Consider the following 72,089-nt stretch of genomic DNA (forward strand, 5'->3'; position numbering starts at 1 on the left):
CTCAAAGAGCTCCAAGTATCCACTAGCAGATTCTACAAAAGGAGTGTTTCAAATATGCTCTATCAAAAGAAACGTTCAACTCTGTTAGTTGAATGCACACATCACAAAGAAGAATCTGAGAATCCTTCTGTCTAGTTTTTCTGTGAAGATATTTTTTTTATCCACCATAGGCCTCAAATCACTCCAAATATCCACTTGTAGATTCTACAAAAAGAATGCTTCAAAACTGCTCTGTCAAAAGGAAGGTTCAACTCTGAGTTGAATGCGCACATCACAAATAATTTTCTGAGAATGCTTCTGTCTAGATTTTATGTGAAAATATTTCCTTTTCCACCATAGACCTGAAAGTGCTCCAAATGAACACTTACAGGTTTACAAAAAGAATGTTTCAACACTGCTCTATGAAAAGAAAGGTTCACCTCTGTGAGTTGAATTCACACATCACAAAGAAGGTTCTAATATTACTTCTGCTGGTTTTTATATGAAGATATTCCCGTTTCCAACGAAGCCTACAAGGAGCTCCAAATATCCACTAGCAGATTCTACAAAAGGACTGTTTCAAAACTGCTCTATCAAAAGAAAGGTTCAACTTTTTTGCTTGAATGCACACATCACAAAGGAGTTTATCAGAATGCTTCTCTCTAGTTTTTATGTGAAGATATTTCCTTTTCCACCATAGGCCTCAAAGCACTCCAAATATCCACTTGCAGATTCTACAAAAAAGCTGTTTCAAAACTGCTTTCTCAAAAGGAAGTTTGAACAATGTGAGTTGAATGTACACATCACTAAGAAGTTTCTCAGAATCCTTCTGTCTAGTTTTTATGTGAAGATATTCCCGTATCCAACGAAGGCCTCAAAGAGCCCCAAATATCCACTAGCAGATTCTGCAAAAGGAGTGTTTCAAAACTGCTCTATCAAAACAAAGGTTCAACTCTTTGAGTTAAATGCACACATCACAAAGTAGTTTCTGAGAATAATTCTACTTTTATATGGAGATATTTCCTTTTCCAACACAGGCCTCAAATCATTCCAAATATCCACCTGCAGATTCTTCAAAAAGACTGTTTCAAAACTCCTCTCTCAAAAGGAAGGTTCAACTCTGTGACTTGAATGCACACATTACAAAGAATTTCTGAGAATTCCTAGTTCTAATTTTTATGTGAAGATATTCCCGTTTCCAACGAAGGCCTGAAAGAGCTCCAAATACCCACTAGCATATTCCGCAAAAGGAGTGTTTCAAAACTGCTCTATCAAAAGAAAGTTTTAACTCTGTGAGTTGAATGCCCACATCACAAATTAGCTTCGGAGAATGCTTCTGTCTAGTTTTTATTTGAAGATATTTCCTTTTCCACCATAGTCCTCAAATTGCTCCAAATATCCACTTGCAGACACTACAAAAAGACTGGTTCAAATCTACTCTCTCAAAAGGAAGGTTCAACTCCGTGAGTTGAATGCACACATCACAAAGAAGTTTCTGAGAATGCTTCTGTCTAGTTTTTATGTGAAGATTTTCCCTTTTGCACCATAGGCCTCAAATCGCTCCAAATATCAACTTGCAGATTCCACAAAAAGACTGTCTCAAAACTGCTCCCTCAAAGTGAATGTTGAACTATGTGAGTTGAATGCACACATGACAAAGAAGTTTCTGAGAATGCTTCTGTCAAGTTTTCATGCAAAGATATTTCCTTTTCCACCACAGGCCTGAAATCGCTCCTAATTTCCATTTGCAGATTCTACAAAAGGACTTTTTAGAAACTGCTCTCCCAAAAGAAAGGTTCAACTCTGTAAGTTGAATGCACACATCACAAAGAAGTTTCTGAGAATGCTTCTGCCTAGTTTTTATGTGAAGATATATCCTTTTCCACCATACGCCTGAAATCGTTCTGAATTTCCACTTGCATATTCTACAAAAAGACTGTTTCAAAACTGCTCTCTCAAAAGGAATGTTCAACTCTGGGAGTTGAATACACACATCTCAAAGAAGTTTCTGAGAATGCTTCTGTCTAGTTTTTATGTGAAGATATTCCCTTCACCACCATAGGCCTCAAGGCGCTCCAAATGAACACTTGCAGATTCCACAAAAAGGGGGTTTCAAAACTGTCCTATCAATAGAAAGGTTCATCTCTGTGAGTTGAATGCACACATCAGAGAAAAACTTTCTGAGAATGCTTCTGTCTAGTTTTTATGTGAAGATATTTCCTTTTCCACAGTAGGCATCAAAGCCCTCCAAATATCCACTTGCATATACTACAAAAAGAGTCTTTCAAAACTGTTCTATCAAAAGAAATATTCAACTCTGTAGTTAAATGTACACATCACTAAGAAGTTGCTGAGAATGCTTCTGTCTAGTTTTAATGTGAAGATATTTCCTTTTAAACCATAGGCCTCAAAGTGCTATAAATATCCATCCTGCGAATTCTACAAAAAGAGTTTTCAAAACTGCTGTATCTAAAGAATGTTTCAACTCTGTGAGTTGAATGCACACATCACAAAGAAGTTGCTGAGAATGCTTCTGTCTAGTTTTTTTGTGCAGATACTTGCTTTTCCACCATAGTCCTCAAAGCACTCCAAATATCCACTTGCAGATTCTACCAAAAGAATGTTTCAAAACTGCTCTATCAAAAGAAATATTCAACTCTGTGAGTTGAATGCACACATCACAAAGGAGTTTCTGAGAATGCTTCTCTCTACTAGTTTTTATATGAAGATATTTTCTTTTCCACCATAGGCCTCAAAGTGCTCCAAATATCCACTTGCAGATTCAACAAAAAGAGTTTTTCAAAACTGCTCTATCAAAAGAAAGGTTCAACACTGTGGGTTAAATGTACAGATCACAAAGAAGTTTTTGAGAATGATTCTGTCTTCTTTGTATGTGAAGATATTTCCTTTTCCACCATAGAGCTAAAAGCGCTCCAAATATCCACTTGCTGATTCTACAGAATGAGTGTTTCAAAACTGCTCAATCAAAAGAAAGATTCAACTTTGTGAGTTGAATGCAAACATCACAAAGAAGTTTCTGAGAATGCTTTTGTCTTGTTTTTATGTGGAGACATTTCCTTTTCCATTATAGTGCTCAAAGCCCTCCAAATATCCAGTTGAAGATTCTACAAAAACAGAGTTTCAAAACTGCTCTATCAAAAGAAAGATCCAACTCTTTGAGATGAAGGTACACATCACAAAGAAGTTTCTGAGAATGCTTTTGTATAGTTTTTATGTGAAGATATTTCATTTTCCCCCATAAGCCTCAAAGCGCTCCAAATATTTGCTTGCGGATTCTACAAAAAGAGTGTTTCAAAGTTGCGCTATCAAAAAAAGTTTCAACTCTGTGATTTGAAAGTGCACATCATAAAGAAGATTCTGAGAATGATTCAGCCTAGTTTTTATGTGAAGATATTTCCTTTTCCACCGTAGGCCTCCACGCGCCTCGAATAATCACTTGCATATTCTACCAAAGGAGTGTTTCAAATCTGCTCTATCAAAAGAAAGGTTTAACTCTGAGAGTTGAATGCACACAGCACACAGAAGACCTCAAAGAGCTCCAAGTATCCACTTGCAGATTCTACAAAAAGTGTTTCAAAACACTTTCTGATGTGTGCATTCAACTAATAGGGTTGAAACTATTTTTTGATTGAGAGGTTTTGTATCTCTCTTTTTGTAGAATCTGCAAGTGGATATTTGGAGCCCTTTGAACCGTATGCTGGAAAATGAAATATCTTAAAATAAAAACTACACAGAAGCATTCAGAGAAATTTCTTTCTGATGTGTGCTTTCAACTCACAGTGTTGAACTTTTCTTTTGATAGAGCAGTTTTGAAACACTCCTTTTGTAGAATCTGCTAGTGGATATTTGCAACTCTTTGAGGCCTTCATTCGAAACGGGAATATCTTCACATAAAAGCTAGAGAGAAGCATTCTCAGAAAGTTCTTTGTGATGTGTGCATTCAACTCACAGAGTTGAATCTTTCTTTTGATTGAGCAGTTTTGAAGCACTTTGAGGTCTATTTTGGAAAAGGAAATATCTTCACATAAAAACTACACAGAATCATTCTGAGAAGCTCTTTGTAATGGGTTCAGTCAACTCACAGAGTTGAACCTATCTTTTGATTAAGCAGATTTGAATCTCTCTTTTTGCCCTGCAAGTGGATTTTTGGAGCGCTTTGTTATGTACTGTGGAAAAGCAAATATCTTCACACGAAAATTACACAGAAGCATTCTGAGAAACTTCTTTTTGAGGTGAGCCCTCAACACACAAAGTCGAACCTATCTTTTGATTGAGCAGTTTTGAATCTCTTTTTTTGCGGAATCTGCAAGTGGATATTTGGAGAGCTTTGAGGCCTATTGTGGAAAAGGAAAAATATTCACTTAAAAACTACAGAGAAGCTTTCTGGGAAACTTCTTTGTGATGGGTGCATTCAGCTCACACAGTTGCAACTATCTTTTCATAGAGCAGTTTTGAATCTCTCTTTTTGTAGAATCTGAACATAGATATTTGGAGCCATTTGCGCCCCATGTTGGAAAAGGAAATATATTCAAAAAAAAACTACACATAAGCATTCTGAGAAATTTCTTTGTGATGTGTGCATTCATCTCACATTGTTGAAACTTTCTTATGATTGTGCAGTTTTGAAACATTCTGTTTGTAGATTCTGCAAGTGGATATTTGGAGTGCTATGAGGCCTATTGTGCAAAAGGAAATATCTTCACATAAAAACTACACAGAAGCATTCTCAGAAACTTTTTCCCTTTGCGTGCATTCATCTCACAGAGTTGAACATTTCCTTTGACTGAGCAGCTTTGAAACAGTCTTTTTGTAGAATCTGCAGTTGTATATTTGGATCGCTTTGAGGCCTATTGTGGAAAAGGAAATATCTTCACAGAAAACTACACAGAAGCATTCTGAGAAACTTGTTTGTGATGTGTGCATTCATCTCATAGAGTTGAACCTATCTTTTGATAGAGCAGTTTTGAAACTCCCTTTTTGTAGAATCTGCAAGTGGATATTTGCAGCCCTTTGTGGCCTATGGTGCAAAAAGAAATATCTTCACATAAAAACGCAACAGAAGATTCTGAGAAACTCCTGTGTGATGTGTGCATTCATCTCACAGAGTTGAAACTTTCTTTTGATTGAGCAGTTGTGAAACACTATTTTTGCAGAATTTTCAGGTGGATATTTGAAGCGATTTGTGGCCTATGGGGGAAAATGAAATATCTTCACATAAAAACTACACAGAAGCATTCTCAGAAACTTCTTTGTGATGTGTGCATTCATCTCACAGAGTTGAACCTATCTTTTGATAGAGCAGTTTTGAAATTCTCTTTTTGTAGAATCTACAAGTGGATATTTGGAGCAGTTTTCTGGCAATGGTGGAAAAGGAAATATATTCACATAAAAACTACACATAAGAATTCTGAGAAACTTCTTTGTGATGTGTGCATTCATCTCACAGAGTTGAACCTCACTGTTGATTGAGCTGTTTGGAAACACTCTTTTTGTAGAATCTGCAAGTGGATATTTGGAGCGCTTTGAGGCCTATTGTGGAACAGGGAATATCTTCACATAAAAACAACACAGAAACATTTGGAGAATCTTCCTTGTGACGTGTGCATTTATCTCACAGAGTTGAAATCTCTTTTGATTGAGCAGTTTTGAAATACTCTTTTCATAGAATCTGCAAGTGGATATTTGGAGTGCTTCGAGGCCTATGTTGGAAAAATGAAATGTCCTCACATAAAAACTACACGGAATCATTCTGAGAAGCTTCTTTATGATGTGTGCATTCAACTTGCAGAATTGGACCTGTCTTTTCATAGAGCCGTTTTGAAACTCTTTTTGTAGAATCTGTAACTGGCTATTTGTTGCCCTCTGTGGTCAATGGTGGAAAAAGAAATATCTTCCATAAAAACTACACAGAAGCATTCTGAGAAACTTCTTGGTGATGTGAGCACTCATCTCACAGAGGTGAACCTTTCATTTGATTGAGCAGTTTTGATACACTCTTTTTGTATAATCTGGAAGTGGATGTTTGTATCGCTATGAGGCCTATTGTGGAATAGAAAATATCTTCACATAAAAACTACACAGGAACATTCTCAGAAACTTCTTTGTGATGTGTGTATTCAACTCACAGAGTTGAAACTATCTTTTGATTGAGCAGTTCTGAATCTCTTTTTGTGGAATCTGCAAGTGGATGTTAGGAGCCCTTTGCACCCTATGGTGGAAAAGGAAGTATCTTCAAATGGAAACTACATAGAAGCATTCAGAGAAACTTCTTTGTGATGAGTGCATTCATTACACAGAGTTGAAGTTTTATTTTGATTGACCAGTTTTGAAAAACTCTTCGCTTGGAATCTGGAAGCAGATATTTGGAGGGCTTTGAGGCCTATTTTGGAAAAAGAAATAACTTCATATAAAAACTACACAGAAGCAATCTGATAAACTTCTTTGTTACGTGTGCATTCAACTCACAGCATTGAACTTGTCTTTTGATTGAGCAGTTTTGAAACTCTCCTTTTGCAGAATCTGCAAGTGGATATTTGGAGCTCTTTGTGGCCTACTATGGAAAAAGAAATATCTTCACATAAAAATTACATAGAAGCATTCTGAGAAACTTCTTTGTGATGGGTGCATTCAACTCACAGAGTTGAACCTGTCTTTGATGGAGCAGTTTTGAATCTCTCTTTTTGTAGAATCTGCACGTCGATTTTCTGAGCCCTTTGCACCCTATGGTGGGAAAGGAAATATCTTCAAATAAAAACTACACAGAAGCATTCTGAGAAATATTTTGTGATGTGTGCATTCATCACACAGGGTTGAACCCACCTTATGATTGAGCAGTTACCAAACACTCTGTTTGTGGAATCTGCAGGTGGATATTTGGAGCGCTATGAGGCCTACTGTGGAAAAGCAGATATCTTCACATAAAACCTACACAGAGGTATTCTGAGAAACTTCTTTGTGATTTTATGCATTCATCTCACGGAGTTGAACTTTCTTTTGATTGAGCAGATTTGAAACACTCTTTTTGTAGAATCTGCATGTGGATATTTGGAGCGCTTTGAAGCTTATGGTGGAAAAGTGAATATCTTCACATAAAAACTACACAGGAGCATTATGATAAACTACTTTGTGATATGTGCATTCATCTCACAGAGTTGAACCTATCTTTTGATAGAGCAGTTTTGAAACTCTCTTTTTGTAGAATCTGCAAGTGGATATTTGGATCTCTTTGAGGCCTATTGTGGAAAAGGGAATATCTTCGCATAAAAACTACAAGAAACATTCTGAGAAACTTCTTTGTGATGAGTGCATTCATCTCACAGTGTTGAACCTCTCCTTTGATTGAGCAGTTTGGCAACACTCTTTTTGTAGAATCTGCAAGTGGATATTTGGAGGGCATTGAAGCCTATTGTGCAACAGGAAATATCTTCACATAAAAACTACACAGAGGGATTCTCAGAAACATCTTTGTGATGTTTGCATTCATCTCAAAGAGTTGAACCTTCCTTTTGACTGAGCAGTTTTGAAACACTCTTTTTGTAGAATCAGCAACTGGATATTTGGAGCGCTCTGAGGCCTGTGGTGGAAAAAGAAATATCTCCACATAAAAACGACACAGAAGCAATCTGAGAAACTTCTTTGTGATGTGTGCATTCATCTCACAGAGTTGCACCTATCTTTTGATAGGGCAGTTTTGAAACTCACTTTTTGTAGAATCTGCAAGTGGATATTTGGAGCCCTTTGCGGCCTATTGTGGAAAAGGAAATATCTTCACATATAAACTGCACAGAAGCATTCTGAGAAATTTCTTTGTGATTTTTTACATTCATTTCACACAGTTGAAACTTTCTTTTGATTGAGCAGTATTGAAACACTCCTTTGTAGAATCTGGAAGTGGATATTTGGAGGGCTTTGAGTCCTATTTTGGAATAAAAAATATCTTCACGTAAAAATTACCCAGAAGCATTCTCAGAAACTTATTTTTTATGTGTGCATTCAACTCAAAGAGTTGAACCTATCTTTTGATTGAGCAGTTTTGAATCTCTCTTTTTTCAGTATCTGCAAGGGGATATTTGGAAAGCTTTGAGGCCTACTGTGGAAAAGCAAATATCTTCACATAAAAACTACACAGAAGCCTTCGGAGAAACTTCTTTGTGAGATTTGCAATCAACTCACAGAGTCGAACCTCTCTTTTGAATGAGCAGTTTTGAATCTGTCTTTTTGCAGAATCTGCAGGTGGATATTTGGAGCCCTTTGCGACCTATGGTGGAAAGGTAATATCTTCAAATCAAAACTGCACAGAAGCATTCTGAGAAACGTCTTTGTGAGGTGTGCATTCACCTCACAGGTTTGAAGCTATATTATGATTGAGCAGTTTTGAAACACTCTTTTTGTAGAATCTGCAAATGGATATTTGGAGCGCTTTGAGTCCAGTTGTGGAAAAGCACATATCTTCAAATAAAAACTACACAGAAGCATTCTGAGAAACTCCTTTGTGATGTGTGCATTCATCTCACAGTGTTGATCCATTCTTTTGAGAAGTTTATTATTATTATTATTATACTTTAAGTTTTAGGGTACATGTGTACAATGTGCAGCTTATTTACATATGTATACATGTGCCATGCTGGTACGCTGTACCCAATAACTTGTCATCTAGCATTAGGTATATCTTTTGAGCAGTTTTTAAACACTCTTTTTGTAGGATCTCCAAGTGGATATTAGGAGCGCTGTGATGCCTATGGGGGAAAAGCAAATGTCTCCACATAAAAACTACACAGAAGAATTCTGAGAAACTTCTTTGTGATGTGTGCTTTCATCTCACAGTGTTGATCCCTTCTTTTGATTGAGCAGTTTTGAATGACTGTTTTCATAGAATCTGGAAGTGGATATTTAGAGGCCTTTGAGACTTACAGTGGAAAAGCCAATATCTTCACATAAAAACTACAGAGAAGCATTCTGAGAAACTACTTTGTGATGTGTGCATTCACCTCACAGAGTTGAGCCTTTCTTTTAATGGAGCAGTTTTGAAACACTCTTTTTGTAGAATTTGCAAGTGGATATTTTGAGTGATTTGAGGCCTATTGTGGAAAAGGAAATGCCTTCACATAAAGACTACACAGAAGAATTCTCAGAAACTTCTTCCTTTTGTGTGCATTCATCTCACAGAGTTGAACATTTCTTTTGATTGAGCAGCTTTGAAACAATCTTTTTGTAGAATCTGTGAGGGGATATTTGGATTGCTTTGATGCCTATTGTGGAAAAGGAAATATCTTCACATAAATACTACACAGAAGCATTCTGAGAAACTTCTTTGTGATGTGTGTATTCATCTCATAGAGTTGAACCTATCTTTTGATAGAGCAGTTTTGAATCTCTTTTTGCAGAATCTGCAAGTGGATATTTGGAGACCTTTGTGGCATCTGGTGGAAAAGGAAATATCTTCACATAAAAACTACACAGACAGATTCACAGAAACCTCTTTGTGATGTGTGCATTCATCTCACAGAGTTGAACCTTTCTTTTGATTGAGCAGTTTTGAAACACTCTTTTTGTAGAATGTGCAACTGAATATTTGGAGCACTCTGAGGCCTCTGGTGGAAAAAGAAATATCTTTACATAAAAACTACACAGAAGCAATCTGAGAAACTTCTTAGTGATGTGTGTATTCATCTCACAGAGTTTAACCTATCTTTTGATGGAGCAGCTTTGAAACTCTCTTTTTGTAGAATCTGCAAGTGGATATTTGGAGCCATTTGCAGCCTATGGTGCAAATGGAAATAGCTTCACTTAAAAACTACACAGAAACATTCACAGAAACTTCTTTGTGATTTTTTGAATTCATTTCACAGAGTTGAACCTTTCTTTTGATTGAGCAGTTTTGAAACACTCTTTTTGTGTAATCTGGAAGTGGATATTTGGAGGGCTTTGAGTCCTATTTTGGAAAAGGAAATATCTTCACATAAAAACTGCACAGAAGCATTCTGAAACACTTGTTTGTTATGTGTGCATTCATCTCACAGAGTTGAACCTATCTTTTGATTGAGCACTTTTGAATCTCTCATTTTTCAGTATCTGCAAGTGGATATTAGGAGCCCATTGCAACCTATGGTGGTAAAGGTAATATCTTCAAATAAAAACTACACAGAAGTATTATGAGAAACTTTTTTGTGAGGTGTGCATTCATCTCACAATGTTGAACCTATCTTATGATTGAGCAGTTTTGAAACACTGCTTTTGTAGAATCTGCAAGTGTATATTTGGAGCGCTTTGAGTAGAATTGTTGGAAAGGACATTTCCTCACATAAAAACTGCAGAGAAGCATTCTGAGAAACCACTTTGTGATTTGTCCATTCATCTCACAGAGTTGAACCTTTCTTTTGATTGAGCAGTTTTGAAATACTCTTTGTGTAGAATCTGCAAGTGGATATTTGGAGCGATTTGAGTCCTATTGTGGAATAGGAAATATCTTCACATAAAAACTACACAGAAGCATTCTAAGAAACTACTTTGTGATGTCTGCATTCAACTCACAGAGTTGAACCTATCTCTTGATGGAGCAGTTTTGAAACACTGTTTTTGTAGAATCTGCAGGTGGAAATTTGGAGTGCTTTGAGGCTCAATGTGGAAAAACAAATATCTTCACATAAAAACTACACAGATGCATTCTGAGAAACTTCTTTGTGAGGTGTGCATTCAACACACGGAGTTGAAACTATCTTTTCATTGAGCAGTTTTGAGTCTCTTTTTACAGAATCTGCAAGTGGATATTTGGAGAGCTTTGAGGCCCATAGTGGAAAAGGAAATATCTTCACATAAAAACTACACAGAAGATTTCTGTAAAACTTCTTTTTGAAGGGTGCATTCAACTCACAGAGTTCAACCTGTCTTTTGATTGAGCAGTTTTGAATCTCTCTTTTTGTAGAATATGTAAGTGGATATTTGTAGCCCTTTCTGCCCTATGGTGGAAAAGGAAATATCTTCAAATAAAAACTACACAGAAGTATTCTGAGAAATTTCTTTGTGATGTGTGCATTTTTCTCACACGGTTGAACCTATCTTATGATTGAGCAGTTTTGAAACACTCTCTTTGTAGAATCTGAAAGTGGATATTCGGAGGGTTTGAGGCCTATTGTGGAAAAGGAAATATCTTCACATAAAAAACTTCACAGAAGCATTCTGAGAAACTTCCTTGTGATGTGTGTATTCAACTCACAGAGTTGAAACTATCTTTTGATTGAGCAGTTCTGAATCTCTTTTTGTGGAATCTGCAAGTGGATGTTAGGAGCCCTTTACACCCTATGGTGGAAAAGGAAGTATCTTCAAATGGAAACTACATAGAAGCATTCAGAGAAACTTCTTTGTGATGAGTGTATTCATTACACAGAGTTGAAGCTTTATTTTGATTGACCAGTTTTGAAAAACTCTTTGCTTGGAATCTGGAAGCAGATATTTGGAGGGCTTTGTGGCTTATTTTGGAAAAGGAAATAACTTCACATAAAAACTACACAGAAGCAATCTGATAAACTTCTTTGTTACGTGTGCATTCAACTCACAGCATTGAACTTGTCTTTTGATTGAGCAGTTTTGAAACTCCCCTTTTGCAGAATCTGCAAGTGGATATTTGGAGCTCTTTGTGGCCTACTATGGAAAAAGAAATATCTTCACATAAAAATTACATAGAAGCATTCTGAGAAACTTCTTTGTGATGGGTGCATTCAACTCACAGAGTTGAACCTGTCTTTGATGGAGCAGTTTTGAATCTCTCTTTTTGTAGAATCTGCACGTCGATTTTCTGAGCCCTTTGCACCCTATGGTGGGAAAGGAAATATCTTCAAATAAAAACTACACAGAAGCATTCTGAGAAATATTTTGTGATGTGTGCATTCATCACACAGGGTTGAACCCACCTTATGATTGAGCAGTTACCAAACACTCTGTTTGTGGAATCTGCAGGTGGATATTTGGAGCGCTATGAGGCCTACTGTGGAAAAGCAAATATCTTCACATAAAACCTACACAGAGGTATTCTGAGAAACTTCTTTGTGATTTTGTGCATTCATCTCACGGAGTTGAACTTTCTTTTGATTGAGCAGATTTGAAACACTCTTTCTGTAGAATCTGCATGTGGATATTTGGAGCGCTTTGAAGCTTATGGTGGAAAAGTGAATATCTTCACATAAAAACTACACAGGAGCATTATGATAAACTACTTTGTGATGTGTGCATTCATCTCACAGAGTTGAACCTATCTTTTGATAGAGCAGTTTTGAAACTCTCTTTTTGTAGAATCTGCAAGTGGATATTTGGATCTCTTTGAGGCCTATTGTGGAAAAGGGAATATCTTCGCATAAAAACTACAAGAAACATTCTGAGAAACTTCTTTGTGATGAGTGCATTCATCTCACAGTGTTGAACCTCTCCTTTGATTGAGCAGTTTGGCAACACTCTTTTTGTAGAATCTGAAAGTGGATATTTGGAGGGCATTGAAGCCTATTGTGCAACAGGAAATATCTTCACATAAAAACTACACAGAAGCATTCTGAGAAACTTCCTTGTGATGTGTGCATTCATCTCACAGAGTTGAACTTCTCTTTTGTTTGAGCAGTTTTGAAATACTCTTTTCGTAGAATCTGCAATTGGATATTTGGACAGCTTTGAGGGCTATGGTGGAAAAGGAAATATCTACAAGTAAAAACTACACAGAATCATTCTGAGAAGCTTCTTTGTGATGTGTTCATTCAACTCGCAGAGTTGAACCCATCTTCTCATAGAGTAGTTTTGAAACTCTCTTTTTGTAGAATCTGTAAGTGGTTATTTGGAGCCCTATTTGGCCAATGGTGGAAAAGGAAATATCTTCCCATAAAAACTACACAGAAGCATTCTGAGAAACTTCATTGTGTTGTGAGAACTCATCTCACAGAGGTGAACCTTTCATTCTATTGAGCAGTCTTGATACACTCTTTTTGTAGAATGTGCAGGTGGATATTTGTAGCGTTTTGAGGCCTATTGTGGAAAAGGAAATATCTTCACATAAAAACTACACAGTAGCATTCTCAGAAACTTTTTTTTTGTGCATTCATCTCACAGAGTTAAACGTTTCTTTTAATTGAGCAGTGTTGAAACACTCTTTGTGTAGAATCTGCAAGTGGATACCAGGAGTGCTTTGAAGCCTAAGGTGGAAAAGGGTAAATCTTCACATAAAACTACTCAGAAGCATTCTGAGAAACTTCTTTGTGATGCGTGCATTCAACTCACAGAGTTGAAACTATCTTTTGATTGAGCAGTTTTTAATCTGTTTTTTTGCAGAATCTGCCAGTGGATATTTGGAGCCATTTGCGACCTATGGTGGAAAAGGAAATATCTCAAATAAAAACTACACAGAAGCATTTAGAGAGACTGCTTTGTGATGAGTGCATTCATCACACAGAGTCGAACTTTTCTTTTGATTGGGCAGTTTTGAAACACTCTTTTTGTGCATTCTGGAAGTGGATATTTGGAGGGCTTTGAAGCCTATTTTGAAAAAGGTAATATCTTCACATAAAAGCTACACAGAAGTATTCTGAGAAACTTCTTTGTTATGTAGGCATTCAACTCACAGATTTGAAACTATCTTTTGATTGAGGAGTTTTGAATCTCTCTTTTTGCGGAATCTGCAAGAGGATATTTGGAGTGCTTTGAGGGCTACTGTGGAAAAGCAAATAACTTCACATAAAAACTACACAGAAGCATTCTGAGAAACTTCTTTGTGATGTGTGCACTCATCTCACAGAGATGAACCTTTCATATGATTGATCAGTTTTGAAACAATCTTTTTGTATAATCTGCAAGTGGATATTTGGAGTGCTTTGAGGCCTACCGTTGAAAAGCAAATATCTTCAGATAAAAACTACACGAAAGCATTCTGAGAAACTTCTTTGTGAAGTGTGCATTCAACTCACAGAGTTGAACTTATCTTTTGAATGAGCAGTTTTGAATCTCTCTTTTTGCAAAATCTGCAAGAGGATATTTGGAGCGCTTTGAGGACTACTGTGGAAAAGCCAATATCTTCACATAAAAACTACACAGAAGCATTCTGAGAAACTTATTTTTGGGGTGTTCATTCAACACACAGAGCTGTATCTATCTTTTGATTGTGCAGTCAGGATCTGTTATTTTTTTTTTGCAGAATCTGCATGTGGATATTTGGAGAGCTTTGAGGCGGATTGTGGAAAAGGAAATATCTTCACATAAAAACTACAGAGAAGCATTCTGTGAAACTTCTTTGTGAGGGCTTCATTCAACTCACAGAGTTGAGCCTATCTTTTGATTGAGCAGTTACCAATCTCTCATTTTGTAGAATCTGCAAGTGGATATTTGGAGCCCTTTGTGGCCTACGGTGGAAAAGTAAATATCTTCAAATAAAAACTACACTGAAACATTCTGATAAACTTCTTTGTGATGTGCGCATTCAACTCACAGGGTTGAACCTATCTTATGATTGAGCAGTTTTGAAACACTCTTTTTGTAGTATCTGCAAGTGAATATTTGGAGCACTTTGAGGCCTTTTGTGGAAAAGGAAATATCTTCACATAAAAACTACACAGAAGCATTCTGAGAAACTTCTTTGTGATGATTGCATTCATCTCACAGAGTTGAATCTATCTTTTGATTGAGCAGTTTTTAATGTCTTTTTTTGCAGAATCTGCCATTGGACATTTGGAGCCGTTTGCGACCTATGGTGGAAAAAGAAATATCTTCAAATAAAAACTACACAGAAGCATTTAGAGAAACTTCTTTGTGATGTGTGCATTCATCTCACAGAGTTGAAACTTTCTTTTGATTGAGCAGTTTTGAAACACTCTTTTTGTAAAATCTGCAGGTGGATATTTGGAGCGATTTGTGGACTACTGTGGAAAAGGAATTATCTTCACATAAAAAATACACAAAAGCATTCTGAGAAACTTCTTTGTGATGTGTGCATTCAACGCATAGAGTTGTACCTATCTTTTGATTGAGCTCTTTTGCATCTCTCTTTTTGTAGAATCTGCAAGTGGATATTTGGAGCCATTTTCACCCTATGGTGTAAAAGGAAATATCTTCAAATAAAAGCTACACATAAGGATTATGAGAAACTTCTTTGTGATGAGTGCATTCATCAAACAGAGTTGAACCTTTCTTTTGATTAAGCAGTTTTGAAACAGTCTTTTTGTAGTATCTGGAAGTCGATATTTGGAGTGTTTTGAGGCCTATTTTGGAAAAGGAAATATCTTCACATAAAAACTGCACAGAAGCAATTTGAGATACTTCTTTGTTATGTGTGCATTCAACTCACAGAGTTGAACCTATCTTTTGATTTAGCAGTTTTGAAACACTGTTTTTGTAGAATCTGCAAGTGGATATTTGTAGCGCTTTGAGGCCTACTGTGGAAAAGCAAATATCTTCACATAAAAACTACACAGAAGCATTCTGAGAAACTACTTTCTGATGAGTGCATTCGTCTCACAGACTTGAACCTTTCTTTTGATTGAGTAGTTTTGAAACACTCTTTTTGTAGAATCTGTAAGTGGATATTTGGAGCGATTTGAGGCCTATTGCGGAAAAAGGAAATATCTTCACATAAAAACTACACAGATGCATTCTGGGTAACTTCCTTGTGATGTGTGCATTCAACTCACAGAGTTGAACCTATCTTTGTTTGAACAGTTTTGAATCTCTCTTTCTGTAGAATCTGCAAGTGAATATTTGGAGCCCTTTGTGGCCTATTTTGGAAAGGAAAATATCCTCACATAAAAACTACAAAGAAGCATTTTGAGAAACTTATTTGTGATGTGGTCATTAATCTCACAGAGTTGAACCTTTCTTTTCATTCAGTACTTTGGTAATGCTCTTTTTGTAGAATCTGCAAGTGGATATTTGCAGCGCTTTGAGACCTACGGTGGAAAAGTAAATATCTTCACATAAAAACTACACAGAAGCATTCTGAGAAACTTCTTCATAATGTGGGCATTCATCTTACAGAGTTGAACCTAACTTTTGACAGAGCAGTTTTGAAACTCTCTTTTTATAAAATCTGCAAGTGGATATTTGGAATGCTTTGAGGCCTATGGTGGAAAAGAAAATATCTTCACATGAAAACTACACGGAAGCATTCTGAGAAACTTTTTTCCGATGTGTGCATTCATTTCACAGAGGTGAATTACTCTTTTGATTAGGCAGATTGGAAACACTCTTTTTGTAGAATCTGCAAGTGGATATTTGGAGCGGTTTGAGGCCTATGGTGGCAAACGAAATTTCTTCACATAAAAACTGTACAGAAGCATTCTGAGAAACTTCTTTGTGATATGTGCCTTCAACTCACAGAGTTGAACCTATCTTTCAATTGAGCAATTTGGTATCTCTCTTTTTGTTGTGTCTGCAAGTGGATATTTGGAGCACTTTGTGTCATATTTTTGAAAAGGTAATATCTTCACATAAGAACGACACAGAAGCATTCTAAGGAAATTCTTTGCGATGTGTGCATTCATCTCACCGAGTTGAACCTTTCTTTTTAATTGAGCAGTTTGGAAATACTCTCTTTGTAGAATTTTCAGGTGGATATTTGGTGCGTTTGAGGCCCATGGTGGAAAAAGAAATATCTTCACATAAAAACTACACAGAACCATTCTGAGAAACTTCTTTGTGATGTGTGCATTCAACTCACAGTGTCGAACGTATCTTTTGATTGAGCAATTGCAAAATCCTTTTTTGTAGAATCTGCAAGTGGTTATTTGAGTCCTTTGCAGCCTATGGTGGAAAAGGAAATATCTTCACATAAAAAATGCACAGAAGCATTCTGAGAAACTTCTTTGTTATGGGTGCATTCATCTCACAGAGTTGAACCTTTCTTTTGTTTGAGTAGTTTTGAAACACTCTTTTTGTAGAATCTGTAAGTGGACATTTGGAGCACTTTGAGGCCTACTGTGTAAAAGGAAATATCTTCACATAGAAACTACACAGAAGCATTCTGTGAAACTTCTTTGTGACGTGTGCATTCATCTCACAGGGTTGAAATTTTCCTTTGATTGAGCAATTTTGAAACACCCTTTTTCTAGAATCTGCAGCTGGATATTTGGAGCGCTTTGAGGCCTATTGTTTAAAAGGAAATATCTTCACTGAAAAACTTCACAGAAGCATTCTGAGAAACTTCTTTGTGATGTGTCCATTTATCTCACAGAGTTGAATCTTTCATTTCATTGAGCAGTTTGAAAACACTCTTATTATAGAATCCGCAAGAGGATATTTGGAGCGCTCTGGGGACTATGGTGGGAAAGGAAATATCTTCACATAAAAACTACAAAGAAACTTTCTGACAAACTGCTTTGCAATGTGTGCATTCAACTCACAGAGCTGAACCTATCTATGGCTTGAGGAGTTTTGAAACTCTCTTTTTGTATAATCTGTAAGTGGATATTTGGCACTCTTTGACGCCTATGGTGGAAAACGAAATATTTTCATATAAAAACTACACAGAAGCATTCTGATAAACTTCTTTGTGATGTGTGCATTCATCTCACAGAGTTGATCCTTTCTTTGAATTGAGCAGTTTTGAAACACTGTTTTTGTAGAATCTGCAAGTGGATATTTGGGGCACTTTGAGGCCTACTGTGGAAAAGGAAATATCTTCACATAATAATTACACAGATGCATTCTGAGAAACTTCTTTGTGATGTGTGTATTCATCTCACAGAGTTAAAACTTTCTTTTGATTGAGCTGTTTTGAAACCCTCTTTTTGTAGGATTTGCATGTGGATATTTAGAGCGCTTTGTGGCCTGTGGTAGATAAGGAAATATCTTCACATGAAAACTACATAAAAGCATTATGAGAAACTTCTTTGTGATGTGTGCATTCATCTCACAGAGGTGAACCTTGCTTTTGATTGAGCAGTTCTGAAACACTCTTTTTGTAGAATCTGCAGTGAATACATTGAGCTCTTTGAGGCCCATTTTGGAAAAGTAAATATCTTCACATAAAAACTACACTGAAGCATTCTGAGAAACTGATTTGAGATGTGTGCATTCATCTCATAGAGTAGAAAATTTCTTTTAATTTAGCAGTTTGGAAACACACTTTTTGAAGAATCTGCAAGTGGATATTTGGAGCACTTTGAGGCCTATTGTGGAAAAGGAAATATCTTCAGATAAAAACTACACAGAAGCATTCTGAGAAACTTGTTTGAGATGTGTGCATTCACCTCACAGATTTCAATCTTTCTTTTGATTGGCAGTTTGGAAACACTCTTTTTGTAGAATCTGCAAGTGAATATTTGGAGCGCTTCCAGGTCTATGGTGGAAAAGGAAATATCTTCATATAAAAACTATGCAGAAGCAGTCTGAGAAACTTATTTGCCATGTGTGCATTCATCTCACAGAGTTGAACCTCTCTTTTGATTGAGTAGTTTGGAAACACTCTCTTTTTAGAGTCTCCAAGTGGATATTTGGAGCGAATTGAGGTCTATGGTGGAAAAGGAAATATCTTCACATAAAAACTACATGCAACCATTCTGAGAAACTTCTTTGTGATGTTTGCATTCATCTGACAGAGTTGAACCTTTCTTTTGGTTCAGCAGTTTTGAAACACTCTATTTGGAGAATCTGCAAGTGGATATTTGCAGCACTTTGAGGTCTATTGTGGGAAAGGAAATATCTTCATATAAAAGCTACACAGAAGCATTCCGAGAAACTTCTTTGTGATTTGTGCATTAATCTCACAGAGTTGAATGTTTCTTTTGATTGAGCAGTTTGGAAACACTCTTTTTGTAGAATCTGCAGGTGGATATTTGCAACGCTTTGAGTCCTGTGTTGGAAAAGGAAATATCTTCACATAAAAACTACACAGAAGCATTCTCAGAAACTTCTTTGTGTTGTGTGCATTCATCTCACAGAGTTGAATCTTTCTTTTGATTGAGCAGTTTTGAAACAATCTTTTTGTAGAATCTCCAAGTGGATATTTGGAGCGCTTTGAGACCTATTGTGGAAATGGAAATATCTGCACATTAAAATTACACAGAAGCATTCTGAGAAACTTCTTTGTGATGTGTGCATTAATCTCATGGTGTTGAATCTTTCTTTTGATTGAGCTGTTTTGAAACACTCTTTTTGTAGAATCAGCAAGTGGATATTTGGAGCGCTTTGAGGCCTATGATGGAAAAGGGAATATCTTCACAAAAAAACTGCACAGAAGCATTCTGAGAAAGTTATTTTTTTTTTATTTTATTATTATTATACCTTAAGTTTTAGTGTACATGTGCACAATGTGCAGGTTAGTTACATATGTAGACATATGACATGTTGGTGTGCTGCATCTATTAACTCGTGATTTAGCATTAGGTATATCTCCTATAGCTATCCCTCCCCCCTCCCCCCACCCCACAATCGTCCCCAGAGTGTGAAGTTCCCCTTCCTGTGTCCATGAGTTCTCATTGTTCAGTTCTCACCTGTGAGTGAGAAGATGCGGTGTTTGGTTTTTTGTTCTTGTGATAGTTTACTGAGAATGATGATTTCCAATTTCATCAATGTCCCTAAAAAGGACATGAACTCATCATTTTTTTATGGCTGCATAGTATTCCATCGGTCATATGTGCCACATTTTCTTAATCCAGTCTATCATTGTTGAACATTTGGGTTCGTTCCAAGTCTTTGCTATTGTGAATAGTGCCACAGTAAACATACGTGTGCAAGTGTCTTTATAGCAGCACGATTTATAGTCCTTTGGGTATATACCCAGTAATGGGATGGCTGGGTCAAATGGTATTTCTAGTTCTAGATCCCTGATGAATCCCCACACTGACTTCCACAATGGTTGAACTAGTTTACAGTCCCACCAACAGTGTAGAAATGTTCCTATCTCTCTACATCGTCTCCAACACCTGTTGTTTCCTGATTTTTTAATGATTGCCATTCTAACTGGTGTGAGATGGTATCTCATTGTGGTTTTGATTTGCATTTATCTAATGGGCAGTGATGGTGAGCATTTTTTCATGTGTTTTTTGCCTGCATAAATGTCTTCCCTTGAGAAGTGTCTTTTCATGTCCTTTGCCCACTTTTTGATGGGGTTGTTTGTTGTTTTCTTGTAAATTTGTTTGAATTCATTGTAGATTCTGGATATTAGCCCTTTGTCAGAAGAGTAGGTTGCGAAAATTTTCTTCCGTTTGTAGGTTGTCTGTTCACTCTGATGGTAGCTTCTTTTGCTGTGCAGAAGCTCTTTAGTTTAATTAGATCCCATTTGTCAATTTTGGGTTTTGTTGCTATTGCTTTTGGTGTTTTAGACATGAAGTCCTTGTCCATGCCTATGCCTTGAATGGTAATGCCCAGGTTTTCTTCTAGGGTTTTTATGGTTTTAGGTCTAACATGTAAGTCTTTAATCCATCTTGAATTAATTTTTATATAAGGTGTAAGAAAGGGATCCAGTTTCAGCTTTCTACATATGGCTAGCCACTTTTCCCAGCACCATTCATTAAATAGGGAATCCTTTCCCCATTCCTTGTTTTTCTCAAGTTTGTCAAAGATCAGATAGTTGTAGATATGTGGCATTATTCCTGAGGGCTCTGTTCTGTTCCATTGAACTATATCTCTGTTTTGGTACCAGTACCATGGTGTTTTGGTTACTGTAGCCTTGTAGTATAGTTTGAAGTCAGGTAGCATGATGCCTCCAGCTTTTTTCTTTTGGCTTAGAATTGGCTGGGAGATACGTGCTCTTTTTTGGTTCCATATGAACTTTAAAGTAGTTTTTTCCAATTCTGTGAAGAAAGTCATTGGTAGCTTGATGGGGATGGCATTGAATCTATAAATTACCTTGGGCAGTATGACCATTTCCACGATATTGATTCTTCCTACCCATGAGCATGGAATGTTCTTCCATTTGTTTGTATCCTCTTTTATTTCATTGAGCAGTAGTTTGTAGTTCTCCTTGAAGAGGTTCTTCACGTCCCTTGTAAGTTGGATTCCTAGGTATTTTATTCTCTTTGAAGCAGTTGTGTAGACTTCCTCTTTTCCGAATTGAATGCCCTTTATTTCCTTCTCCTGCCTGATTGCCCTGGCCAGAACTTCCAACACTATGTTGAATAGGAGTGGTGAGAGGGGGCATCCCTGTCTTGTGCCCGTTTTCAAAGGGAATGCTTCCAGTTTTTGCCCATTCAGTATGATATTGGCTGTGGGTTTGTAATAGATAGCTCTTAATATTTTGAGATACATCCCATCAATACCTAATTTATTGAGAGTTTTTAGCATGAAGAGTTGTTGAATTTTGTCAAAGGCCTTTTCTGCATCTATTGATATTATTATTTTGTTTTTGTCTTTGGTTCTGTTTATATGCTGGATTACATTTATTGATTTGTGTATATTAAACCAGCCTTGCAACCCAGGGATGAAGCCCACTTGATCATGGTGGATAAGCTTTTTGATGTGCTGCTGGATTCGGTTTGCCAGTATTTTATTGAGGATTTCTGCATCAATGTTCATCAAGGATATTGGTCTAAAATTCTCTGTTTTTATTGTGTCTCTGCCTGGCTTTGGTATCAGGATGATGCTGGCCTCATAAAATGAGTGAGGCAGGATTCCCTCTTTTTCTATTGTTTGGAATAGTCTCAGAAGGAATGGTACCAGTTCCTCTTTGTACCTCTGGTAGAATTCGGCTGTAAATCCATCTGGTCCTGGACTCTTTTTGGTTGATAAGCTATTGATTATTGCCACAATTTCAGATCCTGTTATTGGTCTATTCACAGATTCAACTTCTTCCTGATTTAGTCTTGGGAGAGTGTATGTGTTGAAGAATTTATCCATTTTTTCTAGATTTTCTAGTTTATTTGCGTAGAGGTGTTTGTAGTATTCTCGGATGGTAGTTTGTATTTCTGTGGGATCGGTGGTGATATCCCCTTTATCATTTTTTATTGCATCTATTTGATTCTCCTCTCTTTTCTTCTTTATTAGTCTTGCTAGCGATCTATCAATTTTGTTGATCCTTTCAAAAAACCAGCTCCTGGATTCATTAATTTTTTGAAGGGTTTTTTGTGTCTCTATTTCCTTCAGTTCTGCTCTGATTTTAGTTATTTTTTTTGCCTTCTGCTAGCTTTTGAATGTGTTTGCTCTTGCTTTTCTAGTTCTTTTAATTGTGATGTTATGGTGTCAATTTTAGATCTTTCCTGCTTTCTCTTGTGGGCGTTTAGTGCTATAAATTTCCCTCTACACACTGCTTTGAATGCATCCCAGAGATTCTGGTATGTTGTGTCTTTGTTCTCATTGGTTTCAAAAAACATCTTTATTTCTGCCTTCATTTCGTTATGTATCCAGTAGTTATGCAGGAGCAAGTTGTTCAGTTTCCATGTAGTTGAGCACTTTTGAGTGAGTTTCTTAATCCTAAGGTCTAGTTTGATTGCACTGTGGTCTGAGAGACAGTTAGTTATAATTTCTGATCTTTTACATTTGCTGAGGAGAGCTTTACTTTCAAGTATGTGGTCAATTTTGGAATAGGTGTGGTGTGGTGCTGAAAAAAATGTATATTCTGTTGATTTGGGGTGGAGAGTTCTGTAGATGTCTATTAGGTCCACTTGGTGCAGAGCTGAGTTCAATTCCTGGGTATCCTTGTTAACTTTCTGTCTCATTGATCTGTCTAATGCTGACAGTGGGGTGTTAAAGTCTCCCATTATTATTGTGTGGGAGTCTAAGTCTCTTTGTAGGTCACTCAGGACTTGCTTTGTGAATCTACGTGCTCCTGTATTGGGTGCATATATATTTAGGATAGTTAGCTCTTCTTATTGAATTGATCCCTTTACCATTATGTAATGGCCTTCTTTGTCTCTTTTGATCTTTCTTGATTTAAAGTCTGTTTTATCAGAGACTAGTATTGCAACCCCTGCCTTTTTTTTGTTTTCCATTTGCTTGGTAGATCTTCCTCCATCCTTTTATTTTGAGCCTATATGTGTCTCTGCACGTGAGATGGGTTTCCTGAATACAGCACACTGATGGGTCTTGACTCATTGTTCAATTTGCCAGTCTGTGTCTTTTAATTGGAGCATTTACTCCATTTACATTTAAAGTTAATATTGTTATGTGTGAATTTGATCCTGTCACGATGATGTTAGCTGGTTATATTGCTCATTAGTTGATGCATTTTCTTCCTAGCCTTGATGGTTTTTATAATTTGGCATTATTGGCAGTGGCTGGTACCGGTTGTTCCTTTCCATGTTTAGTGCTTCTTTCAGGAGCTCTTTTTGGGCAGGCCTGGTGGTGACAAAATCTCTCAGCATTTGCTTGTCTGTAAAGTATTTTATTTCTCCTTCACTTGTGAAGCTGAGTTTGGCTGGGTCTGAAATTCTGGGTTGAAAATTCTTTTCTTTAAGAATGTTGAATATTCGCCCCCACTCTCTTCTGGCTTGTAGAGTTTCTGCCGAGAGATCCTCTGTTAGTCTGATGGGCTTCCCTTTGTGGGTAACCCAATCTTTCTCTCTGGCTGCCCTTAACATTTTTTCCTTCATTTCAACTTTGGTGAATCGGACAATGATATGTCTTGGAGTTGCTCTACTCGAGGAGTATCTTTGTGGCATTCTCTGTATTTCCTGAATCTGGATGTTGGCCTGCCTTTCTAGATTGGGGCAGTTCTCCTGGATAACATCCCGCAGAGTGTTTTCCAACTTGGTTCCATTCTCCCCTTCAGTTTCATGTACACCAATCAGATGTAGATTTGGTCTTTTCACTCAGTACCATATTTCTTGGAGGCTTTGTTTGTTTCTTTTCATTCCTTTTTCTCTTAACTTCCCTTCTTGCTTCATTTCATTCATTTCGTCTTCCATCACTGATACCCTTTCTTCCAGTTGATTGCATTGGCTCCTAAGACTTCTGCATTCTTCATGTAGTTCTCGAGCCTTGACTTTCAGCTCCATCAGCTCCTTTAAGCACTTCTCTGTATTGGTTATTCTAGTTATACATTCGTCTAAATTTTTTTCAAAGTTTTCAACTTTTTTGCCTTTGGTTTGAATTTCCTCCTTTAGCTTGGAGTAGTTTGATCATCTGAAGCCTTCTTCTCTCAACTCGTTAAAGTCATTCTCCATCCAGCTTTGTTGCATTGCTGGTGAGGAGCTGTGTTCCTTTGGGAAAGGAGAGGCACTCTGCTTTTTAGAGTTTCCAGTTTTTCTGCTCTGTTTTTTTGCCATCTTTGTGGTTTTATCTACTTTTGGTCTTTGATGATGGTGATGTACAGATAGGTTATAGATGTGGATGTCCTTTCTGTTTGTTAGTTTTCCTTCTAACAGACAGGACCCTCAGCTGCAGGTGTGTTGGAGTTTGCTAGAGGTCCATTCCAGACCCTGTTTTCCTGGGTACCAGCAGAAGTGGCTGCAGAACAGCAGATTTTCGTGAACCGTGAATGCTGCTGTCTGATCGTTCCTCTGGAAGTTTTGTCTCAGAGGAGTACCCGGCCGTGTGATGTGTCAGTCTGCCCCTACTGAGGGGTGCCTCCCAGTTAGGCTGTTCGGGGGTCAGGGGTCAGGTACTCACTTGAGGAGACAGTCTGCCTGTTCTCAGATCTCCAGCTGAGTGCTGGGAGAAACACTGCTCTTTCCAAAGCTGTCAGACAGGGACATTTAAGTCTGCAGAGGTTACTGCTGTCTTTTTGTTTGTCTGTGCCCTGCCCCCAGAGGTGGAGCGTAAAGAGACAGACAGGCCTACTTGAGCTGTGGTGGGTTCCACCCAGTTCGAGCTTCCTTGCTGCTTTGTTTACCTAAGCAAGCCTGGCCAATGGTGGGCTCCCCTCCCACAGCCTCGCTGCCGCCTTGCAATTTGATCTCAGACTGCTGTGCTAGCAATCAGCAAGACTCCGTGGGTATAGGACTCCCCGAGACAGGTGCAGGATATAATCCCCTGGTGCACCGTTTTTTAACCCCATTGGAAAAGCGCAGTATTACGGTTGGAGTGACCCGAATTTCCAGGTGCCCTCTGTCACCCCATTCTTTGACTAGGAGAGAGAATTCCCTGTCCCCTTGCACTTCCTGAGTGAGACAATGCTTCGCCCTTCTTCGGCTCACGCATGGTGCGCTTCACCCACCGACCTGCACCCACTGTCTGGCACTACCTAGTGAGATGAGCCCGGTACCTCAGATGGAAATGCAGAAATCACCCGTCTTCTGCATCACTCACACTGGTAGCCATAGATCGGAGTTGTTCCTATTCAGCCACCATGGCTCCAGACCCCCTCTGAGAAACTTCTTTGTGATGTGTGCATTTGTCTCACAGAGTTGAAACTTTCTTATGATTCAGGAGTTTTCAAACACTCTTTTTGTAGCATCTGCAAGTGGATATTTGGAGGGACTTGATGCTTATTATGGAAAGGAAATATCTTCACATAAAAACTACACAAAAGCATTCTGAGAAAGTTCTTTGTGACGTGTGCATTTGTCTCACAGAGTTGAACCTTCCTTTTGATTGAGGACTTTTGAAACACTCGTTTTGTAGAATCTGCAAGTGGATATGTGGAACGGTCTGATGCCTATGGTGGAAAAGGAAATGTCTTCATATAAAATTTCACAGAAGCATTCTGAGAAACTTCTTTGCAATATGTGCATTCATCTCACAGATTTGTACCTTTCTTTGAGCAGTTTGGAAACATTCTGAGTTTCTGAGAATGCTTCTGTCTACTTTTTATGTGAAGATATTTCCTTTTCATCTATAAACCTCAAAGCACCCCAAATATTCATTTGCAGATATTACAAAATAGTGTTTCCAAACTGCACAATCAGAAGAAAGTTTCAACACAGTGACTTGAATGCACACATCAAAAATAAGTTTCTGAGAATGCTTCTGTCTAGTTTTTATGTGAAGATATTTCCTTTTACACCATAGACCTCAAAGGGCTCCAAATATTCCCATGCAGATTTTACAAAAAGGGTGTTTCTAAACTGCTCAATCAAAAGAAAGGTTTAGCGCTGTGAGATGACTGCACACATCAAAAAGAAGTTTCTCAGAATGTTTTTGTCTAGTTTTTATTTGAAGATATTTACTTTTCAACTACAGGCCTCAAAGCGCTATAATATCCATTTGCAGGTACTCCAAAAAAGAGTGTTTTGAAACTGCTCAATCAAAAGAAAGGTTCAACTCTGTGATTTCAAAGCACACATCACAAAGATGTTTCTGAGAATGGTTCTGTCTAGTTTTTTTGTGAAGATATTTCCTATCCCAACATAGGCCTCAAAGCTCTCCAAATATACACTTGCAGATTATACAAAAAGTGTATTTCAACACTGCTCAATAAAAGAAAGGTTCAACTCTGTGAGACGAATGCACACATCACAAAGAAGTTTCTCAGAATGCTTCTACCTAGTTTTTATGTGAAGATATTTCGTTTTCAGCTACAGGCCTCAAAGCACACCAAATATCAATTTTCAGATACTAGAAAAAGAGTGTTAACAAACTGCTTAATCAAAAGAAAGTTTCAACTTGGTGAGTTGAATGCACCCATCACAAAGAAGTTTCTGAGAATGTATCTGTCGAGTTTTTATGTGAAGATATTTGCTATTCTAAGGTAGGCCTAAAGCCCTCCAAATATTCACTTGCAGATTCCACAAAAAAGAGTGTTTCAAAACTGCTCAATCAAAATAAATTTTCGATTCTGTGTGATGAATGCATACATCACAAGGAGGATTCTCAGAATGCTTCTCTTTGGTTTTTATGTGAAGATATTTCCTTTTCAGGTATAGGCCTCAAGGCACTCCAAATATCCACTTGCAGATACAACAAAAAGAGTTTTTCCAAACTGCTCAATCAAAACAAAGATTCAACCCTGTGGGTTGAATGCACACATCACAAAGGGGTTTCTGAGAATACTTCTCTCTAGTTTTTATCTGAAGATATTTCCTTTGCCAATAGAGAATGCAGTCGTTCCAAATATCCATGTGCAGATTCTACAAAAAGTGTGTTTCAAAACTGCTCAATAAAAAGAAAGGTTCAACTCTGTGAGATGAATGCACACATCACAAAGAAGTTACTCAGAATGCTTCTTTTTAGTTTTTGTGTGAGGATATTTCCTTTTCAGCTATAGGCCTCAAAGCGATCCTAATATCCATTTGCAGATAGTACAAAAACAGTGTTTCCAAACTGCTCAATCAAAAGAAAGGCTCAACTCTGAGAGTTGAATGCACACATCACAAAGAACTTTCTGAGAATGCTTTTGTCTAGTTTTTATGTGAAGATATTTCCTCTTCCACCAGAGGCCGCAATCTCTCCAAATATCCAATTACAGATTCTACAAAAAGAGTGTTTCAAAACTGCTCAATCAAAATAAATTTTTAACTCTGTGAGTTGAATACACACATCACAAAAAACTTTCTCAGGATCCTTCTGTCTAGTTTTTATGTGAAGATATTCCCTTTTCAGCTATAGGCTTCAAAGCACTCCAAATATCCATTTTCAGATTCCACAAAAAGTTTGTTTCCAAACTGCTCAATCAAAAGAAACGTTCAACTCTGTGAGTCGAATGCACACATCACAAACAAGTATCTGAGAATGCTTCTGTCTAGTATTTATGTGAAGATATTTCCTTTTCCACCATAGGCCTCAAAGCGCTCCAAATATCCAATTGCAGATTCTACAAAAACAGTGTTTCAAAGCTGCTCAAACAAAAGAAAGGTTCAACTCTGTGAGAGGAATGCACACATCACAAAGAAGTTTCTCAGAATGCCTCTGTCTACATTTATGTGAATATATTTCCTTTTCAACTATAGGCCTCAAAGCGCTCCAAATATCCATTTTCAGATACCACAAAAAGAGAGTTTCCAAACTGCTCAATGCAAAAGAGACGATCAATTCTGTGAGGTGAATGCACACATCACAAAAAGTTTCTGAGAATTCTTCCATCTAGGTTTTATGTGAAGATACTCCCTTTCCACCATAGACACAAAGCGCTCCAAATAGCCACATGCAGATTCTACAAAAAGAGTGTTTCAAAACTGCTCAATCAAAAAAAAGTTGAACTTTGTGAAATGAATGCACACATCACAAAGAGGTTTCTCAGAATGCTTCTGTCTAGTTTTTATGTGAAGATATTTCCTTTTCAAGAATAGGCTGGAAAGCAATCCAAATATACATTTGCAGATACTACAAAAACAGTGTTTCCAAACTTCTCAATCAAAATGAAGGTTCAACTCTGTGAGTTAAATGCACACATTGCAAAGAAGTTTCTGAGTATGCTTCTGTCTAGTTTTTATGTGAAGATATTTCCTTTCTAACCATAGGCCTCAAAGCGCTCCAAATATCCACTTGCAGACTGTACAAAAAGAGCGTGTCAAAACTGCTCAACAGAAGAAAGGTTCAACTCTGTGAGATGAAAGCACTCTTCACAAAGAAGTTTCTCAGTATCCTTCCGTCTGGTTTTAGGTGGAGATATTTCCTTTTCCACCATAGTCCTCAAAGCACTCCAAATATCCACTTGCGGATACTACAGAAAGAGTGTTTCAAAAGTGTTTAATCAAAAGAAAAGTTCAACACTCTGAGATGAATGCACACAGCACAAAGAAGTTTCTGAGAATGCTTTTGTCTAGTTTTTATGTAAAGATAATTCCTTTTCCACCGTAGGCCTCAAAGCGCTCGAAACATCCATCTGTAGATTCTACAAAAAGAGTGCTTCAAAACTGCTCAATCAAAAGAAGTTTCAAACCTGTGAGGGGAATGCACACATCACAAAGAATTTTCTCAGAATGCTGCTGTCTAGTTTTTATGTGAAGATATTTCTTTCTCAACTACAGGACTCAAAGTGCTCCAAATATCCATTTGCAGATACTGCAAAAAGAGTGTTCCCAAACTGCTCAATCAAAAGAAATGTTCAACTTTCTGAGTTGAATCAACACATCACAAAGAAGTTTCTGAGAATGCTTCTGTCTTTTTTTTATTTGAAGATATTTCCTTTTCCACCATAGGACTCAAAGCGCTACAAATATCCACTTGCAGATTCTACAAGAGTGTTTCAAAACTCCTCAATCAAAAGAAAGTTTCCACTTTGTGAGTTAAATGAACACATCACAAGGAAGTTTCTGAGAATGCTTCTGTCTAGTTTTTATGTGAAGATATTTCTTTTACAACCATAGGCCACAAAGGGCTCCAAATATCCAATTGCAGATTCTCCAAAAATAGTGCTTCAAAACTGCTCAATCAAAAGAAAGGTTCAAGATTGTGAGATGAATGAATGCATCATGAAGAAGTTTTTCAGAATGCTTCTGTCAAGTTTTTATGTGAAGATATTTCCTTTTCAGCTACATGCCTCAAAGCGCTCCAAATATCCATTTCCAGATACTACAAAAAGAGTGTTTCCAAACTGCTCAAAATAAACAAAGGTTCAACTCTGTGAGTTGAATGCACACATCACAAAGAACTTTCTGAGAATGTTTCTGTCTAGTTTTTATGTGAAGACATGTCCTATGCCAATAGAGGACGCAATCGCTCCAAATATCCACTTGCAGATATACTACAAAAACAGTGTTTCAAAACTGCTCAATCAAAAGAAAGGTTCAATTCTGTGAGATGAATGCACACATCACAAGGAAGTGTCTCAGAATGCTTCTGCCTAGTTTTTATGTGGAGATATTTCCTTTTGTACTGTAGGTCTCAAAGCGCTCCAAATATACACTTGCAGATTCTACAAAAAGAGTGTTTCAAAACTGCTCAACCAAAAGAAATATTCAACTCTGTGGGATGAATGCACACATCACAAAGAAGTTTCTCAGAATGCTTCTGTCTAGTTTTTAAGTGAAGATATTTCCTTTTCAACTATAGGCCTCAAAGCGCTCCAAATATCCTTTTGCAGACACTTCAAAAAGAGAGTTTCCAAACTTCTCAATCAAAATAAAGGTTCAACTCTGTGACTTGAATGCACACATCACAAAGTAGTTCCTCAGAATGCTTCTTTTTAGTTTTTATGTGAGGTTGTTTCCTTTTCCACCATAGGCCTCAAAGCGTTACAAATATCCCCTTGCAGATTCTGCAAAAAGAGTGTTTCAAAACTGCTGAATCAGAAGAAAGTTTCAACTCCATGCGTTGAATGCACTCATCAGAAAGAAATTTCTGAGAATGCTCCTGTCGAGTTTTTTTGTGAAGATATTTCCTTTTCCACCATAGGCCTCAAAGCACTCCAAATCTCCAGTTGCAGATCCTACAAAAAGAGTGTTTCAAAACTGCTCAGTCAGAAGAAATGTTCAACTCTGTTAGGTGAATGCACACATCACAAAGAAGTTTCTCAGAAGGCTTCTGTCTAGTTTGTATGTGAAGATATTTCCTTTTCAACTCTAGGCCTCAACGCACTCCAAATATCCATTTGCAGATACTACAAAAAGAGTGTTTCCAAACTGCTCAATCAAAAGAAAGTTTCAAGTCTTTGAGTTGAATGCATACATCACAAAGAAGTTTTTGAGAATGTTTCTGTGCAGTTTTAATGTGAAGATATTTCCTTTTCCACCATAGGCCTCAAAGCGCTTGAAATATCCATTAGCATATTCTACAAAAAGAGTGTTTCTAAACTGCTCAATTAAAAGAAAGATTCAACTCTGTGAGATGAATATACACATTGCAAGGAAGTTTCTCAGAATGCTTCTGTCTAGTTTTTATGTGAAGATATTTCTCTTGCAACTATAGGCCCCTAAGCGCTCCAAATATCCATTTGCAGGTACAACAAAGAGACTGTTTCCGAACTGTTCAATCAAAAGAAAGGTTCAACTCTGTAAGTTGAAAGCTCACATCACAACGAAGTTTCTGAAAATGCTTCTGTCTAGCTTTTATGTGAAGATATTTCCTTTTCCACCATGGGCTTCAAAGGGCTCCAAATATCCACTTGCAGATTCAACAAAAAAGAGTGTTTCAAAACTCCTCAATCAAAAGAAAGGTTCAACACTGTGAGATGAATGCACAAAGAAGAAACAGTTTCTGAGAACTCTGTCTACATTTTATGTGGAGATATTTCCTTTTCAATTATATGCCTCACACTGCTCCAAATATCCTTTTACAGATACTACAAAAAGAGTGTTTCCAAATTGTTCAATCAAAAGAAAGTTCATCTCTGTGAGATGTACGCACACATCACAAAGAAGTTTCTCAGAATGATTCTGTCTAGCTTTTATATGAAGACATTTCCTTTTCAGCTATAGACCGCAAAGCGCTCCAAATATCAATTTTCAGACACTACAAAAAGAGTGCTCCAAACTGCTCAATCAAAAGAAAAGTTCAACTCTAGGAGTTGAATGCACACATCACGAAGAAGATTCTGAGGATATTTCTGAATAATCTGTATGTGAAGATATTTCATTTTCCACTAGAGGGAGCAATCGCAGAAAATATCCACTTGTACATTCTATAAAAAGTGTTTCAAAAATGCTAAATCAAAAGAAATGTTCAACTCTGTGAGATGAATGCACACATAACAAAGGAGTTTCTCAGAATGCTTCTGTCTAGTATTTATGTGAAGATTTTTCCATTTCAGCTACAGGCCTCAAAGCTCTCCAAATATCCATTTGCAGATACAACAAAAAGAGTGTTTCCAAACTGCTTAATCAAAAGAAAGGTTCAACTCTGTGAGTTCAACGCACACATCACAGAGAAGTTTCTGAGAATGTTTCTGTCTAATTTTTATGTGAAGATATTTCCTTTTCCACAAAAGGCCTCAAAGCGCTCCTAATATCCACTTGCAGATTATACAAAAAGAGTGTTTCCAAACTGCTCAATCAAAAGAAGGGTTCAATTCTTTGAGATGAATGCACACATCACAAAGAAGTTTCTCAGAATCCTTCTGTGTAGTTTTTATGTGGAGATATCTCCTTTTCACCTGTGCATCTCAATGTGCTCCAAATATACCTTTGCAGAAACTACAAAAAGAGTGTTTCAAAACTGCTCAATCAAAAGAAAGGTTCAACTCTGTGACTTGGATGCAAACATCACAAAGAAGTTTCTCAGAATACTTCTGTCTAGTTTTTAAGTGAAAATATTTCCTTTTAAACTACAGTCCTCAAAGTGCTCCAAATATCCATCTGCATATACTAGAAAAAGAGTGTTTCCAAACTGTTCAATGAAAAGAAAGGTTCAACTCTGTGAGTTGAATGCACACATCACAAAATGTTTCTTAGAATGTTTCTGTCTAGTTTTTATTTGAAGGTATTTCCTTTTCCACCATAGGACTCAAAGTGCTGCAAATATCCACTTGCAGATTCTACATAAAGAGTGTATCAAACTGCTCAATCAAAAGAAATGTTCAACTCCGTGAGATGAAGGCACACATCACAAAGAAGTTTCTCAGAATGCTTCTGTCTAGTATTTATATGAAGATATTACTTTTTTGGCTATAGGCCGCAAAGCGCTCCAAATTTCCATTTGCAGATACTACAAAAACAGCTTTTCCAAACTCCTCAATGAAAAGAAAGGTTCAACTCTGTGAGATGAATGCACACATCACAAAGAAGTTTCTGAGAATGCTGCTGTCTAGTTTTTATGTGAAAATATTTCCTTTTCAAACATGGGCCACAAAGTGCTCCAAATCTCCAGTTGCAGGTTCTACAAAAAGATTGTTTCATAACTGCTCAATCAGAAGAAATGTTCAACTCTGTGAGATGAATGCACATATCACAAAGAAGTTTCTCAGAAGTCTTCTGTCTAGTTTTTGTGTGAAGATATTTCCTTTTCATCTTTAGGCCTCAACACACTCCAAATATCCATTTGCAGATACTACAAGAAGAATGTTTCCAAGCTGCTCAATCAAAAGAAAGTTTCAAATCTTTGAATAGAATGCACATGTCACAAAGAAGTTTTTGAGAATGCTTCTGTGTAGTTTTCATATGAATATATTTCCTTTTCCATCATAGGCCTCAAAGCGCTCCAAATATACACTTGCAGATTCTACAAAAAGAGGGTTTCTAAACTGTTCAATCAAAAGAAAGGTTCAACTCTGTGAGATGAATGAACACATCACAAAGAAGTTTCTGAGAATGCTTCTGTCTAGTTTTTATGTGAAGATATTTCCTTTTCAACTATAGGCCTCAGAGCACTCCAAATATCCATTTGCAGATACTACAATGAGACTGTTACCGAAGAGTTCAATCAGAAGAAAGATTCAAATCTGTGACTTGAATGCTCACATCACAACGAAGTTTCTGAGAACGCTTCTGGCTAATTTTTATGTGAAGATATTTCCTTTTCCACCATTAACTTCAAAGAGCTCCAAGTATCCACTTGCAGGTTCTACAAAAAGAGTGTTTCAAAACTGATCAATCAAAAGAAAGGTTCAACTCTGTGAGATGAATGCACACACCAGAAAATGTTTCTGAGAATTCTTCTGTCTACATTTTATGTGAAGATATTTCCTTTTCAATTACTGGCATCAAAGCGATCCAAATATCCATTTACAGACACTACAAAAAGTTGTTTCCAAACTGCTCAATCCAAAGAAAGGTTCAAATCTGTGAGTTGAATGCACACATCACAAAGAAGTTTCTGAGAATGTTTCTGTCTGCTTTTTATGTGAAGATATTTCCTCTTCCACCTTAGGACTCAAAGTGCTCCAAACATCCAATTGCAGATTTTACAAAAAGAACGTTTCCAAACTGATCAATCTAAAGAAATTTTCAACTCTTTTCGATGGATGCACACATCAGAAAGAAGTTTCTCAGAATACTTCTGTCTAGTTTTTAGTTGAAGATATTTCCTTTTCAAGTACAGGCACGAAAGGCCTCCAAATATCCATTTGCAGATATTACAAAAAGACTGTTTCTGAACTGTTCAATCAAAAGAAAGGTTCAACTCTGTGAGTTCAATGCACACATCACAAAGAAGTTTCTGAGAACACTTCTGTCTAGTTTTTATATGAAGATATTTCCTTTTCCACCATAGGTCCCAAAGCGCTCCATATATCACTTGCAGATTCTGCAAAAAGAGGTTTTCCCAGCTGCTCAATCAAATGAAAGGGTCAACTCTGTGAGATGAATGCACACATCACAAAGAAGTTTCTGAGAATGCTTCTGTCTAGTTTTTATGTGAAGATATTTCCTTTTCAACTATTGGCCTCAATGCAATCAAATTTCCATCTGCAGATACTACAAAAAGGTGTTTCCAATCTGCTCAATCAATAGAAATGTTCAATTCTGTGAGTTGAATGCACACATGATAAAGAAGTTTCTGAGAATGCTTCTGTCTAGTTTTCATATGTAGATATTTCCTTCTCTGCCACAGGCCTCAAAGCGCTCCAAATATCCACTTGCAGATTCCACAAAAAGAGTGTTTCTAAACTGCCCAATTGGAAGAAAGGTTCAACTCTGTAAGATGAGTGCACACATAACAAAGAAGTTTCTGAGAATCCTTCTGTCTAGTTTTTATGTGAAGATATTTCCTTTTCCACCATAGGCCTCAAAGTGCTCCAAATATCCACTCGCAGACTCTACAAAAAGTGTGTTTCAAAACTGCTCAATCAAAAGAAAGTTTCAACTCTGTGAGGTGAACGCATACATCACAAAGCTGTTTCACAGAATGCTTCCATTTAGTTTTTATATGAAGATATTTCCTTTTCCGCCATAGGACTCAAAGCGCTCCAAATCTCCATTTGCAGAGTCTACAAGAAGAGTGTTTCAAAACTACTCAATCTGGGAGAAGAATACCCACATCACAAATAAGTTTCTCAGAAGGCTTCTGTCTTGTTTTTACATGAAGATATTTCCTTTTCAACTGTCGGCCTCAAGGCACTCCAAATACCCATTTGCAGGTACTACAAAAAGAGTGTTTCAAAAGTGCCCAATTGAAAGAAAGGTTCAACTCTTTGAGTTGAATGCACACATCACAAAGAAGTTCTTGAGAATGCTTCTGTGTAGTTTTTAGTTGAAGATATTTCCTTTTCCACCTTAAGCCTCAAAGCGCTCCAAATATCCACTAGCACATTCTACAAAAAGAGTGTTTCTAAACTGCTCAATCAAAAGAAATGTTCAACTCTGTGAGATGAATGCACACATTACAAAGAATTTTCTCAGAATGCTTCTGTCTAGTTTTTATGTGAAGATATTTCCTTTTCAACTATAGGCCAAAAAGCGCTCCAAATATCCATTTGCAGATACTACAATGAGACTGTTTCCAAACTGTTCAATCAAAAGAAACGTTCAACTCTGTGAGTTGAATGCTCACAACACAACGAAGTTTCTGAGAATGCTTCTGTAGAGTTTGTAGTTGAAGATATTTCCTTTTCAAGTATAGGCCACAAAGGGCTCCAAATATCCATTTGCAGATATTACAAAAAGACTGTTTCTGAACTGTTCAATCAAAAGAAAGTTTCAACTCTTTGAGTTCAATGCACACATCACAAAGAAGTTTCTCAGAATGCTTCTGCCTAGTTTTTCTGTGAAGATATTTCATTTTCCACCATAGGACTCAAAGCCCTCCAAATATCCACTTGCAGATACTACAAAAAGAGTTTTTCCAAACTGCTTAATCAAATGAAAGGTTGAACTCTGTGAGATGAATGCACACATCACAAACAAGTTTCTCGGAATACTTCTGTCTAATTTTTATGTGAATGTATTTTCTTTTCAACTATTGACCTCAAAGCGCTCAAAATATCCATTTGCAGATACTACCAAAAGGTGTTTCCAAACTGCTCAATGAAAAGAAATGTTCAATTCTGTGAGTTGAATGGACACATCACAAAGAAGTTTCTGAGAATGCTTCTGTCTAGTTTTTATGTGAAGATATTTCCTTCTCCACGACAGGCCTCAAAGCACTCCAAGCATCCACTTGCAGATTCTACAAAAAGAGTGTTTCAAAACTGCTCAATGAAAAGAAAGGTTGAGCTCTGTAAGATGAATGCACACATCACAAAGAAGTTGCTGAGAATGATTCTGTGAGATTTTTATGTGAAGATATTTCCTTCTCCACCATAGGCCTCAAAGCCCTCCAAATATCCACTAGCATATTCTACAAAAAGAGTCTTTCTATAGTGCTCAATTAAAAGACTGGTTCAACTCTGGGAGATGAATGCACACATCACAAAGAAGTTTCTGAGAATGCTTCTGTCAAGTTTTTATGTTAAGATATTTCCTTTTGCACCATAGGCCTCAAAGCGCTCCAAATATCCACTTGCAGATTATTCAAAAAGAGTGTTTTCAAACTGCACAATTGAAAGAAAGGTTCAACTCTGTGAGATGAATGCACACATCAGAAAGAAGTTTCTCAGAATGCTTCCGTCTAGTTTATAGGTGAAGATATTTCCTTTTCAACTATGGGCCACAAATGGCACCAAATATCCACTTGCAGATACTACAAAAACACCGTTGTGTAACTGTTCAATCAAAAGAAACGTTCAACTGCCTGATTTCAAAGCATGCATCACAGAGAAGTTTCTGAGAATGCTTCTGTCTAGTTTTAATGTGAAGATATTTCCTTTTGCACCATAGGCCTCAAGCCTTTCAAATATCCACTTGCAGATTCTGCAAAAAGGGTTTTTCCAAACTGCTCAATCAAAAGAAAGGTTCAACTCTGTGAGATGAATGCACACATCAGAAAGAAGTTTCACAGAATGCTTCTGTCTAGTTTATAGGTGAAGATATTTCCTTTTCAACTATGGGCCACAAATGGCACGAAATATCCACTTGAAGATACTATAAAAACACCGTTTTGTAACTGTTCAATCAAAAGAAAGGTTCAACTCTCTGATTTCAATGCATGCATCACAAAGTTTCTGAGAATGCTTCTGTCTAGTTTTAATGTGAAGATATTTCCTTTTGCACCATAGTCCTCAAAGCCTTTCAAATATCCACTTTCATATTCTACAAAAATAGTTTTTCCAAACTGCTCAATCAAAAGAAAGGTTCAATTCTGTGAGATGAATGTACACATCACAAAGAAGTTTCTCAGAATGCTTCTGTCTACACTATATGTGAAGATATTTTCTTTTCATCTATTGGCCTTAAACCGCTCAAAATATCGATTTGCAGATACTACAAAAAGGGGTTTTCCAAACTTCTCAATCAAAAGAAATGTTCAATTCTGTAAGTTGAATGCACACAACACGAAGAAGTTTCTGAGAATGCTTCTGTGTAGTTTTTATGCGAAGATATTTCCTTCTCCACCATGGTCCTCAAAGCACTGTAAGTATCCACTTGCAGATTCTACAAAAATAGTGTTGCAAAACTGCTCCATCAAAAGAAAGTTTCAACTATGTGAGATGAATGCATGCATCACAAAGAAGTTTCTCAGAATGCTTCTGTATAGTTTTCATGCCAAGATATTTCCTTTTCCACCATAGGCCTCAAAGCACTCCAAATATCCACTTGGAGATTCTACAAAAAGAGTGTTTCCGAACTGTTCAATCAAAAGACAGGTTCAACTCTGTGAGTTCAATGCACACATCACAAAACAGTTTTTGAGCATGCTTCTGTCTCGTATTAATGTGAAGAGTTTCCTATTCCACCATAAGCCTCAAAGTGCTCCAAATATCCACTTGCAGATCCTACAAAAAGAGTGTTTCAAAACTGCTCAATCAAAACAAAGGTTCAACTCTGTGTGATGAATGCACACATCACAAAGGAGTTTCTGAGAAGGCTTCTGTCTGGTTTTAATGTGAAGATATTTCCTATTCCACCATAGGCCTCACAGCGCTCCAAGTATCCACTTGCAGATTAGACAAAAATAGTGTTTCAAAACTGCTTAATCAAAAGAAAGGTTCAACCATGTGAGATGATTGCACACGTCACAAAGAAGTTTCTCAGATTGCTTCTGTCTAGTTTTTATGTGACAATATTTCCTTTTCAAGTATAGGCCTCAAAAGGCTCCAAATGTCCATTTGCAGACACTAGAAAAAGAGAGTTTCCAAACTGCTCAATCAAAAGGAAGGTTCAACTCTGTGAGTTGAATGCACACATCACAAGGAAGCATCTGAGAATGCTTCTGTCCCGTTTTTATGTGAAGATATTTCCTTTTCCAACAGAGTCCTCAAAGTACTCCAAATTTCCACTTGCAGATTCCACTAAAAGACTGTTTCCAAACTGCTCAATCCAAAGAAATGTTCAACACTGTGAGCTGAATGCACACATCACAAAGAAGTTTCTGAGAATGCTTCTGTCTTGTTTTTATGTGAAAATATTTCCTTTTCCACCATAGTCCTCAAAGCACTCCAAATATCCACTTGCAGATTCTACAAAAAGGGTTTCCAAATTGCTCAATCAAAAGAAATGATCAACTCTGTGAGATGAATGCATATGACACAAAGAAGTTTCTCAGAATGCTTCTGTCTAGTTTTTAGGTGAAGATATTTCCTTTTCAACTATAGGCCAAAAAGCGCTCCAAATATCCATTTGCAGATACTACAGAAAGACTGTTTCCGAGCTTTTCAATCATAAGAAAGGTTCAACTCTCTGAATTCAATGCACATATCACAAAGAAGTTTCTGAGAATTGTCCTGTCTGGTTTTTGTTTGAAGATATTTCCTTTTCCTCCACAGGACTCAAATCGCTCCAAATATACACTTGCAGATTCTACAAAAAAAGTGTTTCCGAACTGCTCAATCAAAAGAATGTTTCAACTATATGTGATGAATGCACACATCACAAAGAAGTTTCTCAGAATGCTTCTCTCAACTTTTTATATGCAGACATTTCCTTTTCAAATAAGCCTCAAGGTGCTCCAAATATCCATTGGCAGATACTACAAAAAGACTGTCTCCATCTATTCCATCAAAGGAAAGGGTCAAATCTGTGGGTTCAGTGCACACTTCACAATGAAGTTTATGAGAATGCTTCTGTCTAGTTTTTGTGTGAAGATATTTCCTTTTCCACCACAGGCCAGAAAGCCTTCCAATTATCCACGTTCAGATCCTACTAAAAGAGTGTTTCAAAACCGCTCATTCAAAGAAAGTTTCAAATCTGTGAGATGAATACACACATCACAAAGACGTTTCTCAGAATGCTTCTGTGTAGTTTTTATGTGAAGATATTTCCTTTTCTGCAATAGGCCTCAAAGCGCTCCAAATATCGACTTGAAGATTATACAAAATGAGAGTTTCAAAACTGCTCCATCAAAAGATATGTTCAAATTTGTGAGTTGAATGCACACATCACAAAGGAGTATCTCAAAATTCTTATGTGTAGTTTTTATGTGAAGATATTTCCTTCTCCACTATTGGCTTCAAAGGGTTCCAAATATCTTCTTGCAGATTATACAAAAAGAGAGTTTTAAAACTCCTCTATCAACAGATAGGTTCAACTCTTGAGAGTTGATTGCGCAAATCACAAAGAAGTTTCTCAGAATACTTCTATGTAGTTTTTATGTGAAGATATTTCCTTTTCCACCATATGCCTCAAAGCGCTCCAAATATCCAGTTGCAGGCTCTACAACAAGAGTGTTTCCAAACTGCTCAATCAAAAGAAAGGTTCAACTCTGTGAGATGAATGCACACATCACAAAGTAGTTTCTCAGAATGCTTCCGTGTAGTTTTTATGTGAAGATATTTCATTTTCCGCAATAGGCCTCAAAGCCCTCCAATTATCCACTTGCAGATTCTACAAAAAGAGTGTTTCAAAGCTGCTCAATCAAAGATATGGTTCAACACTGTGAGATGAATGCATACATCACAATTAAGTTTCTCAGAATTCTTCTGTGTACTTTTTACATGAAGATATTTCCTTTTCCACAATAGGCCTCAAAGGGCTCCAAATATCCTCTTGCAGATTCTACTAAAAGAGTTTACAAACTGCTCAATCAAAAGAAAAGTTCAACTCTGTGTGATGAATGCACACATCACAAAGTAGTTTCTCAGAATGCATCTGTGTAGTTTATATGGGAAGATATTTCCCCTCCTCCGCTGGCCACAAAGGGCTTCAAATATCCACTTGCAGAAGCTATGAAAAGAGTGTTTCATAACTGCTCAATTGAAAGAAAGGTTCAATTCTTTTAGACGAATGCACATATCACCAAGAAGTTTCTCAGAATGCTTCTGTCTAGTTTTTATATGAAGATATTTCCTTTTCCACAGTAGGCCTCAAAGCGCTCCAAATATCCACTTGGAGATTCTACAAAAAGAATGTTTCCCAACTGCTCAATCAAAAGAAAGGTTCAGAGAGGGCAGCCAAGATGGCTGAATTGGAACAGCTCTGGTCTACCGCTCCAAGCATGAGTGACACTGAAGATGGGTGATTTCTGCATTTCCATCTGAGGTAAGTGGTTCATCTCTTTTGGAAGTTCCAGACTGTGAGTGCAAGACAGCCGGTCCAGCTCACCATGTGTGAGCCAAAGCAGGGAGAGGAATTACCTCACTTGGGAAGTGCAAGGGTTCAGGGAGTTCCCTTACCTAGTCAAAGAAAGTGGTGACAGAAGGCACCTGGGAATTCAGGTCACTCCCACAACAATACTGTGCTTTTTCGACAGGCTTAGAAATCGGTGCACCAGGAGATTATATCCAACACCTGGCTTGGGAGTCCTACACCCATGGAGTCTCACTGATTGCTAGCACAGCAGTCTGAGATTGAACAGCAAGGCGGCAGTGAGGCTGGGAGTGGGTCGTCCGCCATTGCCCAGGATTGCTTAGGTAAACAAAGCAGCTGGGAAGATGGAACTGGGTGGAGCCCACCACAGTTCAAGGAGGCCTGCCTGCCTCTTCAGGCTCCACCTCTAGGGGCAGGGCACAGACAAACAAAAAGACAGCAGTAACCTCGGAAGACTTAAATGTCCCTGTCTGACAGCTTTGAATAGAGCAGTGGTTCTCCCAGCATGCAGATGAATATCTGAGAATGGGCAGACTGCCTCCTCAAGTGGGTCCCTGACCCCTGGTCTCCGAACAGCCTAACTGGGAGGCACCCCTCAGTAGGGGCAGACTGACACATCACACAGCTGGGTACTCCTCTGAGACAAAACTTCCAGAGGAATGATCAGACAGCAGCATTCACGATTCACCAAAATTCACGGTTCTGCAGCCACCGCAGCTGGTACCCAGGCAAACAGGGTCTGGAATGGACCTCTATCAAACTCCAACGGACCTGCAGCTGAGGGTCCTGTCTGTTAGAAGGAAAACTAACAAACAGAAAGGACATCCACACGAAAAACCCACCTGTACATCACCATCATCAAAGACCAAAAGTAGATAAAATGACAAAGCTGGGGAAGAAACAGAGGAGAAAAACTGGAAACTCTAAAAAGCAGAACACCTCTCCTCCTGCAAAGGAAGGCAGCTCCTCACCAGCAATGCAACAAAGCTGGGCGGAGAATGACTTTGATGAGTTGAGAGAAGAAGCCTTCAGATGATCAAACTACTCCAAGCTAAAGGAGGAAATTCAAACCAAAGGCAAAGAAGTTGAAAACTTTGAAAAAAATTTAGACGAATGTATAATTAGAATAAACAATAAGAGAAGTGCTTAAAGGAGCTGATGGAGCTGAAAGTCAAGGCTCGAGAACTATCTGAAGAATGCAGAAGCCCCAGGAGCCGATGCAATCACCTGGAAGAAAGGGTATCAGTGATGGAAGATGAAATGAATGAAATGAAGTGAGAAGGGAAGTTTAGAGAAAAAAGAATAAAAAGAAATGAAAAAAGCCTCCAAGAAATATGGGACTATGTGAAAAGACCAAATCTACGTCTCACTGGTGTACATGAAAGTGACGGGGAGAATGGAACCAAGTTGGAAAGCACTCTGCAGGATATTATCCAGGAGAACTTCCCCAATCTAGCAAGGCAGGCCAACATTCAGATTCAGGAAATACAGAGAACGCCACAAAGATACTCCTCGAGAAGAGCAACTCCAATATACATCATTGTCAGATTCTCCAAAGTTGAAATAAAGAAAAAAATGTTAAGGGCAGCCAGAGAGAAAAGTCGGGTTACCCACAAAGGGATGCCCATCAGACTAACAGCGGATCTCTCTGCAGAAACTCTACAAGCCAGAAGAGAGTGGGGGCGAATATTCAACATTTTTAAAGAAAAGAATTTTCAATCCAGAATTTCAGACCCAGCCAAACTCAGCTTCACAAGTGAAGGAGAAATAAAATACTTTACAGAAAAGCAAATGCTGAGAGATTTTGTCACCACCAGGCCTGCCCTAAAAGAGCTCCTGAAGGAAGCACTAAACATGGAAAGGAACAACAGGTACCAGCCACTGCAAAATCATGCCGAATTGTAAAGACCATCGAGGCTAGGAAGAAAATGCATCAACTAAAGAGCAAAATAGCCAGCTACCATCATAATGAAAGGATCAAATTCACACATAACAATATTAACTTTAAATGTAAATGGACTAAATGCTCCAATTAAAAGACACAGACTGGCAAAATTGACAAAGGGTCAAGACCCATCAGTGTGCTGTATTCAGGAAACCCATCTCACGTGCAGAGACACATATAGGCTCAAAATAAAAGGATGGAAGAAGATCTACCAAGCAAATGGAAAACAAAAAAAAAGTCAGGAGTTGCAATCCTAGTCTCTAATAAATCATACTTTAAACCAACAAAGATCAAAAGAGACAAAGCATGCCATTACATAATGGTAAAGCGATCAATTCAAGAAGAAGAGCTAACTATCCTAAATATATATGCACCCAATACAGGAGCACCCAGATTCACAAAGCAAGTCCTGAGTGACCTACAAAGAGACTTAGACTCCCACACAATAATAATGGGAGACTTTAACACCCCACTGTCAATATTAGACAGATCAGTGAGACAGAAAGTTAACAAGGATACCCAGGAATTAAACTCAGCTCTGCACCAAGCAGACCTAATAGATATCTACAGAACTCTCCACCCCAAATCAACAGAATATACATTTTTTTCAGCACCACACCACACATATTCCAAAATTGACCACATAGTTGGAACTAAAGCTCTTCTCAGCAACTGTAAAGAATCAGAAATTATAACAAACTGTCTCTCACACCACAGTGCAAGCAAACTAAGAATCAGGGTTAAGAAACTCACTCAAAACCTGCTCAACTACATGGAAACTGAAAACCTGCTCCTGAATGACTACTGGGTACATAACGAAATGAAGACAAATATAAAGATGTCCTTTAAAACCAACCAGAACAAAGACACAACATACCAGAATCTCTGGGACACATTCAAAGCAGTGTGTAGAGGGAAATTTAGAGCACTAAATGCCCACAAGAGAAAGCAGGAAAGATCCAAAATTGACACCCTAACATCACAACTAAAAGAGCTAGAGAAGCCAGAGCAAACACTTTCAAAAGCTAGAAGAAGGAAAGAAATAACTAAAATCAGAGCAGAACTGAAGGAAATAGAGACACAAAAAACCCTTCAAAAAATTAGTGAATCCAGGGGCTGGTTTTTTGAAAAGATCAACAAAATTGATAGACTGCTAGCAAGACTAATAAAGAAGAAAAGAGAGAAGACTCAAATGGAAGCAATAAAAAATGACAAAGGGGATATCACCACCAAGCCCTCAGAAATACAAAGTACAAACAGAGAAAACTACAGACACCTTTACGCAAATAAACCAGAAAATCTAGAAGAAATGGATAAATTCCTCAACACATAAACCCTCCCAAGACTAAACCATGAAGAAGTTGACTCTCTGAATAGACCAATAACAGGCTCTGAAATTGTGGCAATAATCAATAGCTTACCAAAAAAAAGAGCCCAGGACCAGATGGATTCACAGCCGAATTCTACCAGATGTACAAGGAGGAACTGGCACCATTACTTCTGAAACTATTCCAATCAATAGAAAAAGAGGGAATCCTGCCTCACTCATTTTATAAGGCCAGCATCATCCTGATACCAAAGCCGGGCAGAGACACAACCAAAAAAGAGAATTTTAGACCAATATCCCTGATGAACATTGATGCAAAAATCCTCAATAAAATACTGGCAAACTGAATCCAGCAGCACATCAAAAAGCTTATCCACCATGATCAAATGGGCTTCATCCCTGGGATGCAAGGCTGGTTCAATATATGCAAATCAATAAATGTAATCCAGCATATAAACAGAACCAAAGACAAAAACAACATGATTATCTCAATAGATGCAGAAAAAGCCTTTGACAAAATTCAACAACCCTTCATGCTAAAATCTCTCAATAAATTAGGTATTGTTGGGATGTATCTCAAAATATTAAGAGCTATCTATGACAAACCCACAACCAATATCATACTGAATGGGCAAAAACTGGAAGCATTCCCTTTGAAAATTGGCACAAGACAGGGATGCCCTCTCTCACCACTCTTATTCAACATAGTGTTGGAAGTTCCTGTCAGGGCAATTAGGCAGGAGAAGGAAATAAAGGGTATTCAATTAGGAAAAGAGGAAGTCAAGTTGTCTCAGTTTGCAGATGACATGATTTTATATCTAGAAAACCCCATTGTCTCAGCCCAAAATCTCCTTAAGCTGACAAGCAACTTCAGCAAAGTCTCAGGATAAAAAAATCAATGTATAAAAATCACAGGCATTCTTATACACCAATAACAGACAAACAGAGAGCCAAATCATGAGTGAACTCTCATTCACAATCGCTTCAAAGAGAATAAAATACCTAGGACTCCAACTTACAAGGGACGTGAATAACCTCTTCAAGGAGAACTACAAACCACTGCTCAAGGAAATAAAAGAGGATACAAACAAATGGAAGAACATTACATGCTCATGGGTAGGAAGTATCAATATCGTGAAAATGGCCATACTGCCCAAGGTAATTTATAGTTTCAATGCCATCCCCATCAAGCTACCAATGACTTTCTTCACAGAATTGGAAAAAACTACTTTAAAGTTCATATGGAACTAAAAAAGAGCCCACATTGCCAAGCCAATTCTAAGCCAAAAGAACAAAACTGGAGGCATCACACCACCTGACTTCAAACTATGCTACAACGCTACAGTAACCAAAACAGCATGGTACAGGTACCAAAACAGAGATATAAATCCATGGAACAGAACAGAGCCTTCAGAAATAATGCCACATATCTACAAATATCTGATCTTTGACAATCCTGAGAAAAACAAGCAATGGGGAAATGATTCCCTATTTAATAAATGGTGCTGGGAAAACTGGCTAGCCATATGTAGAAAGATGAAACTGGATCCTTTTCTTACACCTTATATAAAAATTAATTCAAGATGGATTAAAGACTTAAATGTTAGACCTAAAACCATAGAAACCCTAGAAGAAAACGTAGGCATTACCATTCAGGACATAGACATGGCCAAAGACTTCATGTCTAAAACACCAAAAGCAATGGCAACAAAAGCCAGAACTGACAAATGGGATCTAATTAAACTAAAGAGCTCCTGCACAGCAAAAGAAACTACCATCAGAGTGAACAGGCAACCTACAAAATGGGAGAAAATTTTCACAACGTACTCATCTGACAAAGGGCTAATATCCAGAATCTACAATGAACTCCAACAAATTTACAAGAAAAAAGAAACAATCCCATCAAAAACTGGGCAAAGGATATGAACAGACACTTCTCAAAAGAAGACACTTATGCAGCCAAAAGACACATGAAAAATTGCTCATCATCACTGGCCATCAGAGAAATGCAAATCAAAACCACAATGAGATACCATCTCACACCAGTTAGAATGGCAATCATTAAAAAGTCAGGAAACAACAGGTGCTGGAGAGGATGTGGAGAAATAGGAACACTTTTACACTGTTGGTGGGACTGTAAACTAGTTCAACCCTTATGGAAGTCAGTGTGGTGATTCCTCAGGGATCTAGAACTAGAAATACCATTTGACCCACCAATCCCATTACAGGGTATATACCCGAAGGACTATAAATCATGCTGCTATAAAGACACATGCACACGTATGTTTATTGCGGCTCTATTCAAAATAGCAAAGACTTGGACCCAACCCAAATGTCCAATAATGATAGACTGGATTAAGAAAATGTGGCACATATACACCATGGAATACTATGCAGCCATAAAAAATGATGGGTTCATGTCCTTTGTAGGGACATGGATGAAATTAGAAATCACCATTCTCAGCAAACTATCGCAAGGACAAAAAACCAAACACCGCATGTTCTCACTCACAGATGGGAATTGAACAATGAGAACACATGGACACAGGAAGGGGAAAATCACACTCTGGGGACCCTTGTGGGGTGGGGTGAGTGGGGTGGGATAGCATTAGGAGATATACCTAATGCTAAATGAAGATTTAATGGGTGCAGCACACCAGCATGGCACATGTATACATATGTAACTAAACTGCACATTGTGCACATGTACCCTAAAACTTAAATAATAATAAAAGAAAGAAATGTTCCACACTGTGAGATGAAAGCATACATCACAAAGAAGTTTCTGAAAATGCTTCCGTGTAGGTTTTATCTGAAGATATTTCCTTTTCCACCATAGGCAGCAAAGGGCTCCAAATATCCACTTGCAGATTCTACAAAAAGAGTGTTTCGAAACTGCTCTATCAAATGAAATGTTCAACTTTGTGAGATGAATGCACACATCACAAAGTAGTTTCTCAGAATGTTTCTCTGTACTTTTTATGTGAAGATATATCCTTTTCCACCATAGGACTCAAAGCCCTCCTAATATCCACTTGCAGATTCTCCAAAAAGAGTGTTTCAAAACTGCTCAATTAAAAGAAAGGTTCAGCTCTGTGAGATGAATGCACACAAAACAGAGACTTTTCTGAGAATACTTCTGTGTAGTTTTTATGTGAAGATATTTTCTATTCCACCATAGTCCTCAAAGCACTCCAAACATCCACTAGCACATTCTACAAAAAGAGTGTTTCAAAACTGCTCAATCAAAAGAAAGGCTCAACTATGTGAGTTGAATGCACACATCACAAAGAAGTTTCTGAGAATGCTTCGGTCTAATTTTTATGTGAAGATATTACCTTTTCCACAAGAGGCCTCAAAGTGCTCTAAATGTCCACTTGCAGATTCTACAAAAAGAGTGTCTAAAAACTGCTCAATCAAAAGAGAGTTTCAACTCTATGAGATGAATGAACAAATCACAAAGAAGTTTCTCAGAATGCTTCTGTGTAATTTTTATGTGAAGATATTTCCTTTTCCACCATAGGCCGCATAAGGCTCCAAATATCCACCTGCAGATTTCTACAAAATAGAGTATCAAAACTGCTCTATCAAAAGTTAGGTTCAACTCTGTGAGATGAATGCAGACATCACAAAGTAGTTTCTCAGAATGCTTCTGTGTAGTATTTATGTGAAGATATTTCCTTTTCCACAATAGGCCACAAAGTGCTCCAAATATCTACTTCCAGATTCTACAAAAAGAATATTTCAAAACTGCTCAATCAAAAGAAAATTTAAACTCTGTGAGATGAATGCACACATCACCAAGTAGTTTGTGAGAAATATTCTGTGTAGTTTTTATGTGAAGATATTTCCGTTTCCACGCTAGGCCTCCAAGGACTCTAAATATCCACTTGCAGATTCTACTAAAAGTGTGTTTCTAAATTGCTCAATGAAAAGAAAAGTTGAACTCTGTGATGTCAATTCACACATCACAAAGAAGTTTCTGAGAATGATTCTGTGTAGTTTTTATGTGAAGATATTCCCTTTTCCACAATAGACCTCAAAGCACTCCAAAGATCCACTTGCAGATTCTACAAAAAGAGTGTTTTGAAACTCCACATTCAAATGAAGTATTCAAATCTGTGACTTTAATGCACACATCACAAAGAAGTTTCTCAGAATGCTTCTGTGCAGTTTTTATATGAAGATATTTCTTTTTCCACAATAGGCCTCAAAGCACTCCAGATATCCACTTGCAGATTCGATGAAAAGAGTGTTTCAAAACTGCTCAATCAAATGAAAATTTCATCTCTGTGAGATGAAAGCACACATCACAAAGAAGTTTCTGATAATGCTTCTGTGTAGTTTTTATGTGAAGATATTTCCTTTTCCACAAATTACTCAAAGGGCTCCTAACATCCCCTTGCAGATTTTACAAAAAGAGTGTTTCAAAACTGCTCAATCAAAAGAAAGGTTCAACTCTGTGAGATGAATGGACACAAAACAAAGAAGTTTTTGAGAATGCTTCTGTGTGGTTTTTATGTGAAGATATTTGCTTTTCCAAAATAGGCATCAAAGCGCTCCAAATATCGACTTGCAGATTCTACCAAAAGACTGTTTCAAAACTGCTCAATCAAATGAAAGTTTCAAATCTGTGAGATGAATGCAGCCATCACAAAGAAGTTTCTCATAATGCTCCTATGCAGTTTTTATGGGAAGATATTTTATTTTCCACCATCGGCCACAAAGGGCTCCCAATATCCACTTACAGATTCTACAAAAAGAAAATTTCAAAACTGCTCTATCAAAAGATAGGTTTAACTCTGCGAGTTGAATGCACGCATCACACAGAAGTTTCTGAGAATGCTTCTGTGTAGTTTTTATGTGAAGATATTTCCTTTTCCATTGTAGGCCTCAAAGCGCTCCAAATATCCACTTGCAGATTCTCCAAAGAGAGTGTTTCAAAACTGGTCAATCAAAAGAAAAGTTCACCTCAGTGAGATGAATGCACACATAACAAAGAAGTTTCTGAGAATGCTTCTGTGTGGCTTTTATGTGAAGATATTTCGTTTTCCAAAATAGGCCTCAATACGCTCCAAATATCCCATTGAAGATTCTACAAAAAGAGTGTTTCCAAACTGCTCAGTCAAAAGAGAGTTTCAACTCTGTGAGATGAATGCACACATCACAAAGAAGTTTCTCAGAATGCTTCTGCATAGTTTTTATGTGAAGATATTTCCTTTTCCACCATAGGTGGGAAAGGCCTCCAAATATCCACTTGCAGATTCTAGAACAAGAGAGTTTCAGAACTGCTCTATCAAAAGATAGGTTCAACTCCGTGAGTTGAATGCACACATCACAAAGAACCTTCTAAGAATGCTTCTGTGTAATTTTTGTGTGAAGATATATCGTTTTCTGCCATAGGCCACAAACGGCTCCAAATATACAGTTTCAGATTCTACAAAAAGAGAGTTTCAAAACTGCTCTATCAAAACATAGGTTCAACTCAGTGAGAAGAATGCACACATCACAAAGAAGCTTATCAGAATCCTTCTGTGTACTTTTCATGTGAAGATATTTTCTTTTCCATATTAGGCCTCCTAGGGCTCCAAATATCCACTTGCAGATTCTACTAAAAGAGTTTTTGCAAACTGCTCAATCAGAAGAATGTTTCAACTCTGTGTGATGAATGCACACATCACAAAGAAGTTTCTGAGAATGCTTCTGTGTAGTCTATATGGGAAGATATTTCCCCTTCCACCACCGGACACAAAGGGCTCCAAATATCCACTTGCAGATTCTAAGAAAAAAGAGTTTTTCAAAACTGCACAATCAAAAGAAATATTCAACTCTGCGAAATGAATGCACACAAAACAAAGGAGTTTCTGAGAATGTTTCTGTGTAGTTTTTATGTGAAGATATTTTCTTTTACACCATGGGCCTCAAAGCACTCCAAATATCCACTTGCAGATTCTTCGAAAAGTGTTTTTCGAAATTGCTCAATCAAAACAAATGTTCAACTCTGTGAGATGAATGCTCACATCACAAAGAAGTTTCTCAGAATGCTTCTATGTAGTTTTTATGTGAAGATATTTCTTTTTCCACAATAGGCCTAAAAGCGCTCCAAATATCCACTTGCAGATACTACAAAAAGAGAGTTTCAAAACTGCTGTATCAAAAGAGAGGTTCAACTGTGTGAGATGAATGCACACATCACAAAGAAGTTCCTCAGAATGCTTCTGTGTAGTTTTTCTGTGAAGATATTTCCTTTTCCACCATCAGCCTAAAAGCTCACCAAATATCCACTAGCAGATTCTACAAAAAGAGTGTTTCAAAACTGCTCAAAGAAAAGAATGGTTCAGCTCTGTGATATGAATTCAGACATCACAAGGAAGCTTCTCAGAATGCTTCTGTGTAGTTTTTATGTGAAGATATTTCCTTTTGAACAATAGGCCTCCAAGGGCTCCAAATATCCACGTGCAGATTCTACTAAAAGATTGTTTCCAAAATGCTCAATCAAAACAAAAGTCCAACTCTGTGAAATGAATGCACACATCATAAAGAAGTGTTTGAGAATGCTTCTGTGTAGTTTTTATGTGAAGATATTTCCTTTTCCACAACAGACTTCAAAGGACTCCAAATATCCACTAGCAGGTTCTACTAAAGAGTGTTTCCAAACTGCTCAATCAAAAGAATGGTTCAACTCTGTGGGATGAATGTACACATCATAAAGAAATTTCTCAGAATGCTTCCATGTAGTTTTTATGTGAAGATATTTCCTTCTCCACCTTAGGCCTCAAAGTGACCCAAATATCCACTTGCAGATTCTACAAAAAGAGTGTTTCAAAAGTGCTCAATCAAAAGAAAGGTTCAAGTCTGTGTGATGAATGCATACAAAATGAAGAAGTTTCTCACAATGCTTCTGTTTAGTTTTTATGTGAAGATATATCCATTTACATTATAGGCCACAAAGGTATCAAAATATTCACTTGCAGATACTACTAAAAGAGAGTTTCAAAACTGCTCTATCAAAAGATAGGTTCAACTCTGTGAGTTGAAAGCACATATCACAAAGAAGTTTCTCAGAATGCTTCTGTGTAGTTTTTATGGGAAGATAATTCCTTTTCCACCATTGGCCTCAAAACACTCAAAATATCCACTTGCAGATGCTACAAAAAGAGTGTTTCAAAACTGCTCAATCATAAGATAGGTTCAACCCTGTCAGATGAATGCATGCACCACAAAGTTTCTCAGAATGCTTATGTTCAGTTTTTATGTGAAGATATTTCGTTTTCCACAATAGGCTTCAAAGCGCACCAAATATCCACTTGCAGATTCTAGAAAAAGAGTGTTTCAAAACTGCTCAAACCAAAGAAAGGTTCATATCTGTGAGATGAATGCACAATCAAAAAGAAGTTACTCATAATGCTTCTGTGTGGTTTTTATGTGAAGATATTTCCTTTTCCACAGTAGGCCTCCAAGGGCTAAAAATATCCACTTGCATAGTATGCTAAAAGAGTGTTTCCAAACTGCTCAATCAAAAGAAGGGTTCAACTCTGTGTGATGAATGCACACATCACCAAGAAGTTTCTGAGTATTCTTCTGTGTACTTTTAATGTGAAGATATTTCCTTTTCCACAATAGTCCTCAAAGCACTCCAAATATCCACTTGCAGATTCTACAAAAAGCGTGTTTCAAAACTGCTAAATGAAAAGAGATGTTCAACTATGTGAGATGAATACACACATGACAAACAAGTTTCTCAGAATGCATCTGTGTAGTTTTCATGTGAAGATATTTCCTTTTCCACCATAGACCGCAAAGAGCTCCAAATATTAACTTGTAGATTCTACAAAAGGGAGTTTCAAAAATGCTCTACTAAAAGATCGGTTCATCTCTGTGTGATGAATGCTCACATCACAAAGATGTTTCTCAGATTGATTCAGTGTAATTTTTATGTGAAGATTTTTCCTTTTAAACCATAGGCCACAAAGCACTCCAAATATCCACTTGCAGATTCTACAAAAAGAGCGTTTTCAAACTGCTCAATCAAAAGAGAAGTTTAACTCTGTGAGATGAATGTACACATCACAAAGTAGTTTCTCAGAATGCCTTGGTGTACTTTTTATTGAAGATATTTCGTTTTCCAGCATGGGCCGCAAAGGTCTCCAAATATCCACTTGCAGATTCTACAAAAAGAGAATTTCAAAACTGCTCCAACTAAAAAAAGGTTCAACTCTGTGAGTTGAATGCACACATCACAAAGAGATTTCTCAATGCTTCTGTGTAGTTTTTATGTGAAGATATTTTTCTTTCCATCATATGCCACAAAGGGCTCCAAATATCCACCTGCAGATTATACAAAAAGAGCATTTCAAAACTGCTCTATCAAAAAATATGTTGAAATATGTGGGAGGAATTCACACATCACAAAGAAGTTTCTCAGAATGCTTCTGTGCAGTTTTTATAGGAGGATATTTCCTTTTCCACCATAGGCCACAAAGGACTCCAAGTAATCACTTGCAGAGTCTACAAAAAGAGTTTCAAAACTGCTCTATCAAATGACAGGTTCAACTCTGTGAGTTGAATGCACACATCACAAAGAATTTTTTCAGAATGATTCTGTTAAATTTTTATGTGAAGAAGTTTCTGAGAATTCTTCTGTGTAGCTTTTATGTGAAGATTTTTCCTTTTCTACCATAGGCCACAAAGGTCTCCTAATATCCACGTGCAGATTCTACAAAAAGAGTGCTTCAAAACTGCTCAATCAAATGAAACTTTCAACTCTGTGAGATGAATGCACACATCACCCATAAGTTTCTCAGAATACTTATGTGTAGTTGTTATAGGAAGATATTTCCTTTTCCACCAACAGCCACAAAGGGCTCCGAATAAAAAGTTACAGTTTCTACCAAAAGAAAGTTTCAAAACTACTCTATCAAAAGAAGGTTTAACTATGTGAGCTGAATGCACACATCACAAAGAAGTTTCTCAGAATGCTTCTGTGTAGTTTTTATGTGAAGATATTACCTTTTCCACCATTGGCCTCAAAGCGCTCCAAATATCAACTTCCAGATTCTACAAAAAGAGTGTTTCCAAACTGCTCAATCAAAAGAAATGTTCAACTATGTGAGGTAAATGCACACATCACAAACAAGTTTCTCAGAATGCATCTGTGTAGTTTTTATGTGAAGATATTTCCTTTTCCACAAGAGAACCCAAAGCACTCCAAATATCCACTTGCAGATCCTACAAAACGAATATTTCAAAATTGCTGCATCAAATGAAGTCTTCAATTCTGTGAGTGAAAGCACACATCACAAAGAAGTTTCTCAGATTGCTTCTGTGTAGTTTTTATTGGAAGATATTTCCTTTTCCTACGTAGTCAACAAAGGGCTTCAAATAATGACTTGCAGATTCTACAAAAAAAGAATTTCAAAAATGCTGTATGAAAAGATAGGTTCAGCTCAGTCTGATGAATGCACACATCACAAATAAGTTTCTCAGAACACTTCTGCATAGTTTTTATGTGAACATATTTCCTTTTCCAACACAGGCTGCAAAGAGCTCCAAATATCCACTTGCAGATTCTACAAAAAGGGAGTTTCAAAACTGCTCTATCAAAAGATAGCTTCAACTCCGTGAGTTAATCGCACACATCACAAAGAAGTTTCTGAGAATGCTTCTGTGTAGTTTTTATGTGAAGATATTTCCTTTTCCACCATAGGCCTCGAAGCGCTCCGAATATCCACTTGCAGATTCTATGAAAAGAGTGTTTCCAAACTGCTCATTCAAAGGAAATGTTCAATTTTGTGAGAAGAATCCACACATCACCAAGAAATTTCTGAGAATGCGTCTGTGTAGTTTTTCTGTGAAGATATTTCTTTTTCCACAATGGAAGTCAAAGAGCTCTGAATATCCACTTGCAGATTCTACAAAAAGAGTGTTGCAAAACTGCTCAATCAAATGAAAGACTCAACTCTGTGAGATTAATGCACACCTCACAAGGAAGTTTCTAGAATGCTTCTGTGTAGTTTTTATTGGAAGATAGTTCCTTTTCCCCCATGTGAAACAAAGGGCTCCAAATAACCACTTACAGTTTCTATAAAAGAGAGTTTCAAAACTGCTCTATAAAACATAGGTTCAACTCTGCGACTTGGATGCACTCATCATAAAGAAATTTCTCAGAATGATTCTGTGTAATTTTTATGTGAAGATATTTCCTTCTCCACCAGAGGCCTCAAAGGGCCCCAAATATCCACTTGCAGATTCTACAAAAAGAGTGTCAAAACTGCTCAATCAAAAGATAGGTTCAACTCTGTAAGATGAATGCACACAAAACAAATGAGTTTCTGATAATGCTTCTGTGTAGTTTTATGTGAAGATGTTTCCTTTTCCACAATAGGCCACAAAGTGCTCCAAATATCCACTTGCAGATTCTACAAAAAGAGTGTTTCCAGACTGCTCAATCAAAAGAGAGGTTTAACTCTGTGAGATGAATGCACTCATCACAAAGAAGTTTCTCAGAATGCTTCTGTGAAGTTTTTTTTTGAAGATATTTTTTATGTCTCCATTGGCCGAAAGGGTTCCAAATATCCACTTGCAGATTCTAAAAAGGAGAGCATCAAAACTGCTCTATCAAAGATAGGTTCAACTCTGTGAGTTGAATGCACACATCACAAAGAGGTTTCTCAGAATGCTACTGTGTAGTTTTTATGTGAAGATATATCCTTTTCCACCATAGGCCGCAAAGGGCTCCAAATATCCATTTGCAGATTCTACAAAAAGAATGTTTCAAAACTGCTCTATCAAATGTTAGGTTCAACTCTGTGAGATGAATGCACACATCACAAAGAAGTTTCTCAGAATGCTTCTTAGTAGTTTTATGTGAAGATTTTTCTTTTTAAACCGTAGGCCTCAAAACGCTCTAAATATCCACCTGCAAATTCTACAATAAGAGTATTTCAAAACTGCTCAATCAAAAGAAAGGTTCCACTCTCTGAGATGAATTCACACATCTCAAAGAAGTTTCTCAGAATACTTCTGTGTATTTCTATGTGAAGATATTTCCTTTTCCACAATAGGCCTCCTAGGGCTTGAAATATCCACTTGCAGCTTCTACTAAAAGATTGTTTCCAACTATTCAATCAAAAGATAAGTTCAACCCTGTGTGATGAATGCACACATCACAAAGAAGTTTCTGAGAATGCTTCTGTGTAGTTTTTATGGGAAGATATTTCCCCTTCCAACACCGGCCACAAATGGCTCCAAATATCCACTTGCAGATTCTAAAAAAAGAGAGTTTCAAAACTACTGTATCAAAACATTGGTTCAACTCTGTGAGATGAATGAACACATCACAAAGCAGTTACTCAGAATGCTTCTGTGTAGTTTTTATGTGAAGATATTTCCTTTTCCACCAGAGGCCTGAATGCACTCCAAATATCCACTTGCAGATTCTACAAAAAGAGTGTTTAAAAACTGCTCAGTCAAAAGAAAGGTTCAACTCTGTGGGATGAAGGCACACACAAAAAAGAAGTTTCTGAGAATGGTTCTGTGAATTTTTTATGTGAGGATATTTCCTTTTCCACCATAGGCTGCAAAGGGCTCCAAATATCCACTAGCAGATTCTACAAAAAGAATGTTTCAAAACTGTTCTATCAAAAGAAATTTTCAAGTCTGTGAGATGATTGCACACACAAAAAAGAAGTTTCTTAGAATGCTTCTGTGTAGTTTTTATATGAAGATATTTCTTTTTCCACCATAGGCCGCAAAGACCTCCAAATATCCACTTGCAGATTCTACAAATAGAGATTTGCAAAACTGCTCTAACAAAAGATAGGTAAAGCTCTTTGAGTTGAATGCAGACATCACAAAGGAGTTTCTCAGAATGCTTCTCTGTAGTTTTTATGTGAAGACATTTCCTTTTCCACAATAGGCCTCAAAGCGCTCCAAATAACTACTTGCAGATTCTACAAAAAGCGTTTTTCCAAACTGCTCAATCAAAAGAGAGGTTCAACTCTGTTAGATGAATGCACACATCACAAAAAGTTTCTCAGAATGTTTCTGTGTAGTTTTTATGTGAAGATAATTCCTCTTCCACCATAGACCTCAAAGGGCTCCAAATATCCACTTGCAGATTCTACAATATGAGAGTTTCAAAACTGCTCTATCAAAAGATTGGTTCAACCCTGAAAGTTGAATGCAAACATCACAAAGTAGTTTCTCAGAATGCTTCTGTGTAGTTTTTATGTGAAGATATTTCCTTTTCCACTGTATGTCTCAAATCATGCCAAATAGCCACTTGCAGATTCTACGAAAACAGTGTTTCAAAACTACTCAATCAAAACAAAGTTCAACGCTGTGAGATGAATTCTTACATCACAAAGAAGTTTCTCAGAATGCTTCTGTGTAGTTTTTATGTGAAAATATTTCCTTTTCCACAATAGGCCTCAAAGTGATCCAAATATCCACTAACAGACTCTACAAAAAGAGTGTTTCCAAACTGTTCAACCAAAATAATGGTTCAACTCTGTTTGATGAATGCACACATCACAGAGTAGTTTCTCAGAATGCTTCTGAGTAGTTTTTATGTGAAGATACTTCCTTTTCCACAATAGGCCTCAAAGCGCTCCATATATCCACTTGCAGATACTATGAAAACAGTGTTGCCAAACTACTCAATCAAAAGAAGTGTTCAAATCTGTGAGATGAATGCACACATAACAAAGAAGTTTCTCAGAATGCTTCTGTATAGTTTTTATGGGAAGATATTTCCTTTTCTACCATCAGCCACAAAGGACTCCAATAACCACTTGCAGATTCTATGAAAAGAGAGTATCAAAACTGCTCTATCAAAAGATAGGTTCAGCTCAATGAGATGAATGCACATTTCCTGAAGAGGTTTCTCAGAATGCTTCTGTTTAGTTTTTATGGGAAGATATTTCTGATTCCACCTCAGTCCTCAAACTCCTCCAAATATCCAATTGCAGATTCCACAAAAAGAGAGTTTCAAAACTACTCAATCAACTGAAAGTTCAACTCTGTGAGATGAATGCACACATCACAATGAAGTTTCTCAGAATGTCTCTGTGTAGTTTTAATGTGAAAATATTTCCTTTTCCACCATAGGCCTTAAAGTGCTCTAAATATCCAATTACAGATTCCACAAAAAGAGAGTTTCAAAACTGCTCAATCAACTGAAAGGCTTAACTCTGTGATTGGTCTACAAATTAGAAAGTAGTTTCTCAGAATGCTTCTGTGTAGTTTTTATGTGAAGATATTTCCTTATCCACCTTTGGCCACAAAGGGTTCCAAATAACCACTTGCAGATTCTACAGAAAGAGAATTTCAAAACTGCTCTATCAAATGATAGCTTCAACTCAGTGAGATGAGTGCACACATCACAAAGAAGTTTCTCAGAATGCCTCTGTGTAGTTTTTATGGAAAGATATTTCCTTTTCCACCATATGCCTCATAGCACTCCAAATATCCACTTGCAGATTCTACAAAAAGAGTTTTTCAATACTGCTCTATAAAAAGAAATATTCAATTCTGTTAGATGAATGCACACATCACAAAGAAGTTTCTCAGAATGCTTCTGTGTAGTTTTTATGTGAAGATATTTCCTTTTCCATGATAGGCCTCAAAGCACTCCAGACATTCACTTGCAGATTCTACAAAAAGATTGTTTCATAGCTGCTCAATCTAAAGAAAAATTCAACTCTGTGAGATGAATGTATACATCCAAAGATGTTTCTAGGAATGCTTCTGTGTAGTTTTTATGTGAAGATATTTCCTTTCCACAATAGGCCTCTAAGCACTCCAAATATCCACTGGCCGATTCTACTAAAAGAGTGTCTCCAAACTCCTCAATAAAAAGAAAAGATCAACTCTGTGAGATGAATGCACACATCACAAAGAAGTTTCTCAGAATGCTTCTGTGTAGTTTTTATGGGAAGATATTTCCTTTTCCAACATCAGACACAAAGGGCTCAAAATAACCACTTGCAGATCCTATAAACAGAGAGTTTCGAAATTGTTCTCTCATAAGATAGTTTCATGCCAATGAGGTGAAAGCACACATCACACAGAAATTTCTTAGAAAACTTCTGTGTAGTTTTTACATGAAGATATTTCCTTTTCCACCATACGCCTCCATGTGCTCCAAATATCCACTTGCAGATTCTACAAAGTAGTGTTTCAAAACTGCTCTATCATAAGAAAGTTTCAACTCTGTGAGTTGAATGCACACGTCAAAAAGAAGTTTCTGAGAATGCTTCTGTCTGGCTACTATGTGGAGATATTTCCTTTTCCACCATAGGCCTCAAAGCACTCCAAATATCCACTTGCAGATTCTACCAAAAGAGTGTTTCCAAATTGCTCAAACAAAAGAAAGGTTCAACTCTGTGAGATGAATGCACACATCACAAAGAAGTTTCTCAGAATGCTTCTGTGTAGTTTTTATGTGAACATAGTTCCTTTTCCACAATAGGCCTCAAAGTGCTTTAAATATCCACTTGCAGACTCTAAACAAGAGCATTTCAAAACTGCTCTATAAAAACATAGGTTCAACTCTGTAAGATGAAAGCACACATCGCAAAGTCGTTTCTCAGAATTCTTCTGTGTAATTTTTTTTGTGAAGATATTTCGTTTTCCACCACAGGCTGCAAAGTGCTCCAAATATCCACTTGCATATACTACAAAAACTTAGTTTCAAAACTGCTCTCTCAAAAGATAGGATCAACTCTGTGAGATGAATGCACACATCACAAAGAAGTGTCTCAGAATGCTTCTCTGTAGTTTTTATGTGAAGATATTCCTTTTCCACCTTTGTCCTCAAAGTGTTCCAAATATCCACTTGCAGATTCTACAAAAAGAGTTTTTCAGAACTCCTAAATCAAAAGAAAGTTTCAGCACTCTGAGATGAATGCACACATCACAAAGAAGTTTCTCAGAATGCTTCTGTATGGTTTTTATGTGAAGATATTTCCTTTTCCAACATAGGCCTTCAAGGGCTCCAAATATCCACTTGCAGATTCCACTAAAAGAGTGTTCCCAAACTGCTCAATCAAAAGAAAGTTTCAACTCTGTGAGATGAATGCACACATCACAAGGAAGTTACTGACAATGTTTCTGTGTAGTTTTTATGTGAAGTGTTTCCTTTTCCACAGTAGGCCTCAAAGCGCTCCAAATATCCACTTGCAGATTCTGCAAAAAGATTGTTTCAAAACTGCTCAATCAAATGAAATATTCAACTCTGTGAGATGAATGCACACATCACAAAGAAGTTTCTCAGAATGCTTCTTTGTAGTTTTTTATGGGAAGATATTTCCTTTTCCACCATCGGCCACAAAGGGCTCCAAATAATCACTTGCAGACTCTACAAAAAGAGAGTTTCAAAACTGCTCAATCAAAAGTTACGTTAAACTCTGCGAGTTGAAGGCAAACATCAAAAAGAAGTTTCTCAGAATGCTTCTGGGTAGTTTTTATGAGAAGATACTTCCTTTTACACCGTCATCCACAGAGGGTTCCAAATAACCACTTGCAGATTCTACAAAAAGAGAGTTTCAAAGTGGCTCTAACAAAAGATAGCTTCAACTCTGCACGTTGAATGCCCACATCACAAAGAATTTTCTCAGAATGTTTCTATGTTGTTTTTATGTGAGGATATTTCATTTTCACCATAGGCCTTAAAGGGCTCCAAATATCCTCTTCCAGATTGTACGAAAACAGTGTTTCAAAGCTGCTCAATCAAAAGAAATGTTCAAATCTGTGGGATGAATGCACATATCAGAAAGAAGTTTCTCAAAATGCTTCTATGTAGTTTTTATGTGAAGATATTTCCATTTCCACCGTAGGCCACAAAAGGCTCAAAATATCCACTTGCAGATTCTACAAAAAGAGAGTTCCAAAACTGCGCTATCAAAAGATAGGTTCAACTCTGTGAGTTGAATGCACATATCACAAAAATTGTCTCAGAATGCTTCTGTCTAGTTTTTATTTGAAGGTACATTCTTTTCCACCATTGTCTGCAAAGGGCTCCAAATAACCAGTTGCAGATTCTACAAAAAGAGAGTTTCAAAAGTGCTCTATCAAAATATAGGTTCAACTCTGTGAGATGAATGCACACATCACAAAGAAGTTTTTCAGAATGCTTCTGTGTAGTTTTTATGTGAAGATATTTCTTTTTGTACCATGGGCCTCAAAGCGCTCCAAATATCCACTTCAGATTCTACAAAAAGAGTGTTTAAAAACTGCTCAATCAAAAGAAAGGTTCAACTCTGTGAGATGAATGCACACATCCAAAGAATTTTCTCAGAATTCTTCTGTGTAGTTTTTGTCTGAATATATTTCCTTTTCCACCAAAGGCCACAAAAAGCTCCAAATATCCACTTGCAGAATCTACAAAAAGAGGATTTCAAAACTGCTCTATCAAAAGATAGGTTCAACTCAATGAGTTAAATGCAAACATCACAAAGTAGTTTCTCAGAATGCCTCTATGTTGTTTTTATGTGAAGATATTTCCTTTTCACCATAGGCCTTAAGGGGCTCCAAATATCCTCTTCCAGACTGTATGAAAACAATGTTTCAAAGCTGCTCAAAGAAAAGAATTGTTCAAATCTGTGGGATGAATGCACATATCAGAAAGAAGTTTCTCAAAATGCTTCAGTGTAGTTTTTATGTGAAGATATTTCCATTTCCACCGTAGGACGCAAAGGGCTCCAAATATCCACTTGCAGATTCTACAAAAAGAGTGTTTCAAAACGGCTCTATCAAAAGACAGGTTCAACACTCTGAGTTGAATGCACACATCACAAACAAGTTTCTCAGAATGCTTCTGTGTAGTTTTTATGTGAAGATATTTCCTTTTCCACAATAAGCTGCAAACGACTCCAAATATCCATATGCAGATTCCACAAATAGAGAGTTTCAAAACTGCTCTTTCAAAAGATAGGTTCAACTCTGTGAGATGAATGTACACATCACAAAGAAGTTTCTCAGAATTCTTCTGTGTACTTTATATGTGAAGATGTTTCATTTTCCACAATTGGCCTCAAAGCGCTATAAATATCCACTTGCAGAACCTACAAAAAGAGTGTTTCCAAACTGCTCAATCAGAAGAAAGGTTCAACTCTGTGAGATGAATGCACACATCACCACATCACCAAGTAGTTTCTGAGTATGCTTTTGTGTAGTTTTTATGGGAAGATATTTCCATTTCCACAATAGGCCCCAAAGCGCTCCAAATAACCAGTTGCAGATTCTACAAAAAGAGTGCTTCAAAACTGCTGTATCAAACGAAATGTTCAACTCTGAGAGACGAATTCACACATCACAAAATATTTTCTCGGAATGCTTCTGTGTAATTTTTATGGGAAGATATTTCCTTTTCCACCATCAGCCACAAAGGGCTCCAAATAACCACTTGCAGATTCTACAAAAGAGAGTTTCAAAACTGTTCTATCAAAAGATATGTTCAACTCTGTGAGACTAATGCACACAAAATGAAGTAGTTTCTCAGAATGCCTCTGTGTAGTTTTTATGTGATGATATTTCCTTTCCACCGTAGGCCTCAAAGCGATCCAAATATCCACTTGCAGATTCTACAAAAAGAGTGTTTCAAAACTTCTCATTCAAAAGAAAGTTTCAATTCTGTGACATGAATGCACACAAAACAAAGAAGTTTCTGAGAATGCTTCTGTGTAGTTTTTTTTGTGAAGATATTTCCTTTTCCACTATAGGCCTCAAAGCACACCAAATATCCACTGGCAGATTCTAAAAAAAGAGTGTTTCCAAACTGCTCAATCAAATGAAAGGTTCAACACTGTGAGATGAATGCACACATCACAAAGAAGTTTCCCAGAATGCTTCTGTGTAGTTTTTATGGGAAGATATTTCCTTTTCTGCCATCAGCCACAAAGGGCTCAAAATAACCACTTGCAGATTCTACAAAAAGAGAGTTTCAAAAGTGCTCTATCAAAAGATAGGTTCAACTCTGTGAGTTGAAAGCACACATCAAAAAGAAGTTTCTCGGAATGCTTCTGTGTAGTTTTTATGTGAAGATATTTCTTGTTTCACCATAGGCCTCAATAGGCTATATCCCTATGCACATTCTACAAAAGGAACGTTTCCAAACTCTTCAATCAAAAGAAAGTTTCAACTCTATGAGATGAATGCACATATCATGAGGAAGTTATTCAGATTGGTTCTGTCCAGTTTTTCTATGAAGATATTTCCTTTGTCACCATTGGCCTCAAAGTGCTCCAAATATCCATTAGCAGATACTTCAAAAAGACTGTTTCCAAACTGATCAATCAAGAGAAAGGTTGAGATGAAAGCAGGCATCCCAAGGAAGTTTCTCAGAAAACTTCTGTATAGTTTTTAAGTGAAGATAATTCCTATTTCACCATAGGGCATAAAGGGCTCAGAACTATCCCTTTGCAGATTCTACAAAAAGTCTGTTTCAAAACTACTCAATAAAAGGAAAGTTTCAACTCTGTGAGATGAATGCACACATCACAAAGATGTTTCTCAGAAATATTCTGTCTAGCTCTTATGTGAAGATATTTCCTATTTCACCATAGGCCTCAAAGGGCTCACAAATATCACATTCAATATTCTTCAAAGGGATTGTTTGCAAACTGCTCCATCAAAAGAAAGGTTCAACTCTGTGAGATGAATGCACACATCACAAAGAAGTTTCTCAGAATGCTTCTGTCTAGTCTTTATGTGAAGGTTTTTCCTTTTTCACCATAAGCCACAAAGCACTCCAAATATCCATTTTCATGTTCTACAAAGGACAGTTTCCAAACTGCTCCATCAAAAGAATGTTTCAACTCCATGACATGAAAGTATACGTCACAAAGAAGTTTCTCAGAAGGCTTCTGTATAGTTTTTATGTGAAGACATTTCCTATTTCATCTTAGGCCATAAAGGGCTGACAAATATCCCTCTGCAGATACTATGAAAAGACTGTTTCCAAACTGCTCAATCAAAAGAAAGGTTCAACTCTGTGAGATGAATGGACACATCACAAAGAAGTTTCTCAGAATGCTTTGGTCTAGTTTTTATGTGAAGATAATTCTTTTTCACTGTAGGCCTCAAAAGGCTCAGAAATATCCCTTACAGATTGTACAGAAGACTGTTTCAAAACTGCTCAATCAAAAGAAAGTCTCAACTCTGTGAGATGAAAGCACACAGCACAAAGAAGTTTCTCAGAAAGCTTCTATCTAGTTGTTATGTGAAGATATTTTCTATTTCACAATTGGCCTCAATTGGCTCACAAATATCCCTTTGCAGATTCTACACAAGGACGGTTTCCAAACTGTTCAATCAAAAGAAACGTTCAACTCTGTGAGATGAATGCAGGCATCACAAAGAAGTTTCTCAGAATTCCTCTGTCTAGTTTTTACGTGAAGATATTTCCTTTTTCACTATAGGCCTCAAAGTGCTCCAAATATCCATTTGCAGATTCTAGAAAAAGACTATTTGCATACTGTTCAAACAAAAGACTGGTTCAGCTCTGTGACATGAAAGCACACATCACGAAAAAGTTTCTCAGAATGATTCTGTCTAGTTTTTATGTGAAGACATTTCCTATTTGACCATAGGCCATAAAGGGCTCAAAATTATCCCTTTGCAGATTCTACAAAAAACTCTTTGCAAACTGTTCAATAAAAAGAATTGTTCAACTCTGTGAGATGAAAGCACAAATCACAGTGAAGTTTCTCAGAATGCTTCTGTCTAGTTTTTTTGTCAAGATCTTTCTTTCTCACCATAGGCCTCAAACGTTTCAGAAATATCCCTTTGCAGATTGTACAAAAAGACTGTTTCCAAACTGCTCACTCAAAAGAAAGGTTCAACTCTGTGAGATGAATGCAGGCATTACAAAGAAGTTTCTCAGAATGTTTCTGCCTAGTTTTTACGTGAAGATATTTCCTTTTTCACCATAGGCCACAATGCGCTCCAAATATCCATTTACAGATTCTACAAAAAGACTGTTTCCAAACTGCTCAATCAAAAGAAAGGTTCAACACTGTGAAATGAAAGTCTACATCACAAAGTAGTTTCTCAGAAATTTCTGTGTAGTTTTTATGTGAAGATATTTCCTATTTCACCATAGGCCATAAAGGGCTCACAAATATCCCTTTGCAGATTCTACAAAAGGACTCTTTCCAAACTGCTCAATCAAAAGAAAGTTTCAACTCTGTGAAATGACAGCACACATCACAAAGAAGTTTCTCAGAATGCTTCTGTCTAGTTTTTATGTGAAGATATTTCTTATTTCACCCGAGGCCACAAAGGACTCACAAGTATCCCTTTGCAGATTCTACCAAATGTCTGTTTCTAAACTGCTCAATCAAAAGACTTATTCATCTCTATGAGATGAATGCACACATCACAAAGAAGTTTCTTAGAATGTTTTTGCCTAGTTTTTAAGTGAAGATATTTCCTTTTTCACCATATGCCTTAAACCGCTCAGAAATATCCCTTTGCAGATTGTACAAGAAGCACTGTTTCCAAACTGCTCAATGAAAAGAAACGGTCAACTCTGTGAGATGAATGCAAACTTCCCAAAGAAGTTTTTTAAAAAGCTTCTGTCTAGTTTTTATGTGGAGATATTTCCTGTTTCACCATAGGCCTCAAACTGCTCACTAATATCCCTTTGCAGATACTAGAAAAAGACCGTTTCCAAACTGCTCAATCAAAAGAAAGTTTGAACTCTGTGAGATGAAAACAGGAAACCCAAAGAAGTTTCTCAGAAAGCTTCTGTCTAGTTTTTAAGTGAAGATATATCCTATTTCACCATAGGGCATAAAGGGCTCAGAAGTATCCCTCTGCAGATACTATGAAAATACGGTCTCCAAACTACTCCATCAAAGGAAAGCTTCAACTCTGTGAGATGAAAGCACACAACACAAAAATGTTTCTTAGAAACCTTCTGTCTAGCTTTTATGTGAAGATATTTCCTATTTCACCATAGGCCTAAAAGGGCTCAAATATATCCCATTCAATATTCTACAAAAGGACTGTTTCCCAACTGTTCAGTCAAAAGAAATGTTCAAATCTGTGAGATGAATGCACACATCACAAAGAAGTTTCTCAGAATGCTTCTGTCTAGTTTTTAAGTGAAGATATTTCCTTTTTCAACATAGGCCCCAAAGTGCTCCGAATATCCATTTGCAGATTCTACAAAAAGACAGTTCCCAAACTGCTCAATAAAAGGAAAGTTTCAACTCTGTGAGGTGAATGCACATATCACAAAAAGTTTCTCAGAAAGCTTCTGTTTAGTTTTTATATGAAGATATTTCATTTCCTAACGTAGGCCTCGAAGTTCTCTAAATATCCATTTGCAGATTCTACAGAAAGAGTGCTTGCAAACTGCTCAATCAAAGGAAATTTTTAACACTGTGAGATGAATGAACACATCACAAAGAAGTTTCTCAAAATGCTTCTGTCGACTTTTTATGTGAAGACATTTCCTTTTTCACCAAAGGCCTTAAACGGCTCACAAATATCTCTCTGCAGATACTACAAAATACTATCTTCAAACTGCTCCATGAACAGAAAGGTTCAACTCTGTGAGATGAATGCACACATCACAAAGAAATTTCTCAGAATGCTTCTGTTTAGTCTTTATGTGAAGATATTTCTTTTTCCAGAATAGGCCACAAGGCACTCCAAATATCCATTTTCATGTTCTACAAAAAAGACTGTTTCCAAACTGCTCAATCGAAAGAATCTTTCAACTCCATGACATGAAAGCATACATCACAAAGAAGTTTCTCAGAAGGCTTCTGCATAGTTTTTATGTGAAGACATTTCCTATTTCACCTTAGGCCATGAAGGTCTGACAAGTATCCCTCTGCAGATTCTACAAAAAGACTGTTTCCAAACTGCTCAATTAAAAGAAAAGTTCAACTCTGTGAGATGAATGGACACATCACAAAGAAGTTTCTGAGAATGATTCAGTCTGGTTTTTATGTGAAGATATTTCTTTTTCAGCATAGGCCTCCAAAGGCTCTGAAATAACTGTTTGCAGATTGTACAAAATACTGTTTTGAAACTGCTCAATCAAAAGAAAGGTTCAACTCTGTGAGATGAAAGCACACATCACAAAGTAGTTTCTCAGAAGGCTTCTGTCTAGTTTTTATGTGAAGATATTTTCTATTTCACCATAGGCCTCAATGGCTCAAAAATATCACTTTGCAGATTCTTCAAAAGGACTGTTTCCAAACTGTTCAATCAAAAGGAAGGTTCAAATCTATGAGACGAATGCATGCATCACAAATAAGTTTCTCAGAATTCAGAATTCTTATGTCTACTTTTAATGTGAAGATATTTCCTTTTTCACTATAGGCCAAAAAGCGGTCCAAATTTCCCTTTGAATATTCTAGAATAAGACTATTTTGATACTGTTCAAACAAAAGAGTGGTTCAGCTCTGTGAGATGAAAGCACACATCACAAAGAAGTTTCTCAGAATGATGCTGTCTAGTTTTTTATGTGAAGGCACTTCCTATTTCACCATAGGCCATAAAGGGCTCAAAATTATCCCTTTACAGATTCTACAAAAAATATCTGCAAACTGTTCAATAAAAAGAAGTGTTCAACTTTGTAAGATGAATGCACACATTACAACGAAGTTTCTCAGAATGCTTCTGTCTAGTTTTTATGTGAAGATCTTTCTTTTTCACCATAGGCCTCAAATGGTTCAGAAATATCCCTTTGTAGATTGTACAAAAACACTTTTTCCAAACTGCTCAATCAAAAGAAAGGTTCAACTCTGTGAGACGAAAGCATACATCACAAAGAAGTTTCACAGAATGCTTCCATCTAGTTTTTATGTGAAGATATTTCCTTTTTCACCATAGTCCTCAATGCACTCCAAATGTCAATTTGCAGAATCTACCAAATGAGTGTTTCCAAACTGCTCAATCAAAAGAAAGTTCAACTCTGCATGATGAATACACACATCACAAAGAAGTTTCTCAGAATGCTTCTTTCTAGTTTTTTTGTGAAGATATTTCCTTTTTCACCATAGGCCTTAAACTGGTCACTAATATCCCTCCGCAGATACTTGAAAAAGACTGTTTCCAAACTGCTCCATCAAAAGAAAAGTTCAACTCTGTGAGATGAATGCACACAACACAATGAAGTTTCTCAGAATGCTTCTGTCTAGTTTTTACGTGAAGATATTTCCTTTTTCACCGTAGGCCTCAAAGCACTCCAAATGTCCATTTGCAGATTCTACAAAAAGAGTGTTTCCAAACTGCTCAACCAAAGGAAAATTTCAACTCTGTGAGATGAAAGCCTACATCACAAAGTAGTTTCCCAGAAACTTCTGTCTAGTTTTTCTGTGAAGATATTTCCTATTTCACCATAGGCCATAAAGGGCTCAGAAATATCCCTTTGCAGATTGTACAAAAGGACTCTTTCCAAACTACTCAATCAAAAGAAGGTTCAACTCTGTGAGATGAATGCACACATCACAAAGAAGTTTCTCAGAATTCTTCAGTCTAGTTTTCATGTGAAGATATTTCCTTTTTCACCCTAGGCCTCAAAGCGCTCCAAATATCCATTTGCAGACACTACAAAAGGCCTGTTTCCAAACTACTCAAACTAAAGAGAGGTTCAACTCAGTGAGATGAAAGCACACGTCACAAAGATGTTTCTCAGAAAGCTTCTGTCTAGTTTTTATGTGAAGATATTTCCTGTTTCACTATGGGCCATAAAGGGCTCACAAATATCCCTCTGCAGATTCTAAGAAAATATTGTGTCCAAACAGCTCAATCAAAAGAAAGATTCAACTCTGTGAGATGAATGGACAAATCACAAAACGTTTCTCAGAATGCTTCTGACTAGTTTTTATGTGAAGATTATTCATTTTCACCATTGGCCTTAAACAGCTCAGAAATATACCTTTGCTGATTCTACAAAAAGATTGTTTCCAAACTGCTCAATCAATAGAAAGGTTCAACTCTGTGAGATGAATGCAGGTGTCACAAAGAAGTTTCTCAGAATGCTTCTGTCTAGCTTTTATGTGGAGATATTTCCTACTTCACCATAGGCCTTCGAGGACTCACAAATGTCTGTCTGCAGATTCTTCAAAAGGACTCTTTCCAAGCTGCTCAATCAAAAGAAAGGTTCAACACTGTGAGATGAATGGACTTATCACAAAGTAGTTGCGCAGAATTCGTCTGTCTAGTTTATATGTGAAGATATTTCCTTTTTCACCATAGGACATCAAAGGCTCACAGATATCCCTCTACAGTTTCTGTGAAAAGACTGTTTACATAGAGCACAATGAAAAGAAAGGTTCAACTCTGTGAGACGAAGGGACACATCACACATCACAAAGAAGTTTCTCAGAATGCTTTTGTCTAGTTTTATATGAAGATATTTATTTTTCCTCATAGGCCTCAAGCGGTTCAGAAATATCTCTTTGCAGAATGTACAAAAAGAGTGTTTCCAGACTGCTCAATCAAAAGAAAGTTCAACTCTGTGAGAAGAATGCAAGCATCGCAATACTCTTTTTGTAGAATCTGTAAGTGTATATTAGGAGCACCTGGAGGCCTATTGTGGAATATGAAATAACTTCACATGAAAACTACATAGAAGCATTCTGGGAAACTTCTTTGTGATGTGAGCATTCATCTCACAGAGCTGAAACTATCTTTTGATTGAGTAATTTTGAAACACACTTTTTGTAGAATATGCAAGTGGATACTTGGATCACTTTGAGGCTTATGGTGGAAAAGGAAATATCTTCCCATAAAAACTACACAGAAGCATTCTGAGAAACTTCTTTGTGATTTGTGCATTCAGCTCACAGAGTTGAACCTATCTTTTGATAGAGCAGTTTTGAAACTCTCTTTTTGTAGTATCTGCATGTGCTTATTTGGAGCCCTTTGTGGCCGCTGCCGGAAAAGGTAATATCTTCCCATAAAAACTACACAGAAGCATTCTGAGAAAGTTCTTTCTGATGTGTGCATTCATCTCACAGAGTTGAACCTTTCATTTGTCTGAGCAATTTTGAAACACTCTTTTTGTAGGAAATGCAAGCGGATATTTTAAGCGCTTTGAGGCTTATTGTAGAAAAGGAAATATCTTCACATCATAAAAACTACACAGAAGCATTCTCAGAAACTTGTTTGTTTTGTGTACATTCGTCTCACGGAGTTGAACCTTTCTTTTGATTGTGTAGTTGTCAAACACTCTTTTTGTAGAATCTGCAAGTGGAAATTTGCATCCCTTTGAGGCCTAAGGTGGAAAAGGAAATATCTTCACATAAAAACTGCACTGAAGCATTCCGAGAAACTTCTTTGTGATGTGTGCATTCATCTTCCAGAATTGAAACTTTCATTTGGTTGAGCAGTTTTGAAACACTCTTTTTGTAGAATCTGCAAATGGATGTTTGGAGTGCTTTGAGCCCTATGGTGGAAAAGGAGATATCTTCACATAAAAACTACACAGAAGCATTCTGAGAAAATTCTTTGTGATCTGTGGATTCATCTCACAGAGTTGAACCTACCTTTTGATAGAGCAGTCTTGAAACTGTCTTTTTCTAGAATTTGCATGTGGATATTTGGAACCATAGGAGGCCTATCGTAGAAAAGGAAATATCTTCACATAAAAACTACACAGAAGCATTCTGAGAAATTTTTGGTTATGAGTGCATTCATCTCACAGAGTTGAAACTATTTTTTTATAAATCAGTTTTAAAACTCCCTTTTTTTTAGAAGCTGCAATTGTATATTTGGAGTCATAGGAGGTCTATTTTGGAAAAGGAAATATCTTCACATAAAAACTACACAGAAGCATTCTGAGAAACTTATTTCTGATGTGTGCATTCAACTCACAAAGATGAACCTGTTTTTTGACAGAGCAATTTTGAAATTCTCTTTATGTTGAATCTGCAAGTGGATATTTGGAGCCGTTTGTGGCCTATGGTGGGAAAGGAAATATCTTCTCATAAAAACTACACAGATGCATTCTGAGAAACTCCTTTGTGATGTGTGCATTCAACTCACAGTGTTCAACCTACCTTTTGATAGAGCAGTTGTGAAACTCTCTTTTTATAGTATCTGCAAGTGGATATTTGGAGCCCTTTGGGGCCTATAGTGGAAAAGGAAATATTTTCATATAAAAACTACACAGAAGCATTCTGAGAATCTTCTTTGTGATGTGTGCATTCATCTCACAGTGTTGAACATTTCTTTTGATTGAGCAGTTTGGAAACACTCTTTTGGTAGAATCTGCAAGTGGATATTTGTAGTGCTTTGAGGTCTATGGTGGAAAAGGAAATATCTTCACAGTAAAACATCACAGAAACATTCTGAGAAATTCCTTGTGATGTGTGCATGCATCTCATAGATTTGAACCTTTCATTCGATTGAGCAGTTTTGAAATACTCTTTTTGTAGTATCTGCAAGAGGATATTTGGAGTGCTTTGAGGCCTATTGTGGAAAAGGAAAAATCTTCACATAAAAACTACAGAGAAGCATTCTGAGAATCTTCTTTGTGATGTGCGCATTCATCTCACCAATTGAACCTTTGTTTTGATTGAGCAGTTTTGAAAAACTCTTTTTGTAGAATCTGCAAGTGGATATTTGGAGTGCTTTGAGGACTATGGTGTAAAAGGAAATATCTTCACATTAAAACCACATAGAAGCATTCTCAGAAACTTCTCTCTGATGTGTGCATTCAACTCGCAGAGTTGAACCTGTCTTTTCATAGAGCAGCTTTGAAACTCTCTTTTTGTAGAATCTGCAAGTGGATATTTTGAGCCTTTAGTGACCAATGGTGGAAAACGAAATATCTTCCCATAAAAACTACACAAAAGCATTCTGAGAAATTTCTTTGTAATGTGTGCATTCATCTCACAGAGTTGAACATGCCATTTGATTGAGCAGTTTTCAAACACGTTTTGCAGAATCTGCAAGTGGATACTTGGAGGGCTTTGAGGCCTATTGTCGAAAAGGAGATATCTTTACATAAAAACTACACAGAAGCCCTCTCGGAAACTTCTTTGTGATGTGTGCATTCATCTCACAGAGTCGAAACTTTCTTTTCCTTGAGCAGTTTGGAAACACTCTTTTTGTAGAATCTACAAGTGGATACTTGCTCGCTTTAAGGCCTACGGAGGAAAAGGAAATATCTTCCATTATAAACTATACAGAAGCATTCTGAGAACCTTCTTTGTGATGTGTGCTTTCATCTCACAGAGTTGAACCTTTCCTTTGATTGAGCAGTTTGGAAAAACTCTTTTTGTGGAATCTGCAAGTGGATATTTGGTACACTTTGAGGCCTATGGTGGAGAAGAAAATATCTTCACATAAAAACTACACGGAAGCATTCTGAGAAACTTCTTTGTGTTGCATGCATTCAACTCACAGGATTGAACCTGTCTTTTGATAGAGCAGTTTTAAAACTCTCCTTTTGTACAACCTTGAATTGGATATTTTGAGCCCTTTGTGGCCTATGGTGGAAAAGGAAATATCTTCACATAAAATCTACACAGAAGTATTCTGATAAATTTCTTTGTGATGTGTGCATTCATCTCACAGAGTTGAACCTCTCTTTTGAGCAGTTTGGAAACACCCTTTTTGTAGATTCTGCAAGTGGATATTTGCAGTGATTTCGAGCATATTGTGGAAAAGGAGGTAACTTCACATATAAACTACACAGAAGCATTCTGAGAAACTTCCTTGTGATGTGTGCATTCCTGACATAGAAGTGAACCTTTCTTTTCTTTTCTTTCTTTCTTTCTTTTTTTTTTTGAGATGGAGTCTTGCTCTGTCACCCAGGCTGGAGTGCAGTGGTGCGATCTCTGCTCACTGTAAGCTCTGCCTCCTGGGTTCACGCCATTCTCCTGCCTCAGCCTCCCAAGTAGCTGGGATTACAGGTGCCCGCCACCACGCCCAGCTAATTTTTTGTATTTTTAGTCGAGACAGGGTTTCCCCATGTTAGGCAGGATGGTCTCCATCTCCTGACCTCGTGATCCACCCGCCTCAGCCTCCCAAAGTGTTGGGATTACAGGCATGAGCCACCACGCCCATCCTGAACCTTTCTTTTCATTGCACAGTTTTGAAACACTCTTTTCATAGAATCTTCAAGTGGATATTTTGAGCGCTTGAGGCCTATGGTGGAAAAGGAAATATCTTCACATAAAAACTACACAGAAGCATTCTGAGAAACCTCTTTGTGATGTGTGCATTCAACTCACAAAGTTGAACCTATCTTTTGAAAGAGCAGCTTTGAATCTTTCTTTATGTTGAATCTGCAAGTGGATATTTGGAGCCCTTTGTGGCCTATGGTGGAAAAGGAAATATCTTCTCATAAAAACTACATAGAAGCATTATGAGAAACTCTATTGTGATGTATGCATTCAACTCATAGTGTTCAGACTATCTTTTGATAGAGCAGTTGTGAAACTCTCTTTTTGTAGTATCTGCAAGTGGATATTTGAAGCCCTTTGCAGCCTATGGTAGAAAAGGAAATATTTTCTAATAAAAACTACACAGAGGCAGTCTGAGAAACTTCTTTGTGATGTGTGTATTCATTTCATGGAGTTGAACCTTTCTTTATATTGAGCAGTTTAGAAAGACTCTTTTTGTAGAATCTGCAAGT

General features: G+C 37.2%; 5 annotated features.

Moving 5' to 3' along the window:
* Positions 6,085 to 6,586: an enhancer, noted in NCBI's record as "NANOG hESC enhancer chr12:38041436-38041937 (GRCh37/hg19 assembly coordinates)". NCBI's record gives its function as "activates a minimal SCP1, AML or CMV promoter by ChIP-STARR-seq in primed H9 embryonic stem cells {active_cell/tissue: H9 hESC(primed)}" and the evidence as "EXISTENCE:reporter gene assay evidence [ECO:0000049][PMID:30033119]".
* Positions 10,783 to 11,322: an enhancer, noted in NCBI's record as "OCT4-NANOG hESC enhancer chr12:38046134-38046673 (GRCh37/hg19 assembly coordinates)". NCBI's record gives its function as "activates a minimal SCP1, AML or CMV promoter by ChIP-STARR-seq in primed H9 embryonic stem cells {active_cell/tissue: H9 hESC(primed)}" and the evidence as "EXISTENCE:reporter gene assay evidence [ECO:0000049][PMID:30033119]".
* Positions 11,942 to 12,880: an enhancer, noted in NCBI's record as "OCT4-NANOG hESC enhancer chr12:38047293-38048231 (GRCh37/hg19 assembly coordinates)". NCBI's record gives its function as "activates a minimal SCP1, AML or CMV promoter by ChIP-STARR-seq in primed H9 embryonic stem cells {active_cell/tissue: H9 hESC(primed)}" and the evidence as "EXISTENCE:reporter gene assay evidence [ECO:0000049][PMID:30033119]".
* Positions 18,464 to 19,015: an enhancer, noted in NCBI's record as "OCT4-NANOG hESC enhancer chr12:38053815-38054366 (GRCh37/hg19 assembly coordinates)". NCBI's record gives its function as "activates a minimal SCP1, AML or CMV promoter by ChIP-STARR-seq in naive H9 embryonic stem cells {active_cell/tissue: H9 hESC(naive)}" and the evidence as "EXISTENCE:reporter gene assay evidence [ECO:0000049][PMID:30033119]".
* Positions 48,415 to 48,927: an enhancer, noted in NCBI's record as "OCT4-NANOG hESC enhancer chr12:38083766-38084278 (GRCh37/hg19 assembly coordinates)". NCBI's record gives its function as "activates a minimal SCP1, AML or CMV promoter by ChIP-STARR-seq in primed H9 embryonic stem cells {active_cell/tissue: H9 hESC(primed)}" and the evidence as "EXISTENCE:reporter gene assay evidence [ECO:0000049][PMID:30033119]".

This window comes from Homo sapiens, chromosome 12 (genome assembly GCF_000001405.40).
Source record: "Homo sapiens chromosome 12, GRCh38.p14 Primary Assembly".
NCBI classification, from domain to species: domain Eukaryota; kingdom Metazoa; phylum Chordata; class Mammalia; order Primates; family Hominidae; genus Homo; species Homo sapiens.